The 72,089-nt window shown below is 43.1% G+C and overlaps 1 protein-coding gene and 1 long non-coding RNA gene across 3 annotated transcripts; one reads left to right on the forward strand and one right to left on the reverse strand.

Annotated features, from left to right (window-relative positions):
* Positions 1 to 26,878: 26,878 nt before the first annotated feature.
* Positions 26,879 to 44,810, forward strand: LOC146984073 (uncharacterized). 2 transcript variants are annotated; one of them, XR_015036134.1, is made up of 4 exons: positions 26,879 to 27,220; positions 40,553 to 40,651; positions 41,807 to 41,917; positions 43,668 to 44,810. It is a non-coding gene; the product is annotated as an uncharacterized LOC146984073 (long non-coding RNA). The 2 variants fall into 2 exon arrangements; XR_015036135.1 differs by lacking the exon at positions 26,879 to 27,220 and adding an exon at positions 36,381 to 36,576.
* Positions 44,811 to 54,561: 9,751 nt separating this feature from the next.
* LOC146984074 (pancreatic progenitor cell differentiation and proliferation factor B-like) lies at positions 54,562 to 60,111 on the reverse strand. Its single transcript, XM_085780906.1, has 5 exons — positions 60,039 to 60,111; positions 58,429 to 58,521; positions 57,473 to 57,550; positions 55,622 to 55,715; positions 54,562 to 55,125 (listed from the first exon to the last, which is right to left on the reverse strand). The coding sequence occupies exons 2-5, from the start codon at positions 58,481 to 58,483 to the stop codon at positions 55,011 to 55,013; spliced, it is 342 nt and encodes a 113-aa protein (XP_085637032.1). The 5' UTR covers positions 58,484 to 58,521; positions 60,039 to 60,111; the 3' UTR covers positions 54,562 to 55,010.
* Between the last annotated feature and the right edge of the window lie 11,978 nt (positions 60,112 to 72,089).

The following is a 72,089-nucleotide window of genomic DNA, read 5'->3' on the forward strand; positions in this document are numbered from 1 at the left end:
TGGATCAACAGGAGCAAGGCAACAACAGTAAACATCTTCTAAGCTTTTATGATAACAGCCAGAGGCCATGACCAGAAAATTACACCTTTTTACTAAGACAGAAAACATTGAATCAAATTTCAAATAAATGGTTGGTAATATGATGATACATGTTTGAGATCAAGGCAAGGCAAGGCAAGGCATCTTTATTTATATAGCACATTTCATACCAAGGCAACTCAATGTGCTTTACATAAAGACAAAACATTAAAAAAAAGAAGCATAAGACAGAATAAAAACAAACAAAACACTAAAAACAGAGTTAAAAGCAAGAGCAAATAAAAGTAAAATAAAAGAAAATAGATAAAGTTTTAAGTTCTCAGCTATAAGCACGTGAAAAGAGAAATGTTTTTAACCTGGATTTAAAAGTGCTTACAGTTGGGGCTGATTTCAGTTCTGCTGGTATTTTGTTCCACTTGTGTGCAGCATCACAGCTAAATGCTGCTTCACCATGTCTGGTCTGAACTCTGAGCTCCACTATTTGACTTGAGTCAGTAGATCTCAGAGCTCTACTGGGTTTATACTCTACTAACATGTCATTCATGTATTCTGGACCTAAACCATTCAGTGATTTGTAAACCAGTAGCAGAACTTCAAAATCTATTCTGTAGCTGACTGGGAGCCAATGTAAGGTCTTAAGAACCGGGGTGATGCAGCTCAAGCTGCAGCGTTCTGAATGAGCTGAAGCTGTTTGATATTTTTTGGGGGGAGACCAGTCAGAAGACTGTTACAGTAGTCTAGTCTACTGGAGATAAAAGCATGAATCAGCTTCTCCTGATCAGTTTGGGACATAAAACCCTTAATTCTGGATATTAAAAGCACATATTTACAGTAGCTCAGGTCACAGCATGTTTGTGTGTCTCGTTGTTTTCCACTGAGACTAGTTGTTGAGACTCACAGGTACAACACTAAGCAGTGACTGACACCCTGCTCACCTTGTTTTACATTTAAAGGGATAGTTCAACATTTTGGCAAATTGGCCCATTGCCATAATCGCTACAGTCATAGCAGTAGGTTCATTACCTTTAATTGTAGGTGTAAGCTATTTTCAGTACGGCGGAGCGCAGCAGCTGGCTGCTCAGAGCTACGCTATGGAGGCTAACGGAATTTCTTGGTTTCCCTCATTAAACTCATCAAATTCAACATCCCAAAACTCCACAGCGCTTTTGTAGACAAGTTGTGAGCTGCACAACCACCACGCTATGAGATAATGACGGAACGATACGAAACGGAGCCGTTTTCGAGGTAAATTCATACAAAACCGCTGATGCGCGTTGCGTTCAGGGACAGTTTTTCAGCAAGCAGTCTCCGTGTTTACCCTGTATTTACCTCGAAAACGGCTCCGTTTCGTATCGTTCCGTCATTATCTCATAGCGTGGTGGTTGTGCAGGTCACAACTTGTCTACAAAAGCGCTGTGGAGTTTTGGGATGTTGAATTTGATGAGTTTAATGAGGGAAACCAAGAAATTCCGTTAGCCTCCATAGTGTAGCTCTGAGCAGCCAGCTGCTGCGCTCCGCCGTACTGAAAATAGCTTACACCTACAATTAAAGGTAATGAACCTACTGCTATGACTATAGCGATTATGGCAATGGGCCAATTTGCCAAAATGTTGAACTATCCCTTTAAAAACAGCCTGAGGAGACTTTTTTTTTTAAGTCTCTTCCTCCTGCCACAGATATAACCTCACACCATGTGACATCTCACAGAGGAAAAAAACACCCAAGCACAAAACATACACTTTTTTAGAGACGTTGTTATTGAAGACAGGGACGAACAGATAATGTATAATTACCACTTCATGTTAGTTGCAGATTACAACAGTGTTATCTAATCAAGAAAAAATTTCACTATTTGGGTGAAATTTTGTCATAATTATTGGGTGACATCTTGAGTTACACCTAAAGACTGTTTTGTGTTTTATCGCTGTGGGATATTTCTGTTAGCCTGACTCTCGCCAGACCCTTGTAGTTCCGCAAAGCTACGCTGAGCTCCGCACAAGGGTCTGGGACTGCTCCATAGGCGATTCATTTCAGAAGGCGGGGCCTTGTAAAAAAATCTTGTATGTGATTGGATAAACCACTTGTCCGTTATCTTGAATGACGTGCTACTTCAGCCACTCACTGCGAGCCGCCATTGTTGTTTGACTCAAACAGTCGCTTCAGCGCTATGTCACACCTCAGAAAGTCCCGCCCGGCGATCCTGATTGGTTCATTATTTTTTGCTCCGGGGAAGAAGTTTGCATTGGCATCGAGTCCAGACCCTTGTGCGAAGCTGAGCGTAGCGCCTCTGGCGTAGCTTTGCGGAACTACAAGGGTCTGGCGAGAGCCAGGCTATATTTCTGTTAGATCTAAAAGGGATTCCCTAAGGAGTTGTCTAGATATTGTAATCAAGAGGCCAATATTTTTTTTTTTTTTAGCAAATTTTGAGTAAAAACATACAGATTGACCTTAAACACTAAAATTCAATCAGCTCATCCTTGAATCCTGGTGAATATTTGTGTCAAACTTCCATCAAGGGGTTGCTTGCTTCCACTAGAATGGCACAGAGGACAAACAACTGGAAAATAACAAGCGTCCAGCTCTGGCTGCTGCTGAAAGCAGGGCATATACACGGCCATTTTAATCAAATGGCCCTTTAAACAGGTTATTTGCTCTTTGGATATTTATCAAGTCTGCAGGAATTCAATGACAGTGGCAGGAAGCAACACACCCAACAGACCCTCCTACCACTGAAGACAAAGAGACTTTCCAGGATAGAAAATAACCAACTCTCTGTGTGAAAGGAAAAGCACGTCACACAAGCACAAATAGACTTCCTGTTTCTAGCCAGTCACGTTTCATCTTGCCACTGTGTCCCTCACATGTATGATCTTTTTAGACCTGTTACTCCGCTGAGTCAGCCAAACACATGGCCTATGCAACACAATCTCTATAAAGCTGAATCAACACTTTACAGGAACACCCTCATACCATCAGGAATGTGTTACCATCTAGGATCTGAGACTTCAAGAGAGCTATGTAAAAGGTTTTATGGATTATGATGACATTATACTTGCTCAACAGTAGTGAAGCTAACTGGCCACGGAGGCTGGCCCACTTTCCTTCCACAAATCCAACATACAGTACACATCTACCTGGATTTCAGCATCTCAAAAAAAGGAGATGCATACTCAATGGTTAAATCTCAGTTGAATTACAAATTACTGTCTCTTACATGAAGAATGCGCCCTTCATGGCACACAGACACTCCCACAAAAGTATGCAGCCTTAATGGGCTTGCCTGCACACGCACATGGACACAGACACTGATATACACATCACACTGACAGTGATGAATGAAAACATGTGCCCCCCCCCCCCAATTGTTTTTTACGTCATCTTTGTTATGGGGTTTGGGTTATTTTTGTTATTTCTTCTGATTGGAGCCAGACTGGGGGGTGGTGTACATTGAAGATATTAGAGGCCATTCTGAACATCTGGGATCCTCCACTCTACACCTTGATGGACCAAAAAAACAACAGTGTTGGACAGCTACTCTGTCTCCGATGCAGGACGGAGAGCTATAGAAGATCCGGTAACACTTTACTTGAAGGTACCGTCATAAGAGTGACATGACAATGTCATAACAGTGTCATGTCACAGTCATAAACATGTCATAAACATAAAGTCGATGTCATTAAACATTTATGACTGTTGTCATTAAGTGTCATTCGTTTTTGTAATGACAAGTTGACATTATTTTGGTTGTCTTGATTATGACACCTTGACATTAATCAAGGTGACATAACCAGAAGTCGTCTTTGTCATGACAACTTGACATTAAATTTGTTTGGGATGTCCTTATTATGACAACTTGACATTACTCAAAGTGACATTACCAGAAAAGGGCCTTGTCATGACAACTTGACATTAATGAAATATTTTCTGTTTAGTTGACATAATGATTGTTGATTAGATGTGCAAGGTTACAGAACAAATCTAGCACTTGGTCATTGTTGTTTGACAGGATGTGGACAGGATACCCAAAACTGACTGTCATGACACCATTATGACAGTGTAATGAAGAAATTATCTGACCTCAAGTAAAGTGGTAGCATTTTTATTTGTCATTAACATATCATGAAGGATAAACTGACTGTCATGACACAATCATGACAATGTAATGAAGATATTCTCTGACCTCAAGTAAAGTGGTAGCATTTTTATTTGTCATTAACATATCATGAAAGATAAACTGACTGTCATGACACAATCATGACAATGTAATGAAGATATTCTGTGACCTCAAGTAAAGTGGTAGCATTTTTATTTGTCATTAACATATCATGAAGGATAAACTGACTGTCATGACACAATTATGACAATGTAATGAAGATATTCTGTGACCTCAAGTAAAGTGGTAGCATTTTTATTTGTTATTAGCCTAACATATCATGAAGGATAAACTGACTGTCATGACACAATTATGACAATGTAATAATTTTTTCACATCACGTAAAACAGAAATCAAACATTTTTGAAAGCTTGAAATTATAAACACAATTATACTGACAATAAATTAAAAAAAATATATAATAACAATGTCTAAAAACCATTTAACCCATAAGAACCCAGACCCATTTATCCTTGAAGGAAAATTAAGTGGGGTGAAACACAGACCAAGTGGAATGCATGGAACACATTTTTGAAGTTTTTTTTAAATAGCGCCACCTATTGTCAGAGATCTGGAATGTTGCATATATGTCACATCGGGCGTTTTTGGTATCTTAAATTTTCACTTGAAAATAAATGGGCTTAACATTTTCTTTTGCTCTGTAACACAAATTTGACCTTTTATTTGCATTTCCATAACATATATCAAAATTACAAATTTGCTGGTTACTATTAACACCTTTTTAAGACAAGTTTCACAACAAAAAAGGGCAAACACTATAGAAATGCGAATATTGCCTCATATTGAAGGCTTTAACCAGTTACTGAAGCCTTAAAAGCTGTGCAACCACAATTTTCTTTCCAACTACAAATACCTTGGCATCTGGATGGACAGTTGTCTTAATTTTAAGCACCATATCACCACCCTCATTGCTAAACTAAGAACAATACTTGGCTTTCTATACAGAAATAAGCACCGTTTTCCTACTCACCACAGGAAAAAAATTGGAGACACTATTTTTTCTCAATTTTAGACTATGGAGATGACATCTATGGAAGAGCTGCCAGTTCCACTTTGATTCCACTAGATGCTGTTTACCACTCAGCCTTACATTTCATTTCCAATGATTCATATAATACTCATCACGGCACTCTTTATCAAAATGTTGGCTGGTCATTTCTGACAGTAAGGGGAAAACAGCATTGGTTTTTATCCATTTTTAAAGCCCTGTCACAGTTATTGTCTCCTTATTTATCATCTCTGTTAACTATGAAATCACAAAACATTGGTAGCCACTCACAGAACTGATTGTTGGGTCATATTCCATTCGTCAGAACTGAGCTGGGTAAACGTCCTTCTCTCACAGTGCACCACATGGGACCCTCTCTCCCATCAGTACAGCAGTCCAGAACCCTTGTCTCAAACCTGGTTCATGACTGTTTGACTGAGTTAACTTTTCTTATTTGTTTCCTAATATTTTCTTATGTAAACTCTCATTCTTCTTTGCTGTATTTGTTGTTCTGTATACAACATCTATTGCACGTCTGATGGTCGTCAGTACATCCTGAACACTGTATCCTATTTTGTTACAGAAAATACAGCAAAAAAGCATAATTACATTAATATGGGACCAGCATGGGATACTAAAATCTTGTTCATTTACTGAGAAGAGTGTCTCTGCTAAATCTGTGGTTCAATTTCCGGACTGATATATCATTTTATTAAATATTGATTGAATTTGACATTATTTTTATGTTAACATTTTTAAATTATGTTTTAAATTGAACAACATAGAGTAGGCTATATTAATTCAAAATACCTGAATCACCTAATTCAATTGAGCAGTTCTTTCCCATTTTCCTCATTGTGACATAGGCGTCACATGGTATTTTTCCTGACTTTTTTTAGGCTAAGGCCCGATGTGACGTATATGTCACAGCAATATTTTCTTAAGTTGTTTTATATGAGTTTCTTCAAAAAATGAGGTCAGAACAGGTTAAATACAACAAGGGACATGTTATAAAAGGATTTGCATTGTGAAATGGGTGGTGGCTTATTTTATTGACAGAAAGCAAGCTTTTTAAAAGTAGCGGCCTCTGTGAAATGTGCCAACTCTGCTGGCCACCATCTTGGAAATGTTGTCATGGATAGACAGTTTCACAGAGAGTCATGTGACTGCACCAGGATGTTGAGTAGATGTCACTTATGGCGCATTTCCACTAGCACGGCTCGGCTCGGTACGGCTCGGCTCGGCGCGCTATTTGCGTGTTTCCACTATAGGGTGACCAGACGTCCCGGATTTTCGGGGACAGTCCCCGATTTGGCCGACCTGTCCCCGGTTAAAGCTGTCCCCGAAAATGTCCCCGATTTGAATGGGGGAGAAAAAAAGTTGCGTATGGATGCAAACTCCAGTTATTATGATTAAACCATAGGGTTAAACCGGTTTAACTAACGTGCTGACGTTACGTGCGCGGTAAATGGCTTGTGTCGACTGGCTGGTCTCTTTTTGTTTGCTTTAAAAAAAAAACATGCGCGCTGCTCCCGCTGTGCTGCGGCAGACAGCAGAGCTCCTCTGCTCCTCTGCTCGTCTGTGCAGCTGCAGGTGAGTGACGGGGGAGCCGGCTGGAGAGCCCCTCCTTTTTTATTTTAGGGCCACCGTCCTTACAGGGTGAAGCACGCGTTGCAGGTTGCACTCAGAGTTTGTTCTGACTTTCTATCACAAGGAGTGAACAGCATAAGTGTAAATCCTCTCATGTAACGCTTTGCTGTGAAATATGGCTGAAGTCACGAGTGGAAGTGTGCACGTGTTGACGAACTCCCATGAGTTGATTGACATAAAGAAAAAAAAAACATAAGAAGAATCAGAGTCCAATCAGAATCCAAGTTCTTCATATCAGTTAACAGTTTGTGTCCAAATAAATATTATTTAGCTCCTAAAAATAATTTGGCTTTGTTGAGCATCTGTGTCTGCAATAGTGACTGTCTGGCAGAGTTGGCTAATAAGATAGGACTCTTTTATGTCAATGGGTGTGGCCTGTACAATGACCTGGCCTTAGCAATGACCATTACTGAGTCAGAATAAATTCTGTTTTGTTGTTGTTGTTGTTTTTGTCCTGGTTGTTTTTCTTGTTCTGATTGTTACAGCTCTAATGTTAAATGCTGGAGACATGATAGAATAAACAGCTCCTGCGGCCTGAACAGAGGTGGCTATTCTCTAATTATAATACAGTAGCATTTGATGATGTTTATTGCTGATGAACTGGTAGCCAGACGTGACTGAGAGGTTGGAAGGGTTAAGGGTAACTTCTTATTGGCTACTCATTTGCTTTGTCAAAATACATTAACATGTAATTGCCCCTGTTATTCATTTCATAACGATAACATTTGAATTTTGACCACCGCGCTGAAAATGTCCCCGATTTTCATTTCGGAAATCTGGTCACCTTATTCCACTAGCACGTAGTACCTGCAATCAGGTACACTTTTGGTATCACCTCAGCCCTGGTTCCAAGCGAGCCGAAGCGTTACTAAAACGTGACGTCAGCCGACTGCCTTCCACTGATTGGCCGATGAGTGTCGTCACTGGAAGCGACGACCGACAACAGAAATGTTCCTGCTGAAGCCTGTTATTACCAGAGAATTTCTAATATTGAGACTGGCTCTGTTATCACGTGACTTTATTAAGTTTTAATATTTTTTCATGCGAGAAAGTAGGCTAACTGCTTAGATCCCCATGTGCGGTTAGTTTATCCAAACGACGGCTGTTTAGAAGTTTGCCCCAATGTTTTTCGGAGAAGTGAAGCTCCAGGTCCGAGCAGCGACCGCAACACCACAGAGGCAGCAGCCCGGGCTCCTGACGTGCTCCGCCGGCCAGCCTACCACCGTCACCCCGAGGAGAACAGACCGCTAATTAACTTCCCCGATGGCTTTTTAGAGGTTTACCACCGGCTGGTTAAACTCTTAAATGTTGGTCTCATTGATGAAATCTAACAATTGTGGCTGTAGCAGCAGTTTGTTTGTGGTTAGAAAGAAGAGCAGCACTGCCTTGGGGTCAGCCTACGCACAGAAAACACCACATTACATCAATAAATAAATGTTTTACAATGAACCAGGCCGATCTGAGAGCTGGCAAGACTCGCCGGTAAGGCATATTGAACGGTTAAATGCCGTTAACGGGACGAGAGCAGTCAAAACGGCGGTTTAAAGCTAGCTACAGCGAGGGTAGGTTCACTTCCTGTTTACAAAGTAAAAGCACCAATTCTATCGTAATGGCTTTCCTTATGATAAAAGGCAACGGGTATTTTATTTTGTGAAAATAACCGGAAGTGCGTTGCTCACTACGGCTAGCTTTAGTAACGCCGACTTCGTTGAAACAAAATTGTAAACAGCTGGTATTTTGTCGGTTTTTCAACACGTTGGGGATCTAAACGACTACTTTCTCGCCTGAAAATGTTTCAAATGTTGCTAAAGTTATATATTTACAGAGTTTAGAGCGTTGCTCGGCGCCGTGTAAATGACGTCACGGCGGCACTAGTGATACTCAGTTGTAATGGAAACACAACCAAACCGTGCCGTGCCGTGCCGAGCCGTATCGAGCCGAGCCGTGCTACTGGAAATGATTTAAAAGTTCAACATAAATATGTGTAAGGGGCTTTCCAGGACACTTGAAGGCAGTGTGACACCCGTGTCACCGTGGGTCCTTATGGGTTAAATAAAAAACATAAATAAATCATTCAATTTCCAGGTGGAATTTTACAGTGGCGTCCCTAGGCTAAAACATTCGCCCCGGATGTTTTTTAATTAGCCCCGAATATTAATTTAAAAAAAAAAAAAAAATTTTTTTTTTTTTTTTTTAAGATCACATCCTCAAACTACGGTTATCTTATGTTGATGATTCGATAAAACAGTGTTTTTGGACAGGTTTGAGTAACAATTAATTATATTTTTAAAAAGCCACTACTTTGGCTTTGGCACACAAGTGGTTAACACCTCCAGGTCGCACTTGACGTCATTCACCCAAAACAGCGGCGCATTTAACTTGACAACAAATACCTGACAGCAGGCAGGTTTGACAACAGCAAGCTGCAGCTGTCTTTTGGTAGCTAGTAGCAGCTAAAGTGTATCAAGATGCCACAAAAAAGATTTCCATGCTTTCCCCCAAAGGTGGTCAGCAATCAAAAAGGTAATGGGAATAGAAAATATGTAAAAATGTATAATTTCGAAAAGAGTGTTGCAGCTGGAACTACAAGAGGGTAGTAGCTAACGTTAGCTAGCTAGCAGCTAGTTGATATTGCTCTGGTTGATATTACATGAGAAAAAAAGCAATCTGTAATTATTGGCATCTGTAAATGCAATTGTAGGGTGTGAGAATTGTGTACCTAGAAATAACTAAGTTTGGGCTTCTTCTAGAGGGGAAAGTTGCTGAAGTTAATGTGCTATAACATCGAACCATCTTGTTTATTTTCTTTTTCATGCATGATAGCAGCTAGTTAGCAGACAGGGATCCCGCACAGCCTGCCTCTTTTACTGTAGCTGCTAATGTGTTAAATGGAAACACAATGTGTTGTTACGTAGCTAGCTAATGTCAGTACATAGAACTAAATTCAAAATGGGTCATTCATTTGATGATCTGTGGATTGCATCGTTTTCACCTTTTTCACCAATGATGGAGAATGTCTCTATGCCTAAAAATTTCGGCGCGCGCTCTGCGCGCGCATATTGCACGTGTCACTCTTCCGGGCTAAGCCCCGGATGTGTCAAAATCCTAGAGACGCCCCTGGAATTTTATGTCAAGGCATGCCTTGACTTCAGCTGCAGCGCTGCGTGTGTTCACACACACACACACACACACACACACACACACACACACACACACACACACACGTACAGGGAGAAATCGCGGCAAAATAACTTTCTCTCTCCGGCTCAAAACGGTTCTTAAAACATGCTACTCGACAGAAAACACCACAAACACATCTCCAAACAGTTTTACATTAACATTCTTTCGATAAATTTGCATTAAAACTCATCAAATATAACTTTTTGGTCCCGGAGCCTACTACATTACTAGCCTGATGCATCAGCCGCTTATTTCATTACATTTCAAAAAGCGTCTGAACCTGAGCCATAGGGATTCGTTTGCTTCCGGGAGGCAGTTGCTTACATTTGCTTCAACTAATCGCTGCTGCTTGGTGGTCACGTGTGCTATACACCGGTTAAGCTCATAGGTTAATCTTGAGCGCTTGAGTTCAACGTCATCGCCTTCACTTACCCGTCTGTTCGCTGATTGGTCCGTCCGCTCTGGCGGACGGAGCAAACCGAAACGCATTGCTAGTGTCCTGACTACATTGTTGAGGCAAATGAAATTTGCCGGAACCAGTAGGCGGCGCTAGCCTGGCTACTACATTACCTCAATCAGTCAGGAACAGTGCAGACTGACGAGAGAAGGGAGCTACATGCGTCATATCCGCGAACTTTCAAAATAAAAGCTTGGACTAGTAAAAATGAAAGAAATACAAAAATAAATCCATGAAAGTTTGAATTATACTGCTTTACGTAGGGATTTTTGTTACTATAATTCAATAATTCAATTTTTGTGGATTTATTTTTGTATTTCTTTCATTTTTACAAGTCCAAGCTTTTATTTTGAAAGTTCATGGATATGACGCATTTAGCTCCCTTTCCTCCCTTCTCTCGTCAGTCTGCGCTGTTCCTGACTGATTGAGGTAATGTAGTCTAGGCTCCGGGACGAAAAAGTTACATTTGATGAGTTTTAATGCAAATTTATCGAAAGAATGTTAATGTAAAACTGTTTGGAGATGTGTTTGTGGTGTTTTCTGTCGAGTAGCATGTTTTAAAAACCGTTTTGAGCAGGAGAGAGAAAGTTATTTTGCCGCGATTTCTCCCTGTACGTGTCTGTCTGTGTGTGTGTGTGTGTGTGTGTGTGTGTGTGTGTCTGTGTGCGCGTGTGTGCGTGCGTGAGTGAGTGTGTGTGGTGTGCATGTGGTAGTACGTCCTCCATGTACTAGTGTACTTGCTAAATGTATTTTATTTATTTTGTGGTAGGAGAAGATTCACTCACATCCATTTTGTTTTATGTCGCCATCATACAGGAATAAACCTGAGTGTGAACCCACCCCTGGGTCAGAACACAGAACACCTGCAGACCGTCCCGGCTACAACTGCAGCGCTGCAGCTGAAGTCAAGGCATGCCTTGACATAAAATTCCACCTGGAAATTGAATGATTTATGGTTTTATTTTATGTTTTTTAGACACTGTTAATATGTGTTTTTTATTTATTGTCAAGTATAATTGTTTTTATAATAATAATACAATTTCAAGCTTTCAAAAATGTTTGATCTCTGTTTTACGTGATGTGAAAAAATTATTACATTGTCATAATTGTGTCATGACAGTCAATTTATCCTTCATGATATGTTAATGACAAGTACAAATGCTACCACTTTACTTGAGGTCACAGAATATCTTCATTACATTGTCATGATTGTGTCATGACAGTCAGTTTATCTTTCATGATATGTTAATGACAAGTACAAATGCTACCACTTTACTTGAGGTCACAGAATATCTTCATTACATTGTCATGATTGTGTCATGACAGTCAGTTTATCCTTCATGATATGTTAATGACAAATAAAAATGCTACCACTTTACTTGAGGTCAGAGAATTTCTTCATTACACTGTCATAATGGTGTCATGACAGTCAGTTTTGGGTATCCTGTCCACATCCTGTCAAACAACAATGACCAAGTGCTAGATTTGTTCTGTAACCTTGCACATCTAATTAATAATCATTATGTCAACTAAACAGAAAATATTTCATTAATGTCAAGTTGTCATGACAAGGCCCTTTTCTGGTAATGTCACTTAGAGTAATGTCAAGTTGTCATAATAAGGACATCCCCAACAAATTTAATGTCAAGTTGTCATGACAAAGACGACTTCTGGTTATGTCACCTTGATTAATGTCAAGGTGTCATAATCAAGACAACCAAAATAATGTCAACTTGTCATTACAAAAACGAATGACACTTAATGACAACAGTCATAAATGTTTAATGACATTGACTTAATGTTTATGACATGTTTATGACTGTGACATGACACTGTTATGACATTGTCATGTCACTCTTATGACGGTACCTTCAAGTAAAGTGTTACCGAAGATCCTTTGTACCTACAGCCATCAGGCTTCACCACCTGTGCACTGCAACAGTAATCATGTGAAAACACCACCACCAGGAGATAGGGCTGTCCCTCACTTCAGCCCTCAGCACCTGTTTAGACAAAGAAAAGAAAGATTACAAACATACAGTGTGGGGACATGTGGGACATACACAGATAAGAACAAACATATATGCTGCTACACCAAAAAGAATGCCACAAGTATTTCTGGATAATTCAAGTGAATGTCATGAATTGAAAGGTGTTGAATAAGTGATGAAGATGAGTGGTTCCCTTTTTTTTTCACATTTGGAGAAGTGGATTGAGCTGTTGGTTTTATTTGCTTTCCAACAGGCTGTCAGGGTTGTATGGATAGTGATCTTGCTAATAAAGAAAAGAAAAAGATTTTCTTTTCTTTCTTTTTTTTGATAGATTAGGGTTAGTTAAAAAGGGGCAATCTGCAACTGAGGTGGGATGGCTTAGAGATTGTTCCAGATCAATCCATGGGTCTAAATAACTATGTGATTGTATCCATGTTGTACTGTAGTTGATTTCCCAGATAATGGAGCGGAGTCACTACTTACCATCTCAAAAGCCTTCAAGAAAGGATTTATCATCATCATTTGCCATCCGGCAAAGCTACAACCCCGTCCTCCCAGCAGTCGATCTACTGTACCTCACCAAGCCTCAGCTACGTCCCTCTCCAGGTGGGTCACAGCCTCCACGTTCTTCTCCGGCTGAGCCACAGCCACCTCCATACCTGACGCTGTGGAGAATCGTGATGTAGTTGCGATTGCGACAGGCTGCAATAACGCTCTTACCAAAAGGAGGTAAAGCCACTCCAGTGGGCTTCATATTGTCCAATGTCTTTGCTGAACACAAACGACAAAATGTACAAAAACCAGAGAGGGTTATCTTACAAATAATTTTGTCCAACGAAATAGGCTTCAGGGTTAATAAAATGTTTTTCTAACAAGCTGACAATCATGTGAAACTGAACCAAACTCATTAGTAGTTTGCTCTGCTTGTACTGATAGTACCCATTACTTTCAATGTAGACGCCCGTCATGTACCCTCACTACTCAGAGTGACGCTGTAGTGGTGCGCATTGGGTGGGATTCCCTTGTTTTTCATGCACGAGCATGAGCTGTTCGCTATGGTGTTACGTCAGACTGGTACTGTGTCAGATCCTAGTTCCCCGGGCTGTGTCTCCCCTACTGTTTCCCACGGAGCTCTGCCCCATCTGAAAGAAGAAGGAAGCCTGTATGTGGAAAGACATCGCCGAGATGTAGAATGTGTATTATAGAAGAGAAACACACATTTCAGGAACGCTGACCTGTATCATCAGAACAGACATGTCCTGTGATTTTCTCGTGAGCTGATAGGCCGGTCAACCTGCATCGTCATCCTGGGGGAGGAAACGAGCCGAGTGACTTACCCACAGGTTTTGCCGGCTGGTTAAGTTATTTTTAGGAAATAAATGCTGGTCTCATTGATGAAATCTAACAATTGTGGCAGTCGCATTAGTTTGCTTGAATGAAAAGTGAAACTTCAAGTGTGTATTGGACAGAAGAGCTGCGCTGCCTCGGGGCTCTGTATGTACCGAAATCACCACATTTACATCAATAAATAATTGTTTTACAATGAACCATTGTTGTTGTTGGTCTTTTATGTAGTGCTGAATTCCTGATTGAAGTGGTAACAATTAACCATTGAGGTGTTTGCCATTTCAAAACACTTCCATTCAAATTGACAGTACATGAGCCAATTAGCCAATATACTGTATCTGGACAAACATGTGACTTTATATAAGATTGTTGTTTCTTACTGTGCGTTCAGACCGAAAGCGTCGAGAGCGTCGTGGTGGCCGGAAGTCATTCATTTTCAATGAGAACCAGCGTCGAGGAGCGTTGAAGAGCGTGAAAGGCGTTGGCGTCGCGTTTTGGCGGCGAGAGCGTCAGGAGAAAGTTGAAATCTCCTGAACTTTATGCTAATGAGCGATGATGCGGAGCAGCGGCAACCAATCAGAGTGTAGATGTCCCCCACTCAAGAAGAACCGGAACAACAACTCTGAGCTTTCGTTCCTATATCAAACTGTTCCGGGCAGCCATGGAGGAAAGGCTAATTATTGCTGTCGCGGGTTTCCCGGTCCTGTATGATTGTTCTCTGTTCATCTACAGAGACACGATTAAAAAAAACGAAGCATGGAACAAAGTGGCGGATATCGTTGGTGTTCCCGGTGAGTTTGTGATTGAGTACGTCCTACAAAGGGAAAATTATATGCCAACTAGAATGCTGCGCGCCATTCAGAATAATTTTACCATTTAATTTAAACATAAATCGTTGAATTGACACGCGTTAATGCACTGGCTATTTAATTTCTCCGTGCGGATTGTGTGAAATAGGTTTAAAGCAGTATAGTTTGTTGTAGTCTTGTATATTCCCGCCGGTTTCATATGGGCTTCGCCCTGTTGTTGTTGTTGTTTTTCCCGCGGTGCATTTTCAAGCTAAACTACATAAAAACACATACTAATGAACATGTAAAAACTATCGAGCTGCCGTCACTTTCCCTCCTCCCGTGTGCGAGAGGCTCTGTGTGTCTTCACCTACGTCCGCCGAAAAGTGTCTGCGGACGTAGGTGAAGACGCTCACCACCCACAAGACTAGTGTGTGGCTTTTCCGCCAGAGGAGGGAGAGAGACAGCAGCTTGATTGACACATCAGATCCAAATGATTTTATGTGACATTAAAGATGATTAAATCCTGTTTGTACATGGTTGTCCACATTCATTTTTGTGAAAAAAAAAAACATTTCATCAATTGGTTGCAATCGAAATGTGAAGAGGGTTTCAAACAATTTAGTAAAAAATGCTCCAAAATAGGATCACCATGTTTAGAATAGAATTATATTGTTTTCGACTCACCAATGTCACTGATTTGTTGTCATAGGAAGCTGAACAAAATAAGATTGAAAGTGTGTGAACCAGGCAGGGTGATTATGCCCCAGCAGTCCAAAGAAAAAGTGCATCATGCACAAAAAGGTGTTCTGAGATGTGAGGGCGAGTTTTAACATTTTTTATGTGACATCTTTTGTTTGTTCACTAGTTGAGGACTGCAAGAGGAGGTGGAAGAGTTTGAGGGATGCGTACAGGAAAGAGAGGAAGAAGGAGAAAGATAGGAGCAGGAGTGGAGCAGGTGCAAGCAATGCCCGGCCATGGCGCTATAGTGCTATAATGAGCTTCCTCAATCCCTTCTTGGAGGAGCGGCCCACAGGGAGCAATATGGTGGAGGAGTTTGAGGAAGCCCCAGAAGAGCAAGCCATGGCCGGGCAAAGTCAGGTTGCAGAGGTCAGGGAAGAGCCAGAAACCCCAAGCCCAAGCCCAAGCCCCTCAGCTGCAAGCCAGGGAGGTCAGCCCAGAAGGAAGAGGCCAAACCCTGGAGAATATGAGGAAAGACTGCTCACAGCTATAGAGACTGTGAGCAAGAGAGCAGCCCCTGCGTCCAGCCCACCTCCAGAGGACAGTGACAGTTTATTCTTTAGAAGTCTGCTGGTGGATTTTCAGTCGCTGTCCCTTAGCACAAGACAGGATTTAAAGTTTGAATTTCACCGCCTGGTGTATGAGGCAAAACGTCGTGAGGGAGTGTGGGGCGAGAGTAACGGGGTACAGCTGACAACACTGTGAGGGGTGTTGGTAAGCTTGTTTCCCTCGCAGTGTTGTCAGCTGTATCCTGTGTACGCTCCCCCACATTTACATACGTACGTGTGCGCGCACACACCTGTTGAAGAAACACTTGTTTATATTTGAAAAAGTGAATAATACAGTAGTTTGTGTGTTTTTAATAATAACAATAATTAGTTAAAAAGTGACATTTGAAACACTTATTGTTCTATTCTGATGCCAAATGTTTTATAAAATAAATTTTTGCAGTATATTAGGCATCTGTGTGTCTTTTATATTATTTTCCATAACATTTTATGGTGTGTGTGTGAGTGTATATGTTTGGCACTGAGATTTTAAGATGATTGCAGATAACATAACTGCTGAAAGCATGGTTGGAGATCCTGGAAAAATAGTTCTATAGGCCACATTTTGAAAAGCACAAGACACGAGAGTGTGACCTTTCCACGGACGAGTATCCGCGGACGTGGGTGAAGACACACTATGATGTGTCTTCACCCACGTCCGCGGATACTCGCACCGTACCATAGTGTGCAGCTATAGTGAGGGAGTGATGCAGAAAGGTGAGGGGAGAAAGAGGGAGACAGACAGTAGCTTGGGCATCTGCAGAACTACTTTTTGCGGTTTTTCATTTGTATTTTAATTTTAATATAAGGTGAAAATGCTTTTTAGTGATTTGGTGGCTCTTAAAAGAGCCGTTTTGGTTAAGGGACTTATGCCGCAGGTTGCCAGGGGACAGCCCCCTCCGTGGAGAAGTATGAGGCATATGTCTCCCGGACACGGATGGCCTCTCGTGAGGAGTTGTTGCTGCCCACTCGGATGACTGGCTGCAGGCCAGCCGGTTCGGTGTCTGCAGCAGCTGGTGCTGGGCCTAGTAGGTGCGTGGCCGTCCTCCCGCCGGTCCTTCTCAGGTAGTTGTGCAGGACGCATGTAGCCTTTACACAAGCATCCACGTTTGCGGGGCTGATTCCAATGACCCTCCTGTACATGCGCCACTGGGATGTGAGAATACCAAAGGTATTTTCAACGATCAGCCGCGCATGGGACAGCCTGTAATTAAACACCCTGCGCGTACCGGACAGGTTGGAGCCGGGGAAAGGACGCATCAGGTCGCAACGCAGAGGGAACGCCTCGTCCGCCACAAACACGCATGGCTGCGGCCCCAGATGTTCAGCACCTGGTAGAGGAGCATTCGGAGGAAGACCAAGAGTTCCACCAACCAGTGCCCTGCCAAAGGCGGAATTCGCAAGGGTCCCGCCATCACTGGTCCTCCCGTAGCTGCCCACGTCCACCACCCGGAAGCAGTACTCGGCGTCCACCACTGCCAGGAGCACCAGGGAGTACGTTCCCTTGTAGTTGTAGAAAAGGGATCCTGAGTTGTCAGGAGCCCTAATCACAACGTGCTTGCCGTCGATCGCTCCAACGCAGTTGGGGAAGGACCACCGACGCTGAAACCCCTCCGCGATTTTCCGCCAGTCGTCAGCAGATGGCACCGGCATGAAGTCCTGCACCAGGACGTCCCATATAGCCCCGCAGACCTGGCTGATGATGCCTGCCACCGTACTCACTCCCACACGATAGCTGCACGCTACGGTACGGTAGGAGTCTCCAGTGGCCAGGAAGCGAAGACATATAGCCAGACGTTCAGCTGGAGATATTGCACGCCGGTAATTGGTGTCCTGCATGGAAATCACCGGCCCAACTTTGGAGAGCAGGCTGTCGAACTGTTTGATGTCCAGCCTGAAGTACCGCTGGAACCTCTCAGCATCCAGCCGCAGCTCCTGCACCAGCCGATGGTATTCTCCGTGCTGATGACGGCCCTGGAGAATGTCGTGCACCCAGATGCGCCGGGTCCGACGCCTTCTCCAGAGGTAAAGTGCAACACCCAACGCAACAATGTCTTGATCTGCCATAGTGACACAGCTTTCTGGAGAAACGCGGCTATTTATAATCCCCCCCCCCCCAAAATGAGTGCTTTAAGCGGGGACGCAATGGATTGATACAATACAGTAATATACAATAACAAATATAGGCCTGTGTACATAATTGTTGCTATGATTTCACTGTCAGTGGCAATACAGTTTCTGTTTCATATTTTTTATTAATATGTATACAAGAATAACGAAGGCACTTACATGGTATATTGGTGTCAGCATTAAACATGTTTGTATACACCCTTGGATTTAGAATTGTGTTATGAGAACAATCAACAGTTACAGAATTGAAACCAAATAAACTATACAATGTTTAGATACTGAGATATAATCTATATAAAATGATTAGACTGACATGACAGAAGAAATACATAAATGATAATAAAAAAGAGAGGGGAAGAGAGAGAGAGAGAGAAAAAAAAAAAAAAAAAAAAAGGGGGAAAGAAAAGAAAGAGGGAGTGTGTGTGTGAGGGAGGGGGGTTACATCGATGCAAAAAAGTCCATAAACGGTTGCCATTTGTTGTAAAATTTGCTCAAGTTCCCCCTTCTTGAATATCTGATTTTCTCGATTTTCAAAAAGTACATAACCTCTGTAATCCATTGTGTACTGGAGGGAGCAGTTGTGGATTTCCAATTCAGAAGGAGGTGGCGTTTAGCAATGAGTGAGGTGAAGGCTACTACTTCCAATTCTTTAGTAGAATATAGGGTATAGTCATCCGGAAGACCAAAAATGCCAATGTGTGGTGAAATGTGAATAGTTCATGAAAATATCTTAGACATGGTGTTGAAATAAATTTGCCAAAAGTTCGACAGAGCTGGGCAAGAGAAAAACATATGCGTAAGATTGCAAGGTGTGCCTCCACATCTGTCACAGACATCTACCACATCTGGGAAAATCTGTGCCAGCCTAGTCTTCGAATAATGGCATCTAAATACAACTTTAAACTGTATGAGGGTCAGGCGGGCACAAATAGAGATTTTGTGAATGACCTTCAGTGCAGATTCCCACCAGTCTTCATCAAAGACCAACCCCAACTCACGCTCCCAAGTCTCCCTTGTTTTGATGGGTAAATGGTCATCATAGGATTGGATAGAGCTGTAAACCTTTGAGATTAAAGACCTTTGTAAGGGATTAAATTGTAAGAGTTCACCCCATGGCTGCTTAGGTGGGAGGTGAGGGAAGTTGGTAAATAAGGATTTTGCACAATTCCTCACCTGGAAATATCTAAAGAGATGGGAGGGTGGAAGACTGAATTCAGTAACTAGATCTGCAAAAGAACAAAAAATCCCTACCCTATAAAAATCCTCAAAACATTTCAGTCCCTTATCATGCCATAAGGAGAAAGTGGGATCAGTGAATGTGGGTTTAAACACAGGATTTCTTAACAATGGGGTTAGAGCTGTGGGGGCAGTAAATTTAAACTGTTTCCTAAACTGAAACCATATCTTGAGTGTGGCGTTAACCACTGGGTTGCAGGTAAGGCCAGAGGGGTTAGCTGCTATCGGGCCGGTCAATAAAGCAGAGAGAGAGACTGGGGAGCATGCCTGTGCTTCCAGCTGATACCAGGGTACATCAATTGACTTGGACCAGAGTATAATTTTAGTTATGTTCACGGCCCAGTAGTAGAATTGAAAATTTGGTAAAGAGAGACCGCCGTAGAACTTACAATTCTGAAGTATTTTTTGTTTAACTCTAGGTGTTTTGCCATTCCACAAAAAATGACAAATGATTGAATCTACCGTTTTAAAAAAACTTTTTGGCAAAAACATAGGTAAACATTGAAAAAGAAATAAAAATTTTGGCAGGACACTCATCTTGACAGTATTTATTCTCCCAATCAAGGAGAGAGGGAGGGAACCCCATTTTTGAAAATCTGTCTTAATCTCGGCTAAAAGGGGAGAGAAATTTTCAGAATAAAGAGCTTGGAAGGACCTGGCTATGTTAACCCCAAGGTACCTAAATCCCGAAGTACTCAATTTGAAAGGAATGTCCGACTGGGAGAGCTGCATCGCTAGTTTATTAACAGGATAGCATTCACTCTTGGCGACATTAACTTTATACCCTGAAAACCGGCCAAATCTATTAAAGAATGAAACAATAGAGGGGCAGGCTCGTACTGGATCTGTGACATATAGTAACAGGTCGTCGGCGTATAATGACAATTTCAACTCTGTATGAGACCTGGTGATGCCATTAAAAGTAAGAGAGGTCCTCAAATACATAGACAAGGGTTCTATTGCAAGTGCAAACAGGAGAGGAGAAAGAGGGCAGCCCTGTCTGCAACCTCTATTTAGAAAAAAGTAGCCGGATTGGGTATTATTAGTCGTAATACTGGCACAGGGAAGCGTATAGAGAAGGCGTAACCATGAAATAAAACTTTCACCAAATCCAAACTTAGCCAAAACTGCAAATAGATAGTTCCACTCAACACGATCGAACGCCTTCTCAGCGTCGATCGCAATCACTACTTCAGGTGTGGCTCTTGTTTCTTTAGAGTAGATTATGTTTAACAAAGTACGAACATTATAATAGAGCTGACGCCCCTTTATAAAGCCTGTCTGTTCCTTAGAAATAATTGTCGGAAGGACCTTTTCAAGTCTGCGGGCCAAGGCCTTTGCAAGAATCTTTGTATCGACATTCATTAAAGAAATTGGCCTATAGGAGGTACATATATCTGCATCTTTGTCCTTTTTTAAAAGAACACTGATAGAAGCTTGTCTCAATGTAGGAGGGAGAGAGCCAAGTGATAAAGATTCAAGATAAACAGAGTGAAGTAATGGAGTAAGTTTGGCCTGAAAAGCTTTAAAAAATTCGACTGGGAGCCCGTCGGGTCCCGGGGCTTTATTATTTTGCATACTTTGTAAAGCTAAGTTTAATTCTTGAATGGTCAGAGCAGAGTCTAATTGATTAACCAGTTCTGGGTTTATGGAAGGAAACTGAAGTTCGTCTAAAAACCTGTGCATATCAGTTGGATCTGATGAGAATTCAGACTTGTACAGGGATTCATAAAAAGATGAAAAGACAGAATTAATAACAACCGGGTCCTCCTGCAACGCTCCTGATCCGTCTTTAATGCGAGGTATTAGACGCGAGGCTGCTTGACGGCGCAATTGGTGAGCTAGTAATCTACCAGATTTGTCGCCATGTTCGTAGTATCTGGAACGAGAATGAAGCAACAGGCGCTCAGCCTCATTAGTTGTGATAAGATCTAGCTCCGTTTGTAAGACCACGCGCCTCCTTGAAAGATCGTCAGAAGGGGCGGTTGCGAGTTGCTGGTCTACTGATTCTAAATCAGATGAGAGCTTCTGAATGTTTGACATCCTTAATTTTCTTATGTGTGCAGAGTATGAAATTATCTGACCTCGCAGAAATGCTTTTAAAGACTCCCATAGCAGTGCTTTAGAGATAGGTTCCGAATCAGATTGGTTAAGAGCAATAAAATCCTCTATTGCACTTGTAATGAATTTATGAAATTTTTCATCTGATAGAAGTGAGGTATTGAATCGCCACTGGGTGGGATAGCGAGGTCCGGAGGAAATCTGAACATCTATGGACACCGGTGAATGATCTGAAACAATAATTGGGTGATACGAGACATTTGTCACTTTTGGCATAAGTTTAGCGTCTACAAAGAAATAGTCTATTCGAGAAAAGGTCTGATGCACATGCGAATAAAAAGAATATTGCCTACTCCTCGGATTCCGATGTCTCCAGGGGTCAACATAGCCATTGCTAGACATGAAATTGTAAAGAGCCTTAGCCATTAGTGATTGGGTTGAGCCAGGTTTAGAGCGGTCTAGTTGAGGATCAATAGCACAGTTCATGTCCCCTCCAAAAATCAAAAAACTGTCACTCAGAGAGGGCAGATTTTCAAACAACTTGTTCATAAAACAAGGATTATCAAAGTTTGGTGCGTAAACATTGACTAACAGGACAGGCACACGAAATAGAGTACCTAAAACTATCAGATATCTGCCATCTCTGTCGGAAATGATATTAGTCAGGGTAAATGAGACTGATTTACCGATCAAGATGGCCACCCCTCTGGCCTTCGAGTTGAAACTAGAATGGAATACCTCAGCAACCCAGGGACATTTCAGTCTGACTTGATCTTTGTTCCTCATGTGGGTTTCCTGCAAGAACACAATGTCAGGTTTCAGCCGCTTCAAATGGGAGAATACCCTGCATCGCTTGACAGCACCCCCTAGACCTTTAATATTCCAACTGATGAATCTTACATTTGAGCCTGAAACATTAGCCATGTGGAAAGTGAGTTAAAATAGGAGGCAACCAGGTTCCCTACTCCACACTTCAGGGGCAAGGGGGGGAGGAAAGAGAAAGGGAGGAAAAGGGAAAGAAAAAAAGAAAAAGAAAAAAACAAAACAAAACAAAAAACACACACACAGAGCTAACTTATCAAACTCACCCCAGAACCCACACCCTCCCCCCACAGCACCTACCACTATCCCATCCCCAAACGATAGGATACCAGTGCTAACTCCACAAGGAGTCATGAACAAAACAAATAAACTCCAAGCTTTGGACCAAACAGACATCTTCACCTCGCTCCAACTTAGCTGGAGCTCCTGGAAACATTGGGAAGATAAAAAATATGTAGCAAAAGACAGGGCCTAAATATTAAACAACACAAGGCTCAGAACCATCTAAGGAATCTGCACATAAGTACATAAGCATAGTGACTGCTTATTAGAACAGCAGGAGTTATGGTGCCATTTATGTCAAAATTAACTAAACATGTCAACAGTAATGGTATATTACTCAAAGCTGTTTAGTAGATCATGCTGTAGATCAAGAACCGTTTCAGCTTTATGAAAAAATAAATAAATAAATAAATAATAGCAATCAAATAAGCATAATAATAATGCTAATAATAATAACAACATAACTGTAATGGCACCTACACTCAAACTTGTGTTTTAATAACTATGCTGTAACAAACCCAAGTTTACTTGAGTGTTTTCACAAAGGCAGCGGCATCCTTCGGTGATGTAAATTCCCTTGTGACATCCCCTCTGGTGATCCGGAGACGCGCCGGGTGCAGCAGCCCAAATCTTATGTCGGGAATGTCCCTGAGCTGGCGTCGGATGTCATTGAAGGCTGCACGGGCTTTGGCTGTGCGTGCAGTGAGATCCGGGAAAATGGAGATAGTTGAATCCTTCACCTTGATCTGCCGCTGGGTTCTAGCACGTCGTAGGATGTCGGCGCAGTCTGCATAGTAGTGTAAACGTGCTATTATGGGACGAGGGCGTTCGCCGGGTTTCGGCTTGGGCTGTAGGGATCGATGCGCCCGGTCCACCACTGGCTCTTTTCCCAAGCCGAGAGCATCCTTCAGCAGGATGGAAACTGTGGTCGCGTCAACCGCGCCGTGCTCCTCGGGTAGACCTATTATCCTGATGTTGTTACGGCGAGATCTCGCCTCCAGATCTTCACATCTGCTGTCGAGAGTAACAAGTTGGGCCGAAAGTTTGTCCACTTTACTTTGAAGTGAAACCACATCGTCAGTGCATGTCGACAGCGAGCCCTCCATGTCGGTCACAGTTACCTTTAGCACATCCACCTCCGTCCGGATAGCCGCCATGTTAGCATTTAGCTCCATTTTCACACTCTGTAGCTCGGACTTTATCTGAGTGAAGTTATTTGTCATTGCCGTCTCCAATTCTGTCTTAAAAATGCCTACCACCTCATTTCGAAGAGCGGCGAGGAGTTCAGCCTTAAAGTCCGGAGAGGCCAGGCTCGAGACGGCGGCGGTTTTCTCTGGAGTGGGGGGGTTAGCAGGCGCACTCCGCGGCGGGGTGGCCCCACTACTCCCCGGGGAGGCTGCAGCCTGGGGGGTAGGCCTCGCTTGCGTAGCCGCCGGGATGTTCGTATTTTTCTTTGGAGGCATAACGGGCTGTAATAAAGTCACAACGAGCTTGCGGAGTCAAAATGTTGAAACAGAGAGTACACAAAAGGCCCTATATGATCATTTAAAAGAGTTTCACAGGAGCTCCCTCAGACACGTCTTACTCCATTAGTCGCTAAACCGGAAGTCTCAGTGGCAATACAGTTTAATGTGAGCATGAATACAAGTTTTTATATTGTCGCTGATCGGCTGTTCAACCTCTGCCAGCTTTTTTTTTCAGAGGCAATTTATGAATAATTTATGCAGTTTCAGTTCAGTTCAGAGTTTATTCGCAATTTATTTAGTCACAATGCAGTGAAATGTTGCCAGTCAGCTCCATGGAAACATACAAACAAGATTGAAAATATCACATAGCCTATCACCAATAAAAAACAGAGTTTAGAATAAACCCCGACACGAATTTGCATTCATTTCGAACATGCATGTAAACAAACAATTCATTCAATTGATGTACATCGCGGCCCCTTTAAATGGATGACCAACCACAACCAGCGGCGGCTGGTGAAAAATATTCTAGGTGGGGCTGTTCGTCCCTGAAGTTTTTGGTGACCATCTTGATAAAAGAACCCCATACCCATTTTTAGGGATAAACATTAATTATTTATTTGCCTTTGATAAATCAGCAGTTTGACAGATAATGACAATGAACAAACAGTTGTCTTTCACTGGTGGCACACAGTGGACGTGAAATATATTAGCAAATACTCTTATGTGGCATGTGTATGATGTAACCTACAGCAGTGATTAATGTTAACTATAGACAAAGGAGGCACTATAGGAGGAGCATAACGTGATTAAGTTTGGTCTGACCTTGCTGATGTGAGATGTTAACTTAACTGCTGCATTATCAGGTTTGATGCTGAGTCTAACTGTGAACGTACTGGTCACACCTGTAAACATATTGAACAGTGCTGCAGCCTGATGCTCCGCATCACAGACGTCCTGTCACAGCCTGGGTGAGTAGTTTCCCCTGGTGTCACTCAGGAATAACAGTGTCCAGTCCAGTGTCCCAGAAGCTGGATGAACTAATAAAAACGCTCTGGGACGAGCTGTGAACGCACCGCGGACGAACCAACAGCATGTAGTTCAAAAGTCCAAAAGTTGTCTCCGAGCATCAAGAGAGAGCAGTCTCTGACGTGCCGGTTAACGGTGCTCCGGTCCTCCGGTGCTCCTCTCACACACTACGGCCTCCTGTCACATCATAGCAGCCTCCCGCCACCGGCCCACAGAGTTTTATCCACCTGTTCGTTGTATTTCCTCACCGTGAAACTGTGTTTTTCATCCAGCTGTGAAGCTCTGCTGCTAGTCCTGACTTCTGCCTAGCTTGGCTAACGTTAGCTGACAGCACCGTTCATGTGTCCCTTGAGTTCATGTTTTGTAATCCGTTCAGATAAATAGGTCTCTAACTCCAGTAACAGTCCGTGTGGTGTCTGTCCTCACTGTTTAAAAAAAGTAAATTATACGGGAAACAGAATTTGAAACTGATGAAAACTGCGTAGCCATCCTGCTACCGAGGACAGCTCCTCGGTTAATTTCCCCCTCGATTTCTGGTTGCCACGGGAGACCAAAATGTTTGGTTTGGGGCGATATTTTCTGCGCCCCAAAGGCATAAAATCCGACGACGCTGATTGGCTAAATTACCTGTTGCTCCGTATATTTTTTACTTAGCAACAGTCACTGATTGGCTGAGCCGGTACACTGCTCGGGCGACTTCTCCAGCGCCCCAGACACAGAGCGATAGATATAACAGAGACAGTAAATGAACCTGTAGGCAAATTAGCCTCTAAATAATGGTTTTATTTTATATACAGCTCGATTTTAAGAATTCCTATCACATCCACAGGTACAATAAGAAAAAAATATTAATTTTAAATTATTATTTTGGAAAAAATAATAATCATTAAAATTCGCTTTTCATCAGGGGGGGCGGCGCCCGAGCGCCCTCTATTGACCAGCCGCCACTGACCACAACCGACGTCAACTTCTTTGACGCGCGTCAAAACGCCAGGGTGTTCAGACCACCAGCGTCGCGGAAAAGCGTCAAGAGCGGCTTTTGACGCTTTTGACGCTTTTGGTCTGAACGAGCCATTAGCAGAGAATTGTGTTCAGTGCATTTAAAAAGTGCCGTTTTGAATTGAAATTTGAATTGCAAAGTATGCATGTTTAGTGTGTTAGCAATTGGGGGAAAAAACTGTAATAGAGGGGGGACAATACCTGAAAGTAATATTCTCAGCTGTCTGGATGTCAGAATTTAGAGGGCAGAAATTCTCCAAGACTTGTCTTGCCCTCTGTCCCCTTCTTCTGGAGTATTATAAGAGTTTACAAATACCATTACGGGCAATTCATCAGGTTGAGAAGAATTTGTAGCAATGAAGAGGACTATCATGCTATGGCACAAGAAATGGCTGAACGATTTCAACAAAGGGGATATGACAAATCCCTTATTGACAGTGACAGTATTGTATTCTATTGTATGTGGTGGGTGTATTGCTTCTATTTTTTTGAGTGTTGCTATATTGTTCATGTCACACAGATATATTATACTTACGAGTTTTAAACTTTATTGCCATTTGTGTATGTTTTGGGTCATGTGACCAGAAGGTATATGAACACACCCAGCAATGCCAGAGGCGAACCTGACAAGCGAAACGCGTTGTTCACAATAAATTGTATCAGCATAGAGTCTTATCAGTGTGCGGTGGTCGTTCTTCTCAATCTATTTTACGTACTCCTGCTGCCCACCAGCACCTGAGGAACTGTGGCTGTGCAGGGAGATTCGTTCACTTCACCATTAAATGAGGATTGGGATACCAGCATTGAGTGTGAGACCTTGTGAAGATTTGGACTTTAAAAAATTGTTGAAATTGGAACCAACTGACATACATATGACACTGTCACAAGACATGACACAGGAAGTTGGAGGTCCATTTGGAGGGTTGAGGGAGGGGTGAGGGAAAAGAGAGGTGTGCCTCCTCGGCTAATAATGCTCGGTGGTGGAAGTATGTGAGCATGTGTGCGTGTGTGTTGTGTGTCTGCAAAGGGGAGGAGAAGCACTTCACAGCTAAAAGAAAGACTGAGACAACAACTGATTGGCCCCCTGACGCTCCATCATCCCTCCGTCCATCAATCCATAATCTGTCAGTTTTTTTGTTTTGTTTTTTTTCCAAACTGGTGTCCTGTCAGCTTCACCCTGCTGTTTACTATATCTCTCTGGATCTATCTGATCTGATCTCGTTCTGCTGCGTCACTGAAGTGAAATTCTCACAGCACTGGATCTGAAAGGCCTCCATCCTGACAAAGTAAAGGTAAAGCTTTTGGCTTGTTTACATGCTCCGTTTTAACACTTAGTTATTTTAATCCACATGAACATCCTGCTGCCTGTAAACACTTCAGAGCTGGTGTCTCAGCTGCTGCTGAAAATGAACGTAATGCACTACCGTTTCCTCACAGCGTAGTCCAACCACAAAGTGCAGGTAACATAAAAATGTTTCAAGGATATGATTTTGTTAAAGAAGAGGAAATGAAGTTTAATGACACAAAGTCACATTTACTTTTGGTGCCCTGGAAACTTGCAGGATCTTTTTCAACTGCCCCCACAAATATATAAAAGCTGTAGACACGGTCACCATCAGATTTTCCACAATACAGACTTCTTTATATAATTCATAAACTGCTCTAATCCATTTTCAGTCCCATGCAGACACAAGTTGTGAGGCACACAGTCAGCCATCATTTGGAAACATATTTTCCTTGCATCTTATGTTTCTCGTTTCTAATATTAGACTCCTGCCTGAGTCATTAACTCGGATCACTTCTAAAATCCTCATCGTTAGTGAGAGCCGCAGCCAGAGGCATCATGTTTTCAGGTTGTCAGTCCGTCCATCACATTCTCGTAGATGTGATATTTCAGAAACGTTGAGGGAGTCTCTGTCTCTTCAAATATTGCACAGCTGATTATTCCCTGAACATTATTCCCAATTTTTCCCTGGTAAAAGGGTTTTCCAGGGAGTTTTTCCTCTGTCGATGTGAGGGTCTAAGAGCAGAGGATGTTGTTATGCCATGTAAAGCCCTTTGAGACAAACTGTTTGTAAAAATGGGCTCTACAAATAACATTGCTTTGTCTTGCCTTGCCAATAGAATTTGTTGGTCAAAAGGTCAAACATCACTGACTTCACAGTGCACATTTTTGGTTGTAACTCACAAAATCCTTTGCTAAGTTGGACACAATTTCCAGACAAATGATGCAGTGGTGTGTGTAGGTCACCACAGGGTTAAGGGTTAACCATAACTGAAGCCTTGTCTAGTGTCATGGCTTCAACTTCCATCACAATCAGCTTTATTGGATGCACATCATCACTTACTGTCCATAAGTAAATGCATACATTCGTATTCTTATTGATTCTTGGAGCTTCACTGATTGGAAGAGACATAATAACCATAAGGTAGTAATTTGAGTTTAAAATACATCATTTCTAAGCCAAAAGTAGGATTGACCTCATGCTAACAAATGATGACAACAAATATTTTGTTCTGACACTTTAATGTTACATTGAGTCTCGTCGTTTGCCCTTTGACTTTTTGGCCAGTGGCTTGTGGGAAACTCTTGGCTCTGTATTGAACCAGCTCCAGTTACAGGAGCTAGTTGGTTTGCTGGAGCTCTCCATCTGTCGTCTATGTGTCACACTCAATATTGTAACTGTAAGTGCCACAGTCTGTGAATAAACCAGTTTGACCAGTTTCAGTGGGAGGAAAGATCAACACAGTTGTTTTCCTACATTTCTGAGACATAGATTTACATAGAAAACGATGGGCTCAGGGCCCAGTGGAAAACAACAGTCTTTTACTGTGTAATTTCTAATATAGGCTATATAGAATAATAATTATATTCACATCACAACATGAGCTCATGCTCTTGGCTTCAGAATCATCACAGCCTGAGGGCCCACAGTGGTCAAGGGATTTACAGTTTTCTTGTGAACTAACCTTCTAAATGATATTATTTGTCAACCACAAATCTCCTTGGCATTAATGTCCCTGCTCAGAATTACCTTGTTGTTGTTGATAAGATATGTTGTTCCACAGGATGCAGGGCAAAGTCCACTCTCATTAGCAGCAGGTGATCAAGAACAATCACTGTGTTTTTAGTGGAAGTGGGAGTTGGGAAACAGCTAGCCCTTTTGTCCTTTTTACATAATATAACTTGTGACAACTGACTTACAACCACTGACTATATGGTGTTGTCCACACACAATGACTCAGAGCCTGCCTGTTTTCTCTTCTCTCATTTTGCATGAAAACAAACAGAAGGGGAATCTCATTAAAAGGATAAAGATTTAGATAATGCTGAGGACCAGGACTGAGAGGAAGAGAAAGTGGAATGCAGACTGAGGCTGAGCTGTACAAAAAGAGCTTTTTGTTACAAACCACTGAGTAGCTTCTGGGTTGAGCAGGAAATCAAAGATGGTTATTCACTTCATTTGACACTCATCTGTGGTCAAGAGCTTTGAGTTGTGACAAACAGAATGAGATCCCAGATCAGGGCCAGCTCTAGCCGTTTTGGTGCCCTAGGCGAGATTACTCCCAGCCCCCCCCCATATAATAATGATCATAACGATAACATATCAGTGTATCTGAATGTCCCCTCTGACCCTGAGATAAACAAATTGCACAACAATCAATAAGCTTTCATTGAGTCAAGTCTCTGTTGTGGTGCTTGAAATGGGTATAAGTCTTTGCTTCACAAAAGCAGTGGAATATACTATATGAATAAAGTAATAGACAAGTGTAGAAAACAAGTTAAAATGAAATTTTGTGAAATCGCTTTTTGAGCATAAATGTTGTCTGTCATTCTATTTTCACCAAATGTCTCAAATGTGAGATAAAAGAAGCTGAATACTGACTCCACATTACATTTCAAACTTCATGAGATGTGTGTAGCCCTAAATGAGAAATTACTTAGCTTATTTTTCTCCAAACAAAATACCAACTAAACAGACAAAAAACAGACAAAGTTTACAATATTTAGCCTATATAATGTACCCTACATGTGTTGTCACTGTGGTGCTGTTTGAGAGGTAAAAAAGAGTTTGTATACAGAGCTGGAGCTGAACTGGAGCTGTGGCCCTGCTGTCTGAGCAGGCTGAAGTCTGAACTCTCTCGTCTTTTTTTCATAATTTTTCTCATCAGATGAGTCAAAACCTTCAGCCTCTGAAGCACTGCTTACAGGAGTAGTTGAACCGCTTTTCTACTGAGTAAAATGACTGAAATAAACAAAAACATTGGGCGGTGCGTGGCGTAGTGGGTAAAGCGGCCGCCCATAGAGGCTACAGTCCCCACTGCAGGCGGCCGCGGTTCAAATAGTGCAAATCTATAGTGCTTATGCCACAGGCCGGCCCTGTCCCAGATACAAGGAGCTGAGAGGAGGCTCCTCTGCAGGGAACCTGGGTTCAGCCTTACAGATAGGGAGTGAAGCTCTGACATCCAGAGGGAGCCTGGGGTAGCACCACTGCTCCTTCATGTTGAACAGAGCCAGCTGAAGTGGTTGAGGTATCCTGAGCAGATGCCTCCTGGATTCTTTCCTCTGGAGGTCTTCCAGTTATGTCCAAGGGCTCACGGTGGACCCAGAACAGGCTGGAGAGATTATATATCTGGTCTGGCCTAGGATCACCTCAGAGGACAGCAGGAGGAGCTGGAAACTATTCTTGACCTACTGCCACCATGATCTGACCTTGAATGAGCAGAGGAAGATGTAGCAATGTTCATTAATTATTCACATGTGTCAGTGAAGTGGGAACTGGACGGGTCATGGATGAAATAAACATGAATGCAAGAAATTCAAACTGGGATTTCTTCCAGGTTCTCCAACTTAGATTTAATAATAATAACTCATTTGATTTGTATAGCGCTTTTCAATAACCCAAAGACGCTTACAGAGAAACAAGAGAAGGATAGTGACAGACGGGGGGGGGGGGGGGGCAACAAAAGACAACACAAACAGGTACAACAACAGTTACAGGTGAAAGCATGATTGAAAAGCGGAGGGGGCTAACGGGAAGGGAGGAGGGAGCAGATGAGGAGGGTTGAGAGGTGAGTATGGAGGGAAAAGGGATGAGGTGATTAGGGATAGGGGAGGTCGTAAGCTTGTGAGAGGAGGTAGGTTTTCAGACGGGATTTTAATATGGGGAGTGAGGGAGAGTCACAGACAGGTTGGTGGAGGGAGTTCCAAAGTCAGGGTGGGTTTTGAGTCGGGATGTTGGCCCATTTGAAGTCTATGGAGGGAATGGGAGGTGATGCCAGTGAGGAGGGAGTTGCAGTAGTCGAGGCGGGAGGAGATGAAGGCCTGGATGAGAGATTCAGCAGCAGGAGGAGAGAGGCAGTGTCTGTCGATGCGGCGAAGGTGGAAGTAGGAAGTCTTGACAATGGAGCTGACATGGGGAACAAAGGATTGGGTGAGGTCCGGATAACGCCAAGGTTGCGTACCAGGGGGGAGGGAGTGATGGTCGTGGTGTCGATGTGAGATAGTCGTTGCAACTGTCCCCCTCCGGTCAGCCATGATTAAACCCCATGTGCTACATGTAGCTAAACAAAGTGCTCTTGATACATGCTAATCATATCATCTTAAAGTTAACATATCACTCCTTTACCACTCCTATAAATTCTGTAATATTCGCCTATCCAAGGCGTACCCAAAGTAAATTGAATGCTGTTCTTGAACTGTTTGGAGAATATGGATGGGCTTGGTCTCTTTTGAAAGGTATCACTCTGAAGTTTTTCCCCAAACTGAAATAATCACTATAAGTGCTACTATCATTGAGTAATCTAAGTGGGAGCACACTGAATTAGAATGTTTTTATTCTCGCCTGAATTTTTTTGTTGCAATCAGATGCCTGAAGATGAGTGTAGCTGAGAATTTTAGCTGGAAAACACAATGGGACTACAGCATGAAGCCTTACCTGGTCCCAGTTCAAATTTGATAACAATCCTGCTAAAAATGAGTATTTTACACATGTTTTTCTAAGTGTATATCTAGGCGTTTTCCTAAAGTTGCCATTGAGAAACAATACATGCGCCAAAGTGCAGCTTTTGCAAAGTTACGCATGAAGATGGCAGTGCTGCCTTTTCCCAGGGACCGTGAATGCAGCACATCGTTTTTTTCGGAATTTCATTGGCTATTCAATGCTACAGTTTCCATCGGGATCGGTTCCTACAGAGCGATAGATATAACAGAGTGGCGACACTCCCATAGGACTCTGTTGTAAAAAATGGCGGGCCGACTTCCGGGTTATGGAGCCCTCAATAGTTCCAAACATTCCTCCCGCGGCGCTGGACCACGTCTGTTTCTATGGCTGCACAGCAAGAAACTACTGAGCTACGTTGACGAAATACCGACCAATTTTAAGTTATAAAGTGGTAATAATCTTTCCCAAGTACAGTAACCATGTTGACTTAACAAAATAAAAATTATTAGACTGATCGGTTCATTGAAAAACATTTATTTATTTACGTAACTGTGGTGATTTCAGTCCGTAGCCCAGAGGCAGCCCTGCTCACTTTTCATTCAAACAAACTAATGCCACTGCCACAGTTGTTAAATTTCATCAATGAGACCAACATTAATCTCTTCAAAATAATTTAACAAGCCAGCGGTAAACCTCTAAAAGCATGCGGATACGTTACTTGGCTCGTTTCCTCCTCCGGGAGGAGGACGGTCGGCCCCGGCAGATCAGCTCAGTAGAGCGGCTGCTGCTGCTGTGACAGCCGCCTCCCCTGGTCCCCGGTCGGGGCTCACACAGACTCTGCACTTCTCCCAGAACAAACATCGGTGCAAGTTCCTAACAAACGTTATGAACTGACCACAGACTCCGGATTAAACGGTGACTTTCTTGCATGAACAAAATATTAAAACTGTGACGTGTTGACAGCGCTAAAGCCAGGTTTTGGCAGCTTTACTGCTGTGGCTCGGTTGCCGCAAAATGGCGATATCGATGCTAATTTCTGTTAGCCCGTCTATGAGGTTTTGCATTATACGTTAGCATTAAGCTAGCGGGCTTTATATTTAGTTGTGATACTGGCTGTGTGTGTGTTTTGAACGTTGTTTCAAACTGTGTGGGTTTGATTGAACATCTTTTATGCTTAAATATATATATTCCCGCTTAATATATTGCTTTACTCCTCTTCTTATGCCATTTTTACTGTAGGGCAGGCTAATCTTCACTTTAGAGTGACAAATAAAACCTTGAAGCAAGAAGATTTTGCCTTTTGTTTGAAAACTGACATTGATGTACATACAGTAATTCAGTAACAGTTGTAAATATACCTTTGTACGGTTTATTTTTTAATATTTAGGGACTGTTCGTTATTTATCATCAGTGCCACCGGAGGGATTCACGGGACTTTTTTTTTTTTTACATGACCCCCCTGTCGGAGTCAGTAAATTTTAACATGACCCTGCATTAAGCCTTATCAAAAGATACATGCCCCCCCCCCCCCCCCCAGCCAGCCATCGACACTTTACATCGCATCACGTAGCGCGTGACACTACATTATTTCATTTTGACAACCATGTGTGCAACACCTTCTCATCACAATGCCATTTATCAGCTGTTATTAAAACCCAACTCATCAATAACAGAATCGCGATTTTGGACCAGCTCACATTACACAACAAGCCATTAACAATTAATCCACAGTCAAACCGAAGCAACAATAATGTGAACCGTACTCAACAACAACGTATTATTACAAGGTTTACGACAGATATGACAGACAACTGTGTGTGTGTGTGTGTGTGTGTGTGTGTGTGTGTGTGTGTGTGTGTGTGTGTGTGTGTGTGTGTGTGTGTGTGTGTGTGTGTGTGCGTGCGTGCGCCTGTGTGTGTAAGAAAGAGAGGGAAAGAGAGAGAGAAAGTACGTAAAACCAGCTAGCTGTTAGCTACCGTAGCTCAGGCGTCGGTCTCCCGTCAGGTAAAAGCTGCCGTTTATTCCTCAAATGTAGTTCATGAAGTTGTCTCCGGTACAGTTATCCATCACTGCAGTTGAATTAGCCGCTAAACTGCTGGACGCTAAAACCGAGGGGGCGTCTGTTTGTTTACAATTCACAAAAGCAACGTGAACGTACGTGCTGCTCAGACTATGTAGAGTTACGCAATGAGGCAGGCAGGCAGCGTAGCCTCTGTACGGTACTGAAGTTAAACTCACTCACCCATAAAGGACGTGCTAAGCCGCGGGCAGAATCCTTATTGAGTTCGTGGGGAAGCGGTTAGCATCGTCGCCTGCCGTGCGGGAGACCCGGGTTCGAAACCAACTCAGGGCAGATCAGAACAATATAAAATAACGTTGTGATTTAGGGGGCCGTTGCTCTCATTGTCATCAGTGCTTGCAGCTTTGATATGTCCCGTTTTTGTTTTGTTTTTGTTTTTTGCGAGCATTGCAGTGTCCTCCAGACAAAATGTTGAATGACCCCCCCTCGCTGACCTTTTTTTTTTAGTGGACCCACCCCTCAACAAAGAATATTATGACATGACCCCCCCCCATTTTCCTCCGGTGGCCCATTCCATAAATAACGAACGGTCCCTTACCGTCCAAAAGCAAGCTCAGTGCTGTCTGTCCCATAGCAGAACATGACAGCGGCAGCCTCGTTTGGAACTATTGGGAGCTACATGAACCACGTGACCGCGCTGGCGGCGACATCAAAGGCTGTCGCCACTCTGTTATATCTATCGCTCTGGGTTCCTATTGATAGCTTTCAGTGACGTCACTTCCCAGGGACCTGGCGGTCAAAAAGCAACATTCCAAAGTGGCCCCGCAATGGACTTTCTATGGACAAACAACCGAGTAATGACTTAAATCATCTGCCAGCAGCCGAGAAAGAAAGATATAAAAACAGCTTTGAAGTTTTGGTCACTGTGACCCATATTCAACACCAGCTGCTGTATACCAGCTGTTTAAAATGACCAGTTCCCTGCCGAAGCTCGAGTTGGGCGATGTTTACATTTACCTGGTGGAGAATCCATCATCCTCCACCGCTTGCAACCAATATTTCCGGTGTTATGGCTCAACTGGTGTCTGATTAAAAGCCCCATTTTGTAGTTTTTTGATCTTAAAATAATGTTTCTGAACTCGTTGAAGTGGTAGAAATGTACCTGTAACTTTCCTGTGTGGGAACACCGTCCTGGTACCGCAGCTCCGCTGAGCTCCACAGTCTGAGCTCCAGCCCACTGAGCCCAGGCTCCCTGCTCCTCTCACCCACAAACCAGAGCCCTTAGCTGGGCTGCACGGTGACCAGCTGCCCCCCTTCCCCCCGGAGCTTTGCTACGCACCGCTACCGACGGCAACGATGACGGCGGTCCGATAGCAGCGGGACCGGCGGCGGCGGCGATGGTAACCCGGCGGGACCGCCCGCCACCGGACACGGCAACAGCACCGCCCGCGGCGGCAGCGACACGGTAACGGGGGTCGGGACCGACCGCGGCGCGGCGAGGACGATGTTGTTATTGTATTTTCACAGTGTTTTCCATTAGTTCGTAACTTTAACATGACAGGCTTTGTCATACTGTGCAGTGTTGTGCAGAGTCAGAGTAGTGTGGCGCTGACTGACTTTTTACGAACTTTGTTAGCATGTTTATAGTCTGATTCGAGTGTTGCTGTGATGATTATATTTAGGAATGGTCGGCATATCTTTAATCACAAGAGTTTTAGCTTTCCAACGATATGTGGCATGACTATTTCAAGTGACTGGTGACATCCTCTATGACACCTCCCTGTTTAAAAGGGTTAGGGTTGCTACTGTCCCTGGTCTCCCCTACTACATAGCTATTCTACTACAGTTTCTTAATTAGATTGATTTAATGCTGCCTGTTAATGTTCGGATGCTGCTGCCCAACTCCTGCTCATCGGGCAAATGGAGTGAAGGCAAATACGTCTGAGGAGTTTTTTTGGTAAATTGCCTAAATAAATCGTAGCTAACATGCTAATTAGCTTCCTCTTCTTTTCTGGCAAAACACGACCGCATTGCATTGTGGGATATGGGAGTAGAAAGTAGTGTACATCGCTTGTTCACTCAATTTCGCGGTGCATTGTGGGTGTTTTGTCATCCACTACATAGTGGATGAAATTAATCGCGGAGAATTCGAACAACACTACAAAATGGCGAACACACTAGTGCACTACATCCGTGATAGGGGGTGATTTCGAACACAGCTGCTGTCTTTCTATGAGTGTTAACAGAACACAGAAGGAAGAAAAACAATGACTAATTGCCCTAAAAAGACAAGCTTTTTTGTTTTCTGCACTGTCATGCTAGTAGTGGGAAATCCTCAAGTTACATCACTGGTCTCTGACCCCCAGTCTTGCTCAAATGTAGGTCACACCAGAGCTAAAAATAAGAAGCCGAGTGTCTGTGAGGTAAAAACTGCCTCTGACCTTTTCACTTGGATGCTACTTGACCCTCTGGTGCAAGAAGAAAAAAAGAAAAAAACCTTAGCCACTCCTATGGCCCTATGGGCTGAAACCCAAAACTGCACAGTCATTACTGTCAGAGGGGAACCTGCAGATGTTGGGTTCATTTCCTCCCTGCACATTTTTTCTGCAGAGCCCAGGTTTGGGTCTTTGAGCTGCTTCATTCAACAGAGGTCAGATTAACGTGTGTGAGAAGCTGTTTCCAGGTGGGTGTTTGAGACAGAGCAGAGCAGGAGTGAACTTTCACACTCATCTCAGGTGCATGGACATGTTATTATACTCTACTTTGACATTATCCTTTTTTCCTTTTCTTTTTTTTTTTTAGTTTCCGTTTTTGCTGCTGTGTTTCTTTTTCTTCTTGTCCTTTCCTCACTTCCTTCTCTCCTTTCTTTCTTCCCTTCTTCCCTTTCCTTGATCATTTCTTTTATTCGTTGTTCTGTCGTTCTGTCTCTGGTTTCTTGTTATCTTTCCTTCCCTTTTCTCATCAGTGATCCTTTCTTCCTCTTTCCCTTTGCTTGCTTACATTGCTTACATTCTCTCTCTTCTTCCATCTTAACGTACCCCCCCCCCCCCCCTTTTTTTTCCTTTCCTCAATCTTTCTTTTCTGATAATGGTGAATGCAAATGTTATATAGTTTTGTATTTGTGTATGTATGTGTGTGTGTGTGTGTGGGGGGGGGGGGCAGGGACAGACAGACAGAGAGAAAGAGAGGGAGAGAGAGGTTTGGGTGAAGAAAAGCAAGGCAGACTCTATAGAAAGATGAATCAACAGTGGGCGGCTACAACCTTTCCCCTACATCTTACTGTGGGATCAGAGGGCTCTTGCATAAGCTCCGTGTTTTACCCTTACACAACTCAACGGCTCTAATTCTTTAACCATGGATTGTATTCATCTTTGAACTCATCTTTATACTGTGCACTATGTATGTTCATTTCTTTCCAAACTCTCTTGCTGCTTTGTAGTCCTCCGTTGAAAAGTTACAAAAGATCACAAGGCTTGTGACACATTTGAGTACAAGTGGTGTTCCATCATCATTTCACCTAAATGTGTTACAGTAACTTCTGCATTCACCTCAGATTGATGAAGAAAACTATACAAGAGACAAATGTCACTGGCTTTGCATTTTTCTCTTTTAAACACAAATGGTCTTGACATCTTTAGCAACATTCAAGGCCATTTATCCGTATCCAAAAACAAAAGTGTGAGCTGTAAATAGTGCATGTTTATTGATTTCATCATGAATGTACATCTTCATGTCTAATTTTGTAACCAGATATAACGATTACAGGAGATAAAAAACATTTTCTTGTTGTTTTGGCTCTGATCTTCAAGTTTAAGGTTGTGTGATAGTGGCATCTGTGTGTAAGGAACAGTATTGGTCTCTGTGCACAATCTCAGTCATGCAGCAGAGCAGCGGTCCTGAACATACAGACTTTTGGAGCCAACGATGAAAGGTTTTGGATTGGCTGCTTCAGTCACAGCAGTTGTGAGGAATGACTCACGTCCAACCCCGGTTCACATGGAACCTGTCTCCACTTCGGCCTTCAAAGTTATCATTTGAATATTTGCTACACCGTCAAGCAAGGAGAAATGGCGAATACACACTTACCAACACCTACTTTTCTCCGCTAGTAAGTAGCTATATATATCTGCCATTTCTCACGGCTTGACCAACTTGACCGCGTCCAGTCACTGCACACCCAACTTCACCTCTGCTTTGTCATTGGCTGGGAAAAACACACTGACCTCCGCTCGGAAACCACCGACTATACCAAAACATCAAAATAAACATCAACATTTCTTTTGTATAAGAAAATCCTATAGACTCTATATTTAAATAAATGATTTATTGAGAAACAGAATAATCTAGACTGAAAATAATCCTTAGGGCAGTCCTGTTGTTTTCAGATAGCATGTGGAGCCTCTTGCTTGCTTTAGTGGTGATACTGTGAGCGATGCTGGCGCTACAGTGGCTGATATGTGTTGCACACATCACTGATGTGATGTAGCACAGCCGTCAATACTGAGCAAGAATCAAATCAGCCTCAATGTGTGGATAGAGAGGTAACCTACATATGGAATCCCACACAAACCCAGCTGCGTGGGCTTATCTTTCCAGCACACACATGCTGTGTGTATAAGCTGTGGCACTTGTAACCAAGTATCCTAGTAACATCCACTTGAAGATGGCCTGTTCAAACCAACCTATATTTCCTTACATACAAGGCAAGGCTTGGCAAGGCAAGTGTATTTGTATTTGTACATACCAACATCCTCTGCCCTTAGACCCTCACATCGACTGGGGAAAAACTCTTAGAAAACCCTTAATAGGGAAAAAACGGGAGAAACCTCAAGGTGAGCAACAGAGGAGGGATCCCTCACCCAAGTGCAATAAATTATGTATACAGACAAGAGAACTGTTTATAACATGGAAGATGGAATAAACTGGGATTGTTCAGTCAAGAGGAGCTGATTAATGCAGCTTCTGGTGGGCAGGCTGAGCCATATACTACAATAACAAATAGTTAATTCTCAGTATCTCAAGATGCTTAAATCCAATTATCAGTGCTCATATAAAACTTTTACATACCTTACTATTACGTCAAAGTTTGATTTTCTTTTCTTTTTAATTCTTTTCAAAACAAAAAAATCCAACCTAAATCCTGGAGCAGCATAGACAACAAAACCATGACCCCAGTCAAACATATCTTATCTCAAAAAATGAGATCTGTCTCTCACACACTCCAGCCATTTCAACACAAAAACAAATATTTTGCGAGTTCATGTTACCAGAAAAAGTAACTCTTATCTAAAGCTGACAGGGCAGCAGCGCACTGCACACACATAGACAGGAGCAGACAAGTTTTTTAAACCAACACATCTTCCCATCTAAATACCTGCAGTCCTACATTTCCATCAACCGAACCGAAAAAACAGACCCGATGTCTGACCTACATAACAGGCTAATGAAAAATCACCAGCTACAGATTCTTTAACCGTTCAGTCCCATGTGGAGGTCTCAAAGTTCTTATGACCTCAGCAATGAGTCGAGTTAAAATTAATGAAATTTCACATATTTTTGTAACATCTCATGAGTCCAGGCTTCAAGCTTTTGAACTCTTTTTGATCATCAGGGTTTGAATAAATTGACCTGAGGAAATTTCAAAACTCTGATCAAGCCTGATCAAACTCCTTCAATGTTTTTCTTCCTGTGAAGAGAACATTATCTACATTTTCAAGCAGGCTGTTTTCCACTTGCCATAAGCTCTTTTCATGGTATTTTCCTTATGAGCACAAAGAACACTAAAATCAAGTGACATACTTGCGCGCGCACGCACACGCACACGCACACGCACGCACACACACACACACACACACACACACACACACACACACACACACACACACACACACACAAAGTATCTATTAATAGCAGCATCAGTGTTCCAGGTGACAGGTTGGACAAACTGTTCCTGCGATTGACTGGAATAAATCGTTTCCTCTGTTTACAATTTGAACATTCAACCCTGCTCACTATTTACTTTTCCTCTCCTCATGTCCTTCTTGCCAACACAAACACGGCTTTCAGTCTCTGTCACTCAGACATTGTTCTGTGGACTCCCTGCCAAAAGCAGCAGCTTTTTTTTTAATGTGGTTACACCTAAATTCTTCCTGTCATTAGCAACTGCATCACATCACTTTATTTTTTACACATTCTAATGTTCTACCAATGCCCAAAAGTGGATTCAGGGTCTGGAGACTAAATGTAGAACTATAGGGCTGTAGCACTGATATCATCTGGTCTGCCCTGAGTGATGCTAACCATTTCGCTGTGCGTCTTTTATAGGAGAGTGAGTTTAACTTCATTACTGCTAACCGCCACACACCGTCACTTCTCCTTACTGGTACCTCGTGACTGTGACTATACCCGCGAACCTCCGTTACACATGTAAAACCATCATCTGTTGCACACATGCTGCATGAGCACCCCGACTGACAGGCACACGGAGGGCAACGAGAGACACTGAGCACAGCAGGGCCAGAAAACAAAAAAGATGGATTCATAAATGCTTATATTTGTTCACAAAGGGACAGAGAAACACAGCAGGTGTCAATTTCATTGCTGAACCTCAACCCTTGACCTGAGTCATGACCTTCCTCTTTCTATCTCTCTCTCTCTAGGATGTTGACCCTGTAGGTCAGCTGCTCCGCACATCTAAGACGCCATGACCAGCGTCAACTCTCCAGCCTCTCTGCTTGCCCGCAACCACTTCTACAGAAGTATGCTCTCTCTCACACACACACACACACACACACACACACACACACACACACACACACACACACACACACACACACACACACACACACACACACACAATTTTAAAGCCTAATAGCCAAACAGAGCAAAGGTTGCTTTTTGTGTATGTGTGTGTTTGTGCATGTGTTTCACTCATGACTGGATAAAGGTAGAAACAAATACATGACTTTTAGGAATCAGCGCTCACTTCTGAACCATTGAACTTTCACCTTACTGGTTGAAAATAACATCCTGCTTGTCCACATTACCACTGCTGAACCTGTGGCTTATCTGGTTCACTAGATAATAAAATTGTAACTGTAAGGTACATCAAGGTGATGTGTATTTTTTTTAAGTTTTAACATTATACCATAGATATAACTACAGCTTTACCCAAATCAAGATGTACAATGTCATCTATTGTGGAAACACTGAAGTGATCCCTGTAGTCAACTGTGATGATGAGGTTTATGCGTTCATTGAACACTGTTTATGAAAAGAGGGCCAACTACAGGTGAGGGGGTGAAATGTGGGCTTTTTGTGATTTGGGCAAGTTGCCTGCTTGCTGCCTGTTGCTGTTGCCTGTTTTCTCATGAATTAATGTGCAAGTAAGGACTAATACTGTACAGTAATACATGTTTTCGACATACCGGGTGAGGCACGCTGCACAGTGCACACTGTACCACTATGGTCTCCCTCACAAACACTGAATCAGCACATCAACAGAGCAAAGATCAGGCTTTCTGTCATGTTACCATGTGCCCGTGACTTGCTTTCTGCACACATTGTTCCCCTGTGGAATTTAGGTACAAAATAAATAAATAAATAAATAAAAACTCTGATAGACGACTGAGAGCCAGTTACTGACATAAAAACAACCTGACCTTGTTCCATCTCAGACAATGAATAAGCACAAGTGTGACAAAGATACGTGTCAGCATGACAAACATGTCTCTGAGACAGTGTGACAGCAGGTTTGGATCAGTGCCCAGAACACCTGCCTTGGGACAACCACATCTATGTTGTCAACAAAATGAAATTAACCACATTGATAAGTCATTAAAATCTGATTTTTAAATGGGCACTGCTCTCTCTCTCTCTCTCTCTCTCTCTCTCTCTCTCTGTCTCTCTCTCAGATTCATCCACCAGTCCTGATCCAACACCAGCTGTGTTCAGCCATCAGAACGACGCTGTCGGACACAAACGGGGACAGGTCACCCTGTGCATCACTATGGCAACCCCTCCAGGTAAACCATCCATCCATCCATCCATCCATCCATCCATCCATCCATCCATCCATCCATCCATCCATCCATCCATCCACATCTCTGGGAAGGCCTGCCATCATTAACATTCAGTCAAAAGCATTGGTGAGGTTCAACATTGATAGTGGACTGTGGACAATAAGTTGATGTTCCAGTTTATCACAATGATGTTGAGTTTTGGGCTGGGTTAACCGGTCAGTTTCATCCACATGAAAATAAGAAGAATTCTCATTTTTTAAGTTCTGCATAGAAAGTTTGTCATGTTGGAACAGGAAAAAGGCCCATGTTGTTACCACAAAGTTGTAAAAACACTGTTCTGTGCAGTTGCATAAAGTTTTCCTGGAACCAGACAACAAGAAAACCATGACGAACTATACATACCAAAAGTACACAAACATATACTATTTTGGGTTACCATGCAGTTATGTACAGTCTTTTGGATATGAAGGAACAATGTATTGATTTTGATAATAATAAATGTGATGATGGTGAAATGGAAATAACAAAAAAAAAGTTGCTGGACTCTGGCCCGGCTGAAGAAAACCAACAAACACAACCACAGCTGCGATATAGACAAAGACATGTCTGTATGCTGAGTAACTTGGCCAATACACGGTACATGAACACATAGTGTATGTGCAGCTCCCAGGCATGCAGAGCCAATCCCTTCAGCAGTAAAAACACTAATGGTCCATGGCGGGCATGTGCGGCTGACTCATCAGTGGCATGGACAGAAACTGTGCATGCACTACTGGAACGTCCTACTTTCAACAGTGGGAGAAAGCCGGCCTAGAGCAGAGGAGAAACACGATCCAAGCTGAGAAGGGTGGAGGTCATGTGCGCTCACAACAAGCCTGGACCTGGTGGGACCTGCTGAAGCAGAAGAGCACGTGGCCTTAGCTTTTGAGACAGGTGCATCTTGTTTTCTGATCAGTGTGTAACACTCTTCCAACAACAAGAAAGCTGATTTTGGAAATGTGGTAGGACCCACTGTGCCAGTTATGCTAGAGGAGAGACACGTTGGCATGTGAACTGGGAGAGTGGTAAGACATGGAGACAGAAAATGATCAGATCCCCATGAGACCAGTCCCATCCATCCAGATCAACAGGAAAGGGGAGAGGCCTCCAAAAATACCAAAAAGGTTGCGGGAGCCAATAGAAAGAGACTCTTGGTGGGGCTCTGGAAGAGGCACAGGGAGCTGAAGAATGGTAGTGACCAACCAGCACTACTGTCAAACCACCAGCTGGAGGACACTGTGCTTCAGGACTGAATGTTCTGGCCAATACGTCAAAGTATCTAAGACATGTAGATACTTCATCAGACTGAGGTGGTCGTTTAAACCTGTCTATAAAATGAGTAATGTCTTATTATGTTTCTCAACACCGTCAAACTTCCTGGAGAACTTTCCCACTGAAGATATAAATCTTCAGAAAGAGAGCCACAAATAGAAGGTTTCCTGTCCAAAATAGAAAAAAAATGAGGCCTTGCAATTTCATAAAACAGCTGCAGATGGAAGGGAGAATTGGTGGGCCAGGTTGAGATAGTGAAGAGGAAATACAGCCCCTCCCTCCCAGTTCCTATAATGACCAGTGGATAAAGTATAACTGCAGTGTCAAATGAGTCCTGGCTCCTGTAAAACACAACATCAAAACCGAGATAATACACAGTGCTTTATAAAAGTGGTATTATAGAATTGTTTAATGAGTGATGTTATGTTCTCCCTTCTTCCAGGGTTACCAGGCGGCATCGGAACCAGCAGTTTTTGGGTCAATATCGACCTAGGCTTTTCCACTTCTCTTCCCTTTGCCACCTCCAAACCAACCACTCCCACTGGCCGGGGTGTCAAGTAGAAGGAAACAAGCGCACCTCGCCTGGTTAACAGACTGAATGGAAGTTAAGAAACCAAGATCCTCTTACCTTCCTGTTTCTTACCCATCTTGGCTGCTCAGGGTTTGAGAGCCATGGTCACATGGACGCTACACAGACATGGTGGGTGTATTCTAAGTCAAAAGACACTTAGATATCACCATGGAGAAAGTGCCTTGTGTTTAATGTTGCAGCCTATTGGTGCTGTGAAAAGAGACTGATTGCAATATGAAACTGAAGGCCCCTCAAGATGAAATATGACCAGCTGCAGTAGCTTTTCTTCAGAAGAGATGAGGATGATTCGGTGTAGCAAGTAAATACAACTTTCCCTGAATTTCTGATGGTTCCAAGTTCTCAATGTGTTAATTCACTGTTGATACATTAGACTGCATTCAATATTCTAATGTTTTGGGCTATTCATTGAAAACAAGTCATTTGATCATTTCACATTTGCCTCTTGGATATTGTGATGGGAATTCCCACTGTTTTATAGACCAAATATGTTGATGATGATGATAATGGTGATTATGAGTCTGTGTGGTACATGTCTCAGTTGGTTTAATCTGTCAGTGTCAAACAGCTTTCACTATGTTTACGCCTGGTGTTCACACTGATGCAAAACACAGATATTGGCCTCCCTATTAGGTCTTATTAGCCTCCGCTAACAGGGGTGAAATGCAATAGGCTTTACAAGAGTTACTGACCTTGTTGTCTTTGCAAGCAGCTGCAGTGATGTGAAATGCTGCACTTTATAATGATACAACTGTTTGTTTGAAGTACTTTCTGTAACTAGCTCTGTTGACAGTTTGCTTGTGTGTCGCCGGTCCTGTTGTGCGTGTTTTCAGCTGTTTTAGTGATGTCTGATATGGAGATGAAACACATGTCTGTTTATGTGGCAAACAGTGGAGGAACTCAACAAACACCACCAAACTATCAATCACCACTGTCAGTCATCTTGTTTCTGACGATATTCAAATGAATGAAAGCTTTATAAAACCATCAATAAGAGACGAAAGTGTCATCGATTTAATTACCTGTCTCCGCTCTGAACTGTAACTGTCATTGCATGAAAAAAAGGGAAGAAAGCACAGTGACTTGGGGTTCGAACTAAAATTGTAGTGAATTGCATCCTTTTATTTATCAACAGTACACTTTCATTCTCATATGCCTATTCACATGTAGCTATTCAAAATCATACACAAAACCATATTCATCACCTGCTGTTTTCACACATTTTTACAATACAATCTAGTGCTTATAAGGTCATGATTGGTCACAATTATGACACAACAAAGGAAACAGGGAGTGGAAAAACAGAGAGATGAAATACAAAATAAAATGAAATGACATAAAACAAAACAAAATGGAATAAAAAAGATTCTGATAAATAATATAGAATGGATTCATACTGTATATAGGGGCTCCTCACTGTCTCAGGGAGTATGTAAATTGTTCCATTTGATATATTTCCTTTACTGTTGAAGGGTCGGGCTTTAAAGCCTCAGTATGTAGTATTGGTGCTAAGGCAAGGCAAGGCAATTTTATTTGTATAGCCCGTTTTTACAAACAGTTTGTCTCAAAGGGCTTTACATGGCATCGTAACAACATCCTCTGTCCTTAGACCCTCACATCGACTGAGGAAAAACTCCATGGAAACCCTTTTAACAGGGAAAAATCGGAGAAACCTCAGGGTGAGCAACAGAGGAGGGATCCCTCACCCAGGACGGACAGACGTGCAATAGATGTTGTTACAGACAAGAAAACAGTTTACAGTTTGTCACAGAATGTGCGAAATATGGAAATGTTAGCAGGAGTTGATGAAGGCAGTCTCTGGTGAGGGGAGGGGGCGGGGGGGGGGCAGGGAGAGCCGGTCAGCTCGATGGGAGGACTGGGTGGCAGACTGGTCCATGGGAAGGAAGGGGAGGCCGGTCTAACAGCAGGGGAAGGGGTGGGAGGGGGGCGATGCAGGCGGCGGCTGGTGCAGAGAGATGGAGCTCCGGTGGATCTGCGGAAACACAGAGAGAGTGCGAGACACCAAGGCCAAACTACAAAGTGCAGCAGAAAATGACAGTTCAAAAATATACTGAGGAGAGGAGAGGAGAGGAGAGGAGAGGAGAGGAGGGGAGAGGAGAGGAAAGGAGAGGGGAGGAGAGGAGAGGAGAGGAGAGGAGACTAAACCGTGACATTCAGCGTTCAGCAAAGTGACTGTGGCCGCCGAGGACATACACGTTCGCAAACTAACCACTAACTGATAACAATATATCTGACCAATTACTTTCGGTTTTTAATCTTTTTTTTTTTAACACACGTGCAGACTTCCACTCGTGCCTTCAATCATATTTCACAGCAAAAAGTTACACAGGAGGACTTATGCTGCGTTCACATGGAGTCCGGTAAACGGCAGACGGCATGCCAGACTCCATGTTAGTGGACGAGAGAACGACGGTAAAACTTGGGGGAGGCCGGCAAAAAAATACTGTGGACGGCAACGGCAAGCAGCAATGCCATCCAGAGTTCAAATATTTCAACTTTTGCCGTCTGCCGCGACGGTAAACTCAACCAAACGTGACGTGTGAGTACGAGTCTGTTGACGTTGCTGTAGCGGGGTCAGCCCTATGTTCCCACAGCCCAATGATCCCACAGCCCTATGTTCCCTCATTTCTAAGAATTTTTTTTCACAGAAAATTTTGAAAATTAGTCCCTATGTTCCCTCAGCCCTATGTTCCCACAGCCCTATGTTGCCTCATTTCTAAGATTTTTCTTATTTCTAAAGGTTTTCTCAAAATGTTTTCACTTGCTCGAACAGTGGTCGAGTTACCGCTATTAACCGAATGGCGCTAACGTTACCAAGCGGCTATCATAAATTACCCCACTAATAATGTCCGGAATTCCTGGTGTACTTACTGTACAAAACTTTCTCATGCTTTGTTTACTACTACTAACACTATTTGTACACTGTAGAAGTTTGTTGTCTAAATTGCACTAACTCATGGAGGTGAGTTTAATTTCGGTATAAGGGTTCGTCACTCAACGCTATGTTGGAGAAACGGTGTTGGAAGGGGTCAGCCCTATGTTCCCAGATTTAGCTAAAAGCTACATTACATCTGTAGTCAACTGCTACTGGATAATAGGTTGGGTGAAATTGACTACCAAATTGGGAGAAATGGGGATAAAATCTGATGCAAATTGATGATAAAATAAATGTGGGAACATAGGGCCTAATTTTGGAAAGAAAAAAAAAACCTTAGAAATGAGTGAACATAGGGCTGTGGGAACATGGGCACGCTCCCGCTGTAGCAACATGGTGATGCGTCTTGCCGTTGTGCCGTGCCGTCCGACAGTTTGTTGGTTTTTACCGTTCCGTCCAGCGGCATTTGCCGTCTACCGTCTGCCGTTTACCGGACTCCATCTGAACGCAGCATTACAGGATGTGTCAGTTACGCAGTGCGGTCCCATGAAGGACGATCAGAGGACAAACATACTCCGACATTGATACGGTATGATCAGCTGTAACAACGGCGCTGTGCTCTCCAGCCAGTTCAGCTGCAGCTCTACAGCTGTCAGAGGAGCCTCTGCTGTCCCTCTCTCTTCAGCCTGGTGTTTGGCTGCACTTTGTATAAGAACAGTTCAACATTGTAAGATGTAGCCTAGCTGCTAATGCTAACTAGCACGTGAGTGTTTTGTAACAAAAAAAAAAATACAATACGTCGATCATCCTCCGGGGTCACAAGCACAGACACTCAATAGTGTGTTTGAGCCAGGTTTGTCCGCTTTCGCATACCGTATTCAATGGCGATGCAACATGGCAGCCTCCGGTGGGTGCACCGCCACCTATGTATTTGTAAACAACTTATTCTGAGCTATGAGACAGCTTTTATTTGTATGCGGTTGTGATAAGACTTCGGTAAATACGTATATGAAATCAATATTTGATTTTTGCTAATAAAAAGCCAAATAAGCTACACACTGTCCCGTTAACCACCTTACTGTATTTAATTGCTGTTGCTGTCAGCACTGATCTGGAACGTTTTAATTATGAAACAGTAATGACATAATTAATTGTGTGGCTGAGTAGTGTCCGAAAGCTCGCTACATCGTCCTCTGTATTCCCAGTATAGTGACTGAGTATGGAGTAGTGAATGAGTGAGTGATTTTCTCAAGCTTTACCAATCTTTCTAATAGTTACCAATTAGTTAACCAAATAAAACAGCATGGTTTCAACAGGAAGTTGAAGTGTAGCAGCCTCTCAATGATTTGTGTTTTGTGGCGATGATCCCACAACGCTGTGGAGGCCCAACTGTGGCAGGGCAGAACATCTCGATCAGATCTTGTGTTAAATGTCTGTAAACATTAACCTGTAAAATGTTACCACAGTCTTCAAGATTAAAATTGCAGAGTTACTTAACCACACCATGGCATGTGACATTTGAAAAAACTGTTTCAGTCTTCTATCAAGCAAATCATTCTACATTTGTGGATTTCCCATTTTTGAGGACTTGTCTTGGACTGAATTTGGACTTTTTCACATTTTCTACTTAAAAAAAGAAGAAAATAAGTAAAACAATTATACACTAATGGGCTGTAAATCCATAGTCATTGAATTGAGCACTAAACTCTTGGTATCAGACATTGTTGCCCAGCTCAGGGGGCCAAAAAGCATGCCAGGTGTTGAGGAGCAGAAGGAGAAACAGCAAACGACAAAGATCCAGACACTGAAAAGAAAATGGGCTCCTTCGCTCCCACTTTTTGATGATTCCCCCCCCATAGAACCCGTTGACCTGGAAAAACTGCAGCGCGGGGACGATGACCAGCCACACGGCTCTTCAAATGAGCCACAGAACAAATGCTCTTTTCACCCTTTTAACTCTGTCATGCAGAGAGGCCACTTTGCAGCAGCATCGCCCATTGTTTGTCTTTCCTCTGTTTCATAGAGACAGACAGTGAGAGTGTGGGAGGTGAATAGAGGACACTGGTGCTTGCACAAACCCATTTTACAGTCAAGGGGGAAAATCCGTGTGTCAGGATTTGTGCCACACCACCGTCAGCAAGAAGATGTTTCCCTGCACGTCAGGATTACTTGAATAAATGAATAGGAGGCGCTTGTTAGACCAACTTTTGGCTTGTGACTTTCAAACTACTCTGTCTAATACAACTCATGTCACTGCAGCTGCTGCTGGAGTTTCAACCACTTGTGCCAGAAACCTTTCTTGGCCAATTTATGTGGACTAGTGTTATTCATGTAGGCAGAATGTACAGTGTAATGTACTGTAGCCAACATATACTTTTTGCCTAGGTTTCAACTTTGGCACTTCCTGCAAGCACCAAATGTCAGTGGTCAGACTCTGTAGAGTTAATAACCTCTAACAGTGCGTTCACACCGGGCGCGAGTAAAATATTCGCCTCACTCAACTCGCTCGAGTTTGCCCGCTGGAATATTTGTTTTTACTCGCTTCATTCGCGTCGCGCCATTCGCGTCATCCGCAATCGCGTCCATTCGCGTCTGTACATTGACTTTGTATGTAATCTTATCGCGTGAAAAATTCGCCTGAAACGTGCGCTGCTCAGGGACTGGGCAGATCTGTCCCACTTGCTTTCTCCCAGACTCCGTTGTTGGAGATCTCCTACACAGTAATAGAAATACACTCCCCCCCCCCGCTCCGCTCGGTTCGAGCGCGGCTGAACCCAGCTTGAGCTCACAGGGGCGCGAGGCTGCTGCAGCCGCCGCTCGTGCTGACAGCTGACTGAGGGAGATGCTTTGGTTGGGCTTAGGCAATGAAGGAAGGAGTTGGTTAAGTTTAGTAAAAAGACCAGGTAGAGGCTAGACAGGCTAGAAGCATAATGAACGTTATATGTCATTAATATTAAGTATTTGCTTGTTTTGCAGTTAATTATGCACATGATCCGTTTGACCCCAAAAAGGACAAAAGGATCACTGCACATTTCGCACTGCACAGCCTCCGGTTCCTTTCTGATTACGTCCGTCTGTCCGTTCGGAGTGGGGAGGTTTCCCCAATAGCCTTTTCGGAATAGCGGGGTCTTTAGACAAAATAGAAAACCCCACTATTACGATGAATGGAAGTCTATTTTCGGAAAGGCGGGGTTTCGGAGAGGCAGGGTGTAACCGACTACTACTTACTGTAAAGATATAAACACAATGTATGTCTATGCATTTATATTGATTCTGGCTACCGGTTTGTTTTTGACAAACCCAGGGGTTCACATCTGCCAACCACCATACAAACAAGACCAAGGGTTTGAAAAAGTGGTACTACTCATTTTTGGGGTCTTTTATTATCTATTTTCTGGAGGCTTCAGTTAGGCCTACTTACTTGTCATGCAATCCACTGCAACAAACTGTGCGGTAGCTACAGGATGAGAGTATGAAGTAAGAACTGGTGGGAGAGAGTAATTTTAATGGAATTTGGTATCTCTTTGAAATCTAACAGTTGACCCCAGCTGTGTGTGTACCTGTCCTGTTGCAAAATGCAGCGAACTCCCACAGGACGTGAAGGTGCATATAGGGTTTGATAATACGACTAAAACAGGAATACTCCACATGTCTTAATTTGATTAGCGTTTCCCATATGACCTTAATCAGAAATCACTGATCTTCTCATCTCTACTTCCGAATCAGAGTATTGTCCTAATCAGATTAATATCAGAGTTTTGTTGACCATGTAAACATACTCATTTTCAGCCACCGTACTTAACTCATCCACTGGGGACAGACAACCACAGCCACCATCACAACACCGCTCACAAACACATCTGCCTCAAGCTAGGAGAACTTACCAGTGTTGAGCATGTTCATTTTGAAAAGTAATTACTTATAGTTATTAGTTACTTTCCCCAAAAAGTAACTGAGTTTGTAACTGAGCTACTACATTATAAAAGAAACTTAACCAGGAAAAGTATTGCGTTACTTTTTAAAAAAATATATAAAATACTCAAATATGTCAAATTACTTGGACTCTTCCCCTTAAAGGTGTACAGAAATGGCAGTTTGTCCTGTTTGTCGCGCCGAGTTGTCACGAGCTGCAACACGAGTTTACCCGAGTAAGGAAAACGAATTTGATTGGTCGTTATCGAGCGGGCGGGATATTCAAAGCTTGGGGCGAGCCCGAGCTCTGTGTGTGTGTGCGTGTCTCAGACGTTTGAATGACGGATTACGGATCCAATATCAGTGGCTGGTGAATCATGTACAGGCTGACGTATAATCCGTGCGCCTGCATTATCCAATGCGAAAAAAAAAATACACACTTTCATCCCGGATTTACTTAAAAATAGAATTTTGCACAAAGTTTGGCCTACATCGTCTGATAGATGAGTTATCACATTAATTTTATGATCCAGAGTGGGCTCAAATTCAGTTTTCTTTTCTGTACACCTTTAAAGGTGTACAGAAATGGCCGTTTGTCCTGTTTGTTGCTACTAGTTGTCACGAGCTGCCGCACAAGTTTACCAGAGTAAGGAAAACGAATTTGATTGGTCGTTATAGAGCGGGCGGGATAAGCTTGGGGCGAGCTCCGTGTGTGTGTCTCAGACATTTGATTGACGGATCCAATATCAGTGGATGATGAATCATGAGCAGGCTGACGTATAATCCGTGCGCCTTCATTATCCAACGCGGAAAAAAAATACCACACTTTCATCCCGGATTTAATCAAAAATAGAATTTTGCGCAAAGTTTGGCCTACATCGTCTGAAATAATTATGAGTTAACACTAATGTTAAGACCCACAGTGGGCTCAAATTCAATTTTCTTTTCTGTACAGCTTTAACCACCCAACCATAACCCTAACCTCCTGTTTATCTAAAACAATACTGAGTGAGATGGTTAGTTCCAATGCACACTTTAATGACTTGAGTCAAGTAACTGTGAGCAATGAAACATTTTATTGTCAGTAACAGTAACAGCATATAACAGGGGAAACAGTAACTTTTTTGATTACTTGATACTGAAAAGTAGCGCCGTTATTCCCATCACTGAACATTAGCAACAGTCAACCCATAAAATGCAGCAGGTAAACAAAAACTGAACCAAGCCAAGACTCCAACACAACACAAATGTTAGCACAAGTGGCTCCTTTGCAAACAGAAGCAGCGGCCATCTTGGGGTAAAGTTCCGTCTCCGACATGACTGGGGCCGGCATGTTGGTTGGAGGGGAGCGTGCCTATGTTCCCTCAGCCCTATGTTCCCTCAGCCTTATGTTCCCTCAGCCCTATGTTCCCTCTGGACTCTCTCTACCTATCTGGACTCTGTCTATCTGGCCTGTCTAGCCTCTACCTGGTCTTTTTACTAAACTTAACCAACTCCTTTCTTCATTGCCTAAACCCAACCAATGGTGGGACCAAAGGGCTGTGGGAATAGGGCCTAATTTTCAGTGACAACAAAAGTTAGAAATGAGGGAACATAGGGCTGAGGGAACATAGGGCCTAATTTTCAGTGACGACAAAAGTTAGAAATGAGGGAACATAGGGCTGAGGGAACATAGGGCTGTGGGAACATAGGGATGACCCCGGTTGGTTGGGGATGCTGCTTGAATTCCCGTTTAGCAGGTGCTAGTCACACAAATTGTTGGGAACTTTTCCTAAAACAAGAACCCTGAAGCAACGCTGTGTGGTTTGTCCATATATTTGCATGTTTGTGTAACCCTACATGTACAGTACAGTAGTGTGCACAGGGAGGGGGTAGGGGGGGTGGTGCCCCCCCATGGCCCAATTGTTGAAAAACATGTGCCAAAGTGCCCTCTTGGGAGCCAAGCCAAAATGCGTGATAAGTGTCCTCTTCATTGGTGAGGAAGTGCTGTATCTGCCCTTTTTTTTTTCTTTTTGCCCCTGCCCTTCAAAAAGTCTGTGCATGCCACTGTTTACAGTAGACTGTTGTCAAACAGCCGCAGCTACAGCTCAACAAATGACAACAGAGGGCGGAGACTTAATGATGTGAAGCAACACTTGGTAGTTTCTTGACCTTAAAATTATGTTTCTAAACTCACTTAAGTGGTAGAAAAACGGTGAATAGGATGAATCGTGTCACCACTGTAGCCTGAGCGAGGTTGCGCCGGCTGCAACTGCACTATGTAACTTTCTTGTGCGGGTAGGAACACCGACTCCCTCTATGACCCTGACAAGGGAGTGAGATTCTGGTGGGGAATTGTAGGCTACAATTCAACATTAATAATATCATATAATATAAGAATACAATATTTAAAGCAGAAGTAAGTGGTCCGGTCGTTTTCGCTAATGCTGCGTTCCAGGCAGGCTTTTGAAATCGTAAATTACAGCTTCAAGTCACAACTTACGACTTTGTAGCGTTTCAGGCAACCCACTCGTGTTTTTCCGACCTGTTTTACCGGTGAAAGTCACTATAACGGCCACTCGTAACTTCCGACCGGTGAACTCGTACCAGATCGAACTGGTACCACTTCACGGTCGGAAAAATACTAGTTTCCTTGAACGCACCATAACAGTCCTCGTCGCTACGTCACCACATTCACGGCGTTCCTTGGCTGCACACACAGCCCTGCATGCCGTTCTCTCTCCTCATTGGATAAAAACTGTAGGATACGATAAATGTTTTCTCTTCGGCTCAGAGCAGAGCAGAGTGACTGAGAGACCCGTGTTTCAGTCCAAACACTCTATGTAAGTGATTGCTGTCGGAAGATATAACTATTTAAGACTTATATTAACACAAATATATCACTTACTTCTGCTGTAAGATATCTGTGTTCAGAAACTACATAGTGTTGTTTTAAACAACCTCCACTTTGTAAACGTTGTGTCTGATATATACAGTAGCCTACACTCACTAATAACTTTATTATGATCTCATGTGCAATTATCTATCTGGTTAAATATGTGGCAGCAACGCAACACAGATAGGAGAAACTTTTTGGGTTTGTTTTTCTGATGGGTCACAGATTTCAGCTCTGTATTTTCAGCCGTTTTTTTGATGGCTGACAAAAACCAGTTTAAACCAGTTGAGGTGTGAAGTGATGATGATGGCTTTCTTTCCTCTGTTCCAGAAGCATTTTTTCAACACTTTCAATGTGTTTATATGTCAGTGCAGGTCAAACATAGGTGAATTACTTGAACAATGAGCCTGCAGCATTTGTGCTGTTTCTGCTTTTTGCACAGTACACAAGGGAGGACAAATGGTGGGAGCTTTAGCCAAATGTGTGAGCGTGAGCTGATCTCACACCATCAACATTAATTGATGCATTCTGTAACATCATAGACATGAAATACTGCATCAGTGGCACGTAAACAGAAGCTGTTGCTGTGCAGATGGAGGCGGTTGAGCCCAGTTTGTGCAGGAATGTTTTGATTTACATCCATGGTGACTGCTGAGGTCTGTTCCCAGATGTAGTGGGTGTTTAGACACTTTGCCAAGCGTTACACAACTCCCGACTCCCGGTTCAGCAGAAACAGCCGTTAGAGGACACAAAGTGCTGCTTTTTCACTGTTTACTTTGCTCCTGGAATAGCCCAGTACAAAACCAGTGAACCACTCCCTGGCAAACAGACACTGTTATCTCCAGGTCCTTATATGGCTTTTCAACCAGCAGCCATGGACACATCACTTAGCAAATTATAAAAAAAATTAAAGTATGTTCTGACCAGCACAGAAAGCTGTGTGCACGCTGAGACATACAGTTTCAAAATTAAGTAATACAGTCATATTTAAATTATATGTTATATATTGGTCCCGGTCCACACTTTTTATGAATGAGAAGAAACAATGACCCCGACACAGAACATTTAGGCTGCAAGAGTCTATTTTATTGCATTTGCAATCACAGGGTGACAAGGTGAAAAATGTTTAACAAAAGGTGTGTGGATGGTGAATGCGCCACAATGTGTCTTTGCGCACCACAGTATTACAAACACAGAACAGTACAAATGTTACAAAAAGAACAAAAGAGCTTATCAGTTGCATCATTATCTTTTTTTTTTTTTTATATTTAATTTTTTTTTTTTTAAACTTTCAGGTCTTTTTGTGGTGGTCAATAAAAATAAAAAAAACACGAGGTTACCAAAACAAAAATAAGTAAGGCAGCCTATACTACAATGAATGATATTACAAAAAATAAAATAAAATAAAAAACTAAAGGTTGTAAACGGGACATCCTCCCGTCACCTAGCGTTGGTCGTTGGTTTGATTTCCCCCCCGAGGTGTGGTGTTGATCATCGGAGTGAGACTGCAGGATCAGGAGGAGGTGGGACTTCCTGCGTCGCTGCTCTCACTCACTTGGCGTTGCATAACCATCTCCCTGGCAACGCAGGTGATCTGACCATTTGTCACCACACCGGGGACCCCCGCCCTGAGAGACGAATAAAAGAGAGAAAGTTAGGACTGACTGGTTTACAGTAACAGGACATGGCTAAGCTAACAGAAACCAGGGTTGATTTCATTGACAACAGGTTTAAAGGGGAACTACGCAAGTCTGGTGGCTTTTTTGCTAACAAAGCAAAACAAGCAGTTTTCAGTCAATAGACGCTAGGTGGAAGGTAGAGAGCCTCCATTCTCCCATTATCATGTCATTGAACCATCATAATTACTCTGAAGCTGTTTTAATCTAGGTACAAATCTTGCATAGTTCCTCTTAGGTGCCAGACTGGCACAGTGACTCAGCTTTATATAACATAATGTACAAAGCAAGCCCAGACTTGTCTGCAGGGTAGAGGTGAAGTAAAAACAAGTGCATTCTCCATTACAGGCAGAGTTTTATCACAAAACTAAAGACTATTATCTGGATAAAAGGAATTAAGATACATTGGCACTGAGAACAAGTCAGCAATATCTGAGCTTATACTGACTTCATTTGTGCCTCCTCAGTCAGTGGGGTCATCCCTGGCTGCTTCCCAAAGAAGAAACTGGACCACCAATGGCCAGAGTCCTGCTTGGGGAGTCCTGTGGAGACACATAATAAAAAAAAAAAAGGCATGAAGCTTCAGCGGCGACTCCTGTTGAACTTTAGATTCGGAACATGATCTTTGGGTATTCAGGACAGTGTTTTCCCTGTCAACTATAAGTACACCAATTCCCATTAAAGCTACTTGGCTCCTCCTGATAAGCTGAGGATAGTACCACTGAGTGCACCCCGCTCCCCCCTCCTCCCCCCACAAACTGCATGTTTGGCACCGTGACACACTTTTGACTGTGACACTTCATTCAGTCACTCAACAGCTGCATTTACATTCACCCTCTTAAATACATACAGCACAACTGCTGTGTGTGCCAACATTAGTTTCTAGGTCAAGTCGGTTCTCAGATTAGTGGCAGTCAAAGAGCACATGTGTTCTCCGGTATCCTGCACTCAGTTGAACTAATTCATTTGAAAAGTTTGATATACAACTCCTGTGCAATCCAACGAGATTTTTAAAGGAAAAAAGGGTCACAGTGCCAAGCTGAATTTAAAATGACAATTTCATACAGAAATTGTTTATTTTCCTAGTTATTTCAAGTCATGTCAAACTTTATACCGTCATTTTGTTCATACCAAGGTAGAAACAAAAAGAGAAAGCGTTTCTCGCAGATCGATTAATAAAACACCAGCAATAAATATGTGCTAGAAAGTCATTAAATAGATTTAAATCAGATAAATAAGTAAATAAAAAGGACGAGAAAAGAAAAAGAGCCACTGATATACTTGTTCCATGCAAGTTAAGCAGTTATTTAAGTCACATGCATTGAACTGTCTCCGAGTGTTCACACCCATTTTTCCACCCTTTCACCTACTTTCACAGACAGCTGGGTCAACTATGTGTGTGTGTGGCAATTTTTCGCTGCCTGAAACAATCTGACTCCCTGGCTAAAACAGGCGCGCCAACTCCAACCTCGGCCAGCCTTTCCCTGGCGGCCCAGATGGTTTTCCCCCTCACACACTGATCCAGGATTACTGGGCAAGTCAGCAGATATTAAATGGTGCAGAGGGTCATGTGTGTGTGTGTGAAGTTAACTGTTTCCTCGTGTAGCAGGAGCTGAGCGACGCCTCCTGTTTTAATCCTGCCATCTGAATCCTAACACAAAGAGCTGAATGCGAGGAGAGAAAACATTCGCCTGAAGACGGGGGTTTCCTGTTAGACGAGAAAAAGCCAGAAACGGCTCGAGTTCGGCGTGTTCCAGGATGACTCGGCCACGGTGACTACGTGTGTGTGATCTGAGGCAACAGCTGACTCAAGCGCAGTAATCCTGAGGTTGCTTCGGCTCAAGTCTATGAGCAATGGTATGACGTGGACTTTAGCAACAGCACGAGCTGATATGATGAAATTGTTCGGAAAGAGGAAGTGAGCGGGCAGAAAAGAAAACGTTCCGACAGAGACAGAAAAACATCTGGAGCCGATGCCGTGACTCTCCTGGGACTGAGCAGAACACACTGTTCCTTCTTAAACCCATAGTAGTTTACACGTGATTAGTCATTATGTGTATTCTGTCTTGGTGAAGGGTGCTTTTTTCTTCCTGACCTGAAAACAAAACAAACTACACACTCAAATAACCTAGCAGCAGCTTTAATCCAGTGCACGTGGAGCACAAAGTTTGAGTTTAACCGCTAATCGCCCACAGTCAGAGGCTTTTCAGGCACAAAAATGTAAAAGGATGTAGTGAACATGCTACGAAAACACATCACAACACTCTTCTGTTACATTTCCATACAAACAATCACACACCTGGATGGTGAGGAATGACCTCTCCGCTGTACTCCGAACTGCCGCAAGAGCTGCTGCTGGATGTAGAGCCGATGCGCCCTGCAGGAGAGAGGGTGAGCAGAGCAAGAGTTGGTTTAAGACGTAACAACAACAACACTGTCAACCAGATCAGTGACACTTTTCATTTATGAACCCAAAAGGGACAATTTTTCTCTCATTGATACCCAACCCCCCCCCCCCTAAAATGGGAGCGGGTGTAGGTGGCACAGACACAGAACATTTCAATCCATTTTCCCTGAGTTATATAACCACAGCCTACGGGGGAAACTCCCAACACTGATGCATGAGATTGATTAGATTCCCAGGGACAGGCTACATGTCCAATGAGTTTAGATTCTGACTGTAAACAGAAGACGGTGGCCTGACAAGACATTACTCACATTACTTTTACTACGTCATAAGCTACAATCATTTTGGGGCTTGTTTGAGCGTTTTTTTTTTTTGATGGCATGAAAAGTCGGGATATTTCACCTCTCAACATTGTTAGCCAGAAAGCAAATTGTACAATCTGAGAAATATGAAGAGGCTCCTACGTTGGAAATGTGGCTGAGGGAGCTGGGGAATATATTACATTTAGAGAAAGTCAGGTACACTATGTCAGCTAAAGAGGATTTTTTTTTTCTTTAAACCTGGCAACCTTTTTTTCTATTTAATATCTGGAAGTTAACTTAATGGTAATCTGTCTCTGTGTTTCGCCTGATTCTTTCACCTTGAGTATAACCCACTATAGTAGTCCTGATTTACTCAGGGAAAACCAAACAATGCCCTCACTGATATGACTCCTAACGTTTTAATTATATCTACATGACAGTGATTTATCTACTAAGGCTGCAAATGATTGAACGTTGCAAGGAGCTGGTTTTGCTCCCGTGTCCTGGTGTGGTCAGGGACGAGGAGGACAGAGACACTCCACTCACTTCGGTAGTAGTCAGTGGTCGCCACAAGTGAGCCGCCTGCTGGAATAGCTGCCATTCTTCTGTTGTTGGTCGCTGTGTTTTGCTGATGGAAACCTGGAGGGGAGGAGGAAACAGTGTGAGCAAGAACCAAAACTGGGCCACATTACTCACCATGTTCATGTTTTCCGCACATGAGGGTTTCATTACCATAGATAAAAACTGACAACTCCTCTCATTTCAAATTATTGTGTTGATAAATCATTTAGCGATCTGTCATTAACAGGTAGTTAAGCAGTTACCGCTGTTTAACTGCATATATAAAAAATAAAGCCAGACCACAGCGAGGATGTTGTCAGCTGAATATCTTGTGTGCTTTGCATTGTTTGACAATCAATGCTAGCATGCGGCGAAGTTAAGCTCGTTAAAGGTCCAGTGTGTAAAATGAGGGGAAAACAGTGACATTTAGCATTCAGATTCTATTATTTATCTATTAAATAATTCTATAGTTTATTTATGAACTTGAAACTCTTGAAACGTGCTCTCTGGTTGGCTGGATTTTCCATTCCGTACAAACGGAGGAAGATGGCAACACTCTCCAAGCAAGACCCTTGTTATATGTAGTATAAAAGAAGAATTATACGGCTATGAAAACCAAACTGATTTTATCTTATAGCGATTATACACTCATACAAATATATTCACTGGTAGTATATTCAGATTTTGTCAATCAATCTTGACAAATATTACACACTGGACCTTTAAATAATTGACTGACGAATAATACACATAACCCCCTCAAACAAACAATAAAAAACTACAACATTTACCTTTGGTAGACTTCAACAGTGGAATTATTTAATAAAATAAAATAAATGAATTACCAAATTAACTAACTGCTTAATCAGTCAATCCATTGTGTACTTATAGCCTATGTGGCACACAATAAAATATCACAAAACATCCCACCCCCAAACAAACACACTCAAGGCTTCCAACAAACCGCCCAGGTCAACGACAGCAGCACAATGCATAGTGTAAAACTAAAAAACACAGCATCATCACTAATATCCGTTAACAGTCTCGTGAGCTGCGGACCGCTGCACGGCACGTTCACAGCTGACGTCATCCCACGGTTTGCAGGGGTCTTGTTTACATCAGGCTGTCACTGCACCAAGGCGACATCTTTACATTGTTTCCCCCTTTAACTGATACGTGACAAATATGAAACTAAAATCGTGCTTTGGGGACATGGTGGCCGTATTATAACAGTGCCTTTGTTATTTTAACGGTGCCTTATGGTTGGGAGGGATGTCTTTATCCTGTACCGAGGACATTAAACACCTAACAAAGACCATAACAAAATCGCTACAAATCTGTGGACGTGAAGCTGTCAGCCACAGTGTGTGAGTGGACGTCATTGTTTCGTTATTCTGTGAGTGAAATCCTGAAAACAACGAGGAAACTAAACGTTAACTCTTCCGCGTCTGTTGACCAAAACAAAGACCCGTACAGCTGCCATTAGCTCAAGCTAGCTAGCATCGTTAGCTCCGCAGAAACCCACCACCCAACAACCCGCTCCCGTGTCCCCACCATTTTACCACCCCGCGATAATAACAGTACCCCCTCCTCACCTTTTAGTGACCCAGACGTGCTTGATGTTCCGTAGCACTCAATTCAACTCAGTCGGCGAGAGGCTGGGGGAGTGGACGCTAGGCGACGGGGCCCATTTGAAAATAAGTTTTGGGTAAATGTAACCCTCCAAGGTCCGAGAGGATATCGACACGGCTTCTTGTCCACCCCGGACTCAGCCTCGCATTTTTATAGGGATGGAGTGACGTCGAATCAGCCGGGGGCGGGGCCCAGCAGTCGGCGCTTCCCTCGACCCCTCCCATGGTGCCCCCCTCCGCCCGTTTTGTCGCCGCAGCGCCGCCCTGCGGATGCATGGCCACAACAACACAACAGTTTACTTACTTTACTTTATTTTATATCATTTATTAAACATCATTAATTACTAACAAAGATATTGCCAAAAAACAAGAAAAATAATGCAGAGAGAAGAAGATGGGAAATCCTCGCAATAACAAAAACTTGGGATGAAGATTCAATAGTTTATTGTTTTGTATGTTTTTGTTTTTGGGATTGTTGTTGTTTCTTTTATGGTGGCTGTAGAGTGAATTATTTAATCTTTTATTTATTGAGTTATGATATGAATTAATGGTGCGTGTAAAATATGTAGTAGCTATGCACTTACTGATTATATGTTTTGATTATTTTATGCTGTTAAATGTAGGTTCCTTTTTTTTGTTTTGTTGTTTTTTATTTTGTCCTCCTTTATGTTTTATGGTGCTGATGGGTTTTTATGTTACTGCCACCTGATTATTGTGTATTTTTTCTTTTCTTAGAATGGAAAAAAAAAGAAAAAAAGGAAAGAAAAAAAATGAGAAAGAAAGAAAAAAAAAGGTCCCCATTAGGGGGGGGTGGTGGTGGGATTAAAAAAAAAAGTTTAAAAAAATGCTCCTGTCTGTGTCCTCTCTGTGTCTTGGCGTTCTCTCTGGGTTCTGTGACACCTACATATAGGCTAATGCCTACACGCAGATCACGCACAGTGCGTAGGGCCCCGCGATCCAATAGGGGCCCCGTTTTGCACAAAGGATGCGCATATGCACAGCCGTGGTGCGCGCTACTAGATCAGCTGTCAGCGCGAGGCAGGAGAAGAGAGAGAAGAGACCCTTTTTTTGACCAATCACTGGTCAGATGCGCTGCAGGCACTTGTCAATAGTGATGGGATCGGCAGTTCTTTTGACTGTACTGAATCACTAGAATCAGTTCTTCAAAATGAGTCGTTCAAAAAATTCGTTCACCGAATCACTACCCCCCCCCCCCCCCCCCGTCAGACGTTACGGTCGTCTTCGCCGGTGAAAAAATAAATATATAAATAAATAAATAAATAAAGGGGGGGGGGGGGGGTCGTGCGTAGTACAGTACAGTACAGACATTCGTGGGAGAAGCAGCAAATATTACTATGATGACGCTACACAGCTCTGTGCATGCAGTACACCAGGCAGTGAGAGTGACACAGCGCTACATTCAGCACAGTACGTGAACCTGAATCACGTCTGCAGCAGCAGTTCTCTGGTGCAGGTTCGCGAATCACCAGTGAGTGAGTGAGTAACAACTTCCCCAGCGGCAGTTCTCTGTGTGTGCAGTAGGTTTGCGAATCATGAGTGAGTGAGTGGCAGTGCAAACCTGAATCACGTCCTCAGCAGCAGTTCTCTGTGTGCGCAGTAGGTTCGTGAGTGAGTGGCGGCGCGAACCTGAATCACCGTGTCAGTACGTTCGCGAACGACACGGAGTGAATGGGCGGCCTCAGCCCCCAGTACATGCAGTGAACGACGCGCGCAGTGAGTGAACTGGAGCCCTCAGCCCCGACTGTCAGTGAACGCATCACTGAACATGCACCGTTCCCTCGCAACGAGAGTCTCCGCCACCAGAATCGCAGATCATTCAGTGATTCACAGACCACACAGCAGTTCCTCTGTCGGCCTGCACGCTCGCTGCTGAGCTCAACTACTGAACTGAGAAAGGAACGAATCAGGTCAGACTCAGGAAGTGATTAGTCAGTACGTTCACTTAAAGTCCCTGGAAAGTGAAATTGGAGTTTTGTTTCAAAATATATTAAAAGTGTTCGAAATGTATTGATAAAAACATGCAAAAAGACCCATTTTTGTGCAGTGCTTAATTTTAGAGGTTAGGGTTTCACAGTTTCACTCTGCTTCAGTGGTCTTTGTTTTTAAGGGCAGGCTTACAGAGGGGGACGCCGTGACGCACTGGCGTCCCTACTTTCATAACTCCTCCCATGTGCACAGTAATATTATAAATGCTTCAAGAATGCCAACGAGCGTCTGCTGCCACTACCTAGAGCTACCAGCGCCGCCGGAGCTCCCAGTCCATTAGCTTGGTCTCTGTCTTAATAAAATGTAATGCAGACTTATCAGGTCATTGTAAAACATTTATTTATTGATGTATATGTGGTGTTATTTGAACATAGTCTATACAGATCCCAGAGGCAGCGCTGCTCTTATGTGAAACATGAAGCTCCACTTTTAATTCAAACAAACTAATGAGACTGCCACCGTGGGACCAGCCGGCGCTCGGTGGCAAAACTCTAAAAGCTAAAACAGCCACAGTCCAGGTGAACCTCTGCAGCGTCCGTCCCACAGCTCACCGACACAGCAACGGCTACACCGGCAACAAAACCGTGGGCCGCCGCCGTCAGCAGACGAATCTCCGCTTGCCCTGATAGCGTTAGCTCGGCGGCTAGCACTAGGCCCGTCGTCCTGTGCTGACGGTGGCGGCCCTCATTGTTGTTGTGGTGTAGCCTTCAAGGCTCCCGCTGCTGTGGTGGTGAGCCGTGGGTCCGATGCTGCAGTGGCTCGGGACCATGGAGGCTCGGGGTGAACGAACGGGGCTAGCCGCCGAGCTAACGGTTAGCGCCGGGCTAGTCGAGCTAACGCGTTAGCGCCGGGCTATTAGCCGCCGAGCTAACGCTATCAGGGTAGCGGAGATCCGTGTGCCCCCAGCATATTTCCCTCACTGCTCAGTGTGTATCCGAGACATTCAGATAAGAGCTGGACTCAGACTCAGGCTCAAGCCCGTAGCTGCTCCGGTACGATGTGACAGTTAGCAGTAGGCCATTTGATTGACAGTTGAAACTTGATGAAGCTCAGCAAGTGGGCGGGGCTTATGTGCCTGCAGCAGACATCCAGAGCTGCGAGAACTGCCTCATTTAGTCATGATTTTAAAACCTAATTTCACCTACTAAACAAATTTTTCTAGCATCCAAAATTGGCAGGATGGTTAATAGGACATATGTCTGGGATGTGATTAACTCAGAAAACGAATCCAGTGTCACTTTTCAGGGACTTTAAATAATTTGTTCCTTCGAACGAATCACTCGCGAACTACACAACACTACGGGCGTTCACACCGGACGCGATAGACGCGAATGGAGCGGCAACTCTACATTGAAAACCAATGTAAATGGCGCGATGACACGCGATTCAGGCTGAGGCGGCGTGAATGGAGCGTCTGGCGCGATGAGACGCGGCGCGAATTTCAAATTAACAGGCGGAGCGTCTAGCGCGAATGACGCGATGGACGCGAATGATCCAAAATGACCAAGCGGCGCAAATGAAGCGTCTGGCGCGATTGTATTCGCGTCTATCGCGTCCGGTGTGAACGCCGCTTACTTGTCAAGCAGCTGCAGGTGAAGACGTGATCAAGGCTTTGAAAAGAACGAGTCAGGCGCAAGCAAGAGGTGGGGGGGAAACAAAACAAGAGGAAACTCGTGCTTCTCTCGAAGGTGGGCATTTGTTGAAGTTAGTGCTGGGCCATATTAACGGCGCCGTTACCGCCGTTAATGTCCGTTAACGCTGTTAACGCTGTTAATGTCCGTTAACGCTGCTAATGGTGTTAACGCCAGCACTAGTAAAAATGTAAAACTTTGTGGCATAAGCACTAAACCTCCATGCTCAGCACAGCTGCTGCTGCTGCTGCAGGTAGGAGGAGAGATGCTAGCCTCCAGTAGATGTGGACAGGGTCTGGAGATGAAAGTCATTTTCCAGCGGCCCTTACCATTTATTAAATGTCTTGTTAACACCTTTGTCTGCATATGCATTCACCTCTGTTGAAAGGCAGTGGTAAATTTATCAGTTGTTGGTCGTATTTTCGGCTAAACTTTATAATCTATTTTATCTCCACACAACCCAGATAGCAAAATGACATTGAATCAACGTTGAATTATGGTCAGAAAGGTTGATTGTTGGTTATGGTTGAAAAATCAATGGTAGATCAACGTTCTAAAAATTTAATGTTGAAAATATGACATTGAATCAACATTGAAGGATGGTTGAAATCGTAAATTGAAATGCCAACATTGAATCAACATTGTTTCACTGATGCTGTTTCAATGCACTGAACTGGGTGAGACCACATAATGAGAGGAAGGGGGTGTCAAACATATTCAATTAAGCACCTTATGCTGTAGACGTGATTTTTTTTTTTTACTGTTAAAATCCTCTGAAGGCTTGTTTGTAGTTCATGACAAAAACGTCTACAATTTGTTCTCAGACAGTGAGAGCAAGGAGTGGAGCAGTCCAAAGCTCCACTTTACACCTAGTGGTGGTACATCCCAACTGCCAGGCGGCAGCAGTCGGCTTTTTTTTTTTCTCTCCCCTGTTTGACAGCGCTCGGACCATAGACTGTAAAAAAAAACGGACGGACCCTCCTGCTCCTGTTAAAGTAAGTTAAAAATATGTTTATTTTATTTTACTGATTATAAAGATATTAGCTGTGTTTTTTGCTTAATGGAGTTTATTAAATTTTGTTCATGATGTATTTTAACTGGCACGTTTTCAAGCATACAGCTTCGGTTTAGCTGTCCAGGTGAGTGATAAAAACTGTTAATTTGAGAGTAAATATTATACAATACACGGTCTAAAATAGCATTCGACATCCACCAAAGGCTTTTAGACTAGTTTTCGGCGTGAGACCTAGTGGCATAGCTACCGGTAACTGAAAGAAGCTGCTGGTCTGTGTTGTGACTGGAGCAGCTGCCGTTAGCGCAGCTCCACCTGAGCTAACGGCGGTTTGAATTAACGTTACCGGCGGCCGGAGCGTCTCAGCGGCAGCTTGGACGTCCTGTGTCAGGGAAACGCTTATTTACGTGACAAAATAATCAATGACAATCGCCTGACATTTTGTTTGTTTTACATGTAGGTTAAAAGGTGTGAGAGGCTGAGCCATGCCTCCGTCTAGGACACAGCGCTGCCGGGAAGAGTCCGTGAAGATGAGCACATAACCCCGGACCTCCCTATCCCGGCTCCCTGTCCCATCCCGGTTCCACTACGTCCTGCTGCTCAGCTGCTCAGCCACAAGTGCATCAACAGACACACGTCTCCTTCTACAACAACTCATCACTTCACACACAGTCCAACACCCGCAGACAGCCTGCTCCTCCGGACCCCCCCCACCAGGCTCTGTACCGGGGGGACACACCTCTGGAGCTGCCTCCTCATCCAGCTGAGGACAGCAGCACAAAGACTGGACTCTTTACAAACAGGCCTGAACACCTTTAACTAACAGCTGTATGGATTAGGTAACGTTATGCCCTCTGGTGAGCGAGCCTTTCTTTGAATGAAAAGTGCATTATAAGTTAAATCGATTATTATTGTCATTAATAATTAATAAAATGCTGGCTGTACAATGTAATGGCTCCTATGTGTAGTTCCCCGAGTCAAGCTCTATGTTTTTGTTTTGCTCGTAGCGTTGTTATTTCATGTGCGGTGCCACGGCTCATAAGTCCGATCGGGAGACTGATAAAACTAGGAGAACTAAGTCATATGTTTTCACATAAACTTGCCTTTTCAGAATAAACCTTGAATATTAAAAGCCTGTTTTCTGTCACTTTTTTCAGTTATTCGAATATGTTTAGTATGATTCCATATTTTTGGACTAAAATAACATTTATATAGCCTACAATTAACACAGATACTTCCATTTAGATAACAGTCGATTCAGTAACATGTTTTCAATGTAAAATCAACTAAAAATATAGCAGCAGATTGCTTTTAGATGAACGTTGAATCAGTGTTGATTCAGTATCGCTTAATGGTTGAAAATATGACGTTGATTCAACATCTATCATAACGAGCGCTTTCAATGTTGATTAAATGTCGGGAATCAATGTTGATTCAACGTAGCTGCCTGACCATACTTCAACGTTGATTCAATGTCATTTTGCTATCTGGGAAGGATGTGTTGGTGAATTTAATCTATGACAGGCAGCTTTGGAGGAGATATTAGAGATAAATATTGATAGAAATTAGTGTATTTGATACTTTGGTTGACAGAAGGAACTAAATTTGAATGTAGCTACATTTTGAAATATCAGTCTCTTTGGTACTGAATTAGTAGCCTATGTTTTATTAGGATTGTAGCTGTAGCCTATATAATAATAATGATGATAATAATGACAATAATAGTAATAATAGATAGCAATAGCAATAGTTTTTTAAAATTAATATTAGTATAAGTATAGAATTGCTAAACTGCCAGTATTAGTGGTTGTAGTTTGCATTATAAACGATTATAGGAGGGCCCGACGAAATTTTTTCGCTTAGGGCCCCATTTTGGTCAGGGACAGCCCTGCATTCCTGCACCAACTTTCTGATAGTCACCTGTCTCACTGCAGCAGTCCCGGTCGACGTAAATTGCTTCTGGCTCTGGCTCCCCAGCATCCCGGTAGCGCTTCACAATACCCTGGCACAGGTCATCCAGGCCGGCTCCCTCACCAGTGGTTAGCACGCAGTTCAGTACTTGGCCACATTCATTACTGATGTTTGTCATCCAAGTAGCTGTTTCTGCAATGCCACCAGCGAGTTTCTTTGTGATCTGTAAAATTAGAAGAAGAAAAAAAAGAATTAGTTTAACATAACTTCCCATCAGTTTATGTAGGCCTAGTCATCTTATTTTCTGGATTTGGCAAGTAGGGGAGAGTGGGGTAAGTTGAGCCACTTTTTGTATTCAGGATCACTACATCAAGACAATTATAGTTTTGTTGCTAACTAACACATCTGTATATATTTCAGGATGTTTTGCATCCCTACAAATTAACAGAATGACTGTAAATATAACTGTTTTTAAAATATAGCATCAGTGTGCGAAATACCCATCAATATTCGGGGGGGTCCCTAACTCGCGATTGTTGCGCAATACCGTTTTTTTTTTCTTTTTATAAAGTAGGACTATAACATTACAATAAGCCAAGAAAATTAGCCTTTAGCCTAAAAAGGAGAGGCAAAGTTGTGCATTACAATGCAGAAATTGATAATAAATAGACGATAATTCAATAAATAAAAGACAATAATTGGCACCACACTGGCGCACTTGAACAATGAATAAATGCCAGGTATAGGAGACTGGCGCGATCATGGCAATGCAGAAACGAATAGACAATAAATAAAATACAATAATTAAAATGAATGAAAGACACCAAACTCGTGCACTCAAATAACAACTGTATAAATCTGGAGATCAGAGACTGGCGTGCAATTATGTGCACGAGATCCTCAGCCTGCAACTATGACCGATCATGTAACCTTATCTAACCATTGTTACGCCCCAGTACTTTGTTGGCCCAGAGGGGCATAACAAGGGACCCAACAATGACCCAAAATACAAAGACAAAGGCACTAACTTAACTAAAAGAGATTTAATACCAAAAATATACAGATACAAACAAGTAGACAAACTAAAACAGAAAGCCATGATGGGAGGCAGGCAAGCCCAGCAGTCCCCAGCACTGCCCCCGCCCTCTGGTGTCAGCTGCAGGGTATTTAGCTCAGTGGACCAGGTGAGCCTCGTTTCGCTGATTGGGACCTGGGTGGAGCTGTGGGAGAACGAGGGGGAGAGAAAGACACAGACAAGGCCGAACCCCTTCCGGCCGTAACACCCCCTCCCTTAAGACAATGAATAAAACATCATGTTACATCAAAACACCATACTATTTATTCATTGCAATATCTAAATCTAATTTTTTTTTTTATCTATAAAAAAGGATGACTGAACCTGGCCTCAACACCAATAAACACATTTATCAAAAATAAACCCTGGGACTGCGGTCAGGACAACAAAAAGGTCAAAGTGGATCCAACAAGATCAAAATACAAAAAGGCCAACCAACACACTGCCACTCGATGTAAAGAGTGAGCAGCCAAACAGTAGCCATGCAAGTGGGTGCCACTCCCACCAGATAACTAAATGGCTACCACCATGAGGGAAACTACGAAACGAAGGTAAACTTACTAAACACTGCAGGTGACCAAACACAAAATCGAGCACAGCCACAACCTAAAGGGTCACTCAAGTTGCTGTCTATCAACACACAAAGACCCGAACAAATTGAACTGCCACGACACAAAATGGCCACCAAGCAGTCTGCCATTAACCAACGGACACAGACCTTATAATTCACCAAGTCAACTCCATCACACAAAGATCCACTGATCTATGGAGAGACGCACACGAGGTCCAACGAAGCCACAACTAAGTAAACAGTAACATACACAAGTGACTCAACCGAAAAGTGGACTGCAACAGCACAACACAAGAGGTCACACAGTAGCCACTGCTACACAAAATGTTGCCAACTTACACCTAAGCTGCAACCGAACGACCCAACGAACGCACTGTGCAGGTACCACACAAAAAGTCACATCCCAAAAGTTACTGTTACTATTTTACACAGAATCCAGACGAAACTAAAAGTAGAAGTAGAGTCAACCCACTAGAGATTGTGATATGCTGCTGTGCAACTCTGCTAAAGAGTGACGTTGTGGAGAGGCACCCTGTAATGTGGTTAACTATCTAGTCTTCAGTGGCTTCCCGGGAGGCTTCTTTAAACGTTGAACTCTGCAAGTGAACAATGGACCAAGGCAAGGCCCACTGCCACACAGAAAACGTACCCACACCCAGGTTTCACCACCAAAAATAAGAAAGGCAAAACAACAAAGTGGCAAGAGTCTCTCTCTGCCCGACGACTACCTTACAGGGAACTCTCAAGCAAACACAGACAGGCAATTAAATCACAAACCATCTTGAAAAGAAGACTAGACTACTACCTCACACAACAGCTACAAACCTTCACTTCACCTCATGGTTGTTCAGATCCCGGACGAGCCCCCAATTGTTACGCCCCAGTACTTGTTATGCCCCTCTGGGCCAACAAAGTACTGGGGCGTAACACCATCCATCTGGCAAATACGTTTAAACACAGCATTGAACACATCCACAAATCACATTCGTATAACGGGCCATCATGAAAATTGAAAAAGCACAGACAAATAGCTCACAACAGGCGCCTGGCCAAACAACAACACTGGGGGTTCAGGCCATAGTAGCTATGCTGAAGCAGGCTAGCCTCTTACCTTAAGTTATTTTCCTGCCTTAATGTCAAGCCAAGGGTTGCGGTATTTCCATTACCCCACCTGCTTAGGTGTAAAAAAAAAAAAAAAAAAAAAAGAAAGAAAGAAAAAAAAGCGGCCAATCACCAGTGCTAGCAGCAGGGGCTGCGGCTACGTCTTCAGAGCACTCGGCCTCAACTTCACTTTCTTCGGCAGAGGGTGGGAGAGGAACGGAATCCTCTGTTCTGATAGCAAGTGGGCTCGACTCCTGCGCTGGGCTGGCGCACATGGCTAATTTGCATAATGCGCAGGTGACACGGTTCAGCTTAATGTTAAACGAATAAATGTTTTGAATTATGAATAGCCTACTGGACATGGTGATCTTAAACACATTTAATTGACCACAATAAAATTATTATATTATATTATATTATATTATTTATTTTTTGACAAGATTGAGACCCCCCTCAGATTTTGCTTTTGGGTCTTTCAGGGGGTCTCAAGGGGTTAATCGGGGGGGTCCGACCCCCCCAAACCCCCCCGTATTTCGCACTATAGCATGTTCAAAAAAAGTGGTCTTGTGACCATAGGAGTGGGGTAAATTGATCAACCCCCCCTTCTTTCCTTCCATCCATCCGCACTATAGCATGTTCAAAAAAAGTGGTCTTGTGACCATAGGAGTGGGGTAAATTGATCAACCCCCCCTTCTTTCCTTCCATCCATCTCCTACCTCCCCCTTTACTTAATATTTCATCTGTCCAGGTTACAGGTGAACACAAACTGCAGGGACTTCCTGCTGAGCCACCAACTCACTGAGATTTGGGGAGTTTTGCAATTACGTGGCATCTTGGGGAAAATTGCAGATATTTTTCTGTTTTCCTGTTTATAGGAACATACTTACTGTAATCACAAACATACAGAATCTTGATTTAATCATATACAGCCAAAATACATTCATTAAGTGTATAGGATAGGTGGCTCAACTTACCCCACAGCTACCTTAGCTTGGGTTTATTGCTCTCACAGCTAAAATGGTGCAGTTTCATGCTAGGTTTACTACCTCATGTTGTAGTTCATAGATACCACAACCCATGTATAAAACAGATTTGCAATCATCTCTTTTGGTCTAAACACAATTCTCATGAAACTTATGATCGACAAAACTCACTCTCGAGAGTGAAAAATGATTTTTTTGGTCATAAATGTTAAACCACTTTACTCACGTGGTTCTAATCTTCACAGACTCCATGAAATGATGCCTGCCTCCCAAATATTTGGTCACATGCTAACTTTTTCCTATAGTTTCCTAGAAACAAGGGGTGGGTCAACTTACCCACTGGCTCATCTTACCCCACTCTCCCCTACCTTTTTTGTGGAGTCCAGCTTTAAAATTCTGCCATAGGTTGAAGTAATGACACCCTTCATCTCATCCAGATGTCCCAGGATCTCATTAGCATGTACAGTCTCAAACCACTGTGCAAGAGGTAGCGGGCGATACGGTGGTGGCTGCTGATTTGCCGCTACCTGATGCTGAGTTAGGGCACTCCTCTTTTTATGCAGTTCACAGTCAGACAGGTATTGAATTGTGTGCCGTGCCCACTCCTCACTGTGAACTTCCTCCAGTGCCTGCTGTAGGTAACTTGAACTGTTGCCTGCAGTTCGGGGTTTCAGCATGGTCACACACTTCCTGTCCAGAGCCAGCTGTGTGGCCATAGGATCAGGTGGCATAGCTGTCAGTTTTGGTGGATTGGGTAGATGGAACCAGTTTTGAGATAAATGTTGTCTCAGCTGTCCTGTGGGTTCATAAAGACACTGGGCAATCCACTCCCGGTCAGCTGGCTTGATGACCCGCATGAACTGTTTAGGGAGAAAACTCACCCAATTTACCTCTGGTGGCCTCAGGTGGACATATTGTGGCAGGAGGAATTGCTGGAGGAGGTTGTTGTTCTGGTGGAGTAGTTTTTAATTCCTCAAAGTGCATCTGGAGACCCGGGAGGCCGGTTCGTAGTCCAACAAAAACTTTACATGAGAGTAATGGCACAAAAACGTCCATAAAACTACACAAAAACCATTTAATATTCCTCCACACTGCTCGTCCGCTGCAATCCAAGTGTCCTGTAAGGATAGTCCAGAGTTTACTCGAAACAACGTCATTTAAGACATTTTTACAGCCTATTGAATTTGCCTGGGGCGCGCTCTCGCATTCACGCGTGCCCGACTCAAACAGGTCCAAAACTACACAAAAACCCTGAAAACGATGTAATTTAGGCAAGTCTGGTCACATCCGCATGTATCCTCTATGCGTGTATCGCGTGAACATGCCCCAGGCAAATTCAGTACAGGACTGTCTAGGCTGTAAAAATGTCCTAAATGACGTCATTTCGAGTAAACTCTGTACTATATCCCTACAGGACACTTGGATTGCAGCGGACGAGCAGTATGGAGGAATTTTACATGGTTTTTGTGTACGTAGTTTTATGGACGTTTTTGTGTCGGGCCCTATTACTCTCATATTGATTTCGTTGGACTACGAACCGGCCTCCCGGGTCTCCAGATGCACTTTGAGGAATAAAAAACTACTCTTCATCAGCATGAGGGTCAAGTCAAAAATGACTGAATTAAATTTTTTGGTGAACTATTCCTTTAATATAGCTTGTTCGTTTGTCTTGTGTATGACCTTATTTCGGAAGAGTTAGTAGTGTTGGGGAAGGACGCAACATC

This window comes from Trachurus japonicus, chromosome 7, assembly GCF_045865225.1.
Source record: "Trachurus japonicus isolate A0001 chromosome 7, Traja_1.0".
NCBI classification, from domain to species: Eukaryota; Metazoa; Chordata; class Actinopteri; order Carangiformes; family Carangidae; genus Trachurus; species Trachurus japonicus.

Bases quoted from the DNA above. Each gene is read 5' to 3' on its own strand.
- LOC146984074 (XM_085780906.1), bottom strand. From the start codon at position 58,483: ATGGCAGCTATTCCAGCAGGCGGCTCACTTGTGGCGACCACTGACTAC. The intron at 57,551-58,428 runs GTGAGTGGAGTG...TCTCTCCTGCAG, and splicing joins GACCACTGACTACTACCGAA to GGCGCATCGGCTCTACATCC. The intron at 55,126-55,621 runs GTCAGTATAAGC...TTCGTCTCTCAG, and splicing joins ACTGAGGAGGCACAAATGAA to GGCGGGGGTCCCCGGTGTGG.